Raw genomic sequence first — 72089 nt, 5'->3', positions numbered from 1 at the left:
TGATGTAGGCCTCTGTGTATTTATTTGGGACTAAACAGATGTGGGACCTGGTGGGACAGAAACCTCAATCAAGTCAACAGCCATTTCAAGCTAGTAATTTTCACTGTAACTTTTATTCCTGCTGACGAGTTTTCATAATGCCAAAAGGTGCTGTGCATGCTAACACAGAAAAGGAGAAAAGTAGTCATCAGTCTTGCCCAATTCTGAACACTACGAGCTGCTCTGGCGCCATAGTGGCATGGTTATTGTGGAACAACCAACCATTTTCTGATTGAATTTAAGTCCTGCTCAACAAGATGAAATCCATATCTGGCACCAGTGTCACACTAAGAACCTGTGTTTAGTCAGGTCATAGACAAAGAATAAGAGATCATGAGATACTTAGCACTAAATGGGACGTCTCATACCACAATTCCTCCTCCCAAGGCTCTGGAATCATTTTTAAAGAGGGGGTAGATTGATAAAAAGAAATAGTGTCTTCCTGATACAGCAAGGTAGTTGCAAGTATAAGCCACAGCAAGCCATGTGAAAGAGTTCTTGTAATTGGTTACTGAGTACCTGGAGTCATCCCTGAAAACATTATATACACACAACACTGAGTGGACCCAGCAGGCTGTGTTTATATGTTTGGATATATAATATGCATTAATGTGTAACAAGAATAATTAGAAAAAAGGAGGTCATGATTTTAAGAAGGAGTAATGAAGTGACACTCAGGAGAGATTGAAGGAAAGGAAGGTTTTATGATTATGTTTTAATTTAAGAAATAAGAATTAAAAGTGAAAAGAGTGTTGCCCTTAGTAGGTTGACCCCTAGTAAGTTGACTATACTTCAGTGGAAGGTCACACATGCATGCATATACTGAGAAGCACAAATTGGACCTGGTAGGTAAAGTACAAAGAAGATACAAAGTTGCACCGGTAGGGAAAGGAGGATGGATCTGGGAGGAGTGGGTTGGGCAGTGAATACAATCAAAACACACTGCCCAATTTCTCAAAGAACTAACCTAAAAAAAGATATACAAAGTTTCAAAGGCTCCTAAAGAAATTTTTTAACTGTTTCTGTAATTCCATGTGTCTTCAAGACACACATGTACACAAACCTCCAAAGCAAGCTTCCTGAACAAGATCAGTGTAGAAGTTAGGGAGGTTGATCATTAAAAGTCATGTGTTATTCACTTCTATGACAGGAGCTGAGATTCCACACTGATGATGGCTATGTCTCCATCATGTATACCAAAGTGATGGGTGAGCTCTCCTGGTCTTTGCCCAGTACTAAAGGCCAATGTATTTACAGTCTCTGGATACTGCCTGATGATGGTTGGATATGTCTTTATATATATAACAACTCATATGTTATATGCTTTAAATTAACCAAAGCAAGGAAGAGGCCAAGCTAAAACATAGCAAATCCAGCGTGTTAGCCATGGTGCCCTCAGAAAGTCCCCATGGCTGAGACAGCAGCATTCTGTGGAGATACAAGAGTGAGACTTGTCCCAAACGTGAACATTGAATAAATGGGACCTACTGAAACTGAGAAGCTTCTGTAAAGCAAAGGACACTGTCACTAAGACAAAAAGGCAACCTACTGACTGGGAGAAGATCTTCACCAACCCCGCAACAGACAAAGGTCTGATCTCCAAAATATATAAAGAACTCAAGAAACTAGACTGTAAAATGCTAATTAACCCAATTAAAAAATGGGGCACTGAACTGAACAGAGAATTCTCAATAGAAGAAGTTCAAATGGCCAAAAGACACTTAAGGTCATGATCAATATCCTTAGTGATCAGGGAAATGCAAATCAAAACAACTTTGAGATATCATCTTACACCTGTCAGAATGGCTAAAATCAAAAACACCAATGATAGTTTTGCTGGAGAGGTTGTGGAGGAAGGGGTACCCTCATCCATTGCTGGTGGAATGCAAACTTGTGCAACCACTTTGGAAATCAGTGTGGCAGTTTCTCAGGAAATTCAGGATCAACCTACCACTGGACCCAGCAATACCACTCTTGGGAATATACCCAAGAGATGCCCTATCATATGACAAAAGCATTTGTTCAACTATGTTCATAGCAGCATTATTTATAATAGTCAGAACCTGGAAACAACCTAGATGTCCTTCAATGGAAGAATGGATGTAGAAAGCATGATACACATTAGAGTTCTATTCATCGGTAAAAAAAAAAAAATGACTTCTTGAATTTTGCATGCAAATGGACGGAAATAGAAAGCACTATCCTGAGTGAGGTATCCCAGACCCAAAAAGATGAAGATGTTATGTACTCACTCATAATTGATTTCTAGCCATAAATAAACGACATTGAGTCTATAATTTGTGATCCTAAAGAAGATAAATATGAAGGTGAACCCAAAGAAAAACATATAGTTATCCTCCTGGATATGGGAAGTAGACAAGATTGCCGGGCAAAAAATTGGGATCTTGGGGGTGGGGTGGGACGGGGGTAAGGGGAGATGGGGAGAGAAAAGTGAGAAGGGGAGGATGGGGGGAACTTGGGGAAATGGGATGGTTGGGATAAAGGAAGGGTGGATATTGGAGCAGGAAAGCATATATGTTAATCAAGGCAGCAATCTTAGTTTTGGCAAGAGACTTAAACCTAGAGGTGCTCCCAGGTGCCCAGGGCGATGTCCCCAGTTAGTTCCTTGGGCAGCTGAGGATAGGGAACCTGAAATGGCCCTATTCTATAGCCATACTGATGAATATCTTGCCTCTCACCATAGAAGATTCATCTGGCGATGGATGGAGATAGAGACAGAGACCCACACTGGAGCACAGGACTGAGCTCCCAAGATCCCAATGAGGAGCAGAAGGAGAGAGAACATGAGCAAGGAAGTCAGGACCATGAGGGGTGCACCCACCCACTGAGACACTGGGGCTGATCTGTTGGGAGCTCACCAACGCCAGCTGGACTGTGACTGAAAAAGTATGAGATAAAACCGGACTCTCTGAACATGGTGGAAAATGAGGGCTGATTAGAAGCCAAGGACAATGGCACTGGGTTTTGATCCTACTTCATGATCTGGCTTTATGGGAGCCTAGCCAGTTTGGATGCTCACCTTCCTAGACCTGGATGGAGGGGGGAGGACCTTGGACTTTCCACAGGTCAGGGAACCCTGATTGCTCTTCGGACTGGAGAGGGAGGGGAAGAGGAGTGGGGGGAGGGGGACAGGAGTGGGAAGAGGGGGAGAGGCGTGGGAGGAGAGGGAGGAAAATGGGAGGCTGGGAGGAGGTGGAAATTTTTTCAATAAAATATAAATGAAATAAAAAAAAGAAAAACCACTCCAGGTCCCAGACTTCTGTCTCCTTCTTCACTGAGTATGTCTGAATGCAGAACGCAGTTTAAATCTGTCCTGTGACTCACTGCTTGCCTGGTAAGGGTGGATTTTATACAGATGACCCAGTTCGGCTGCACAAAAATAATATAAAATAAAATAAAAATCCAATCCCTAATTGTTTCTAAAAACAGAGTTCAAAACAATCCCACTACTTATCAGTGCAGGCATAGATAAACAGTATTTGCATATGAAATAGACCAACATATCCTAATTAGAGAGATCTTGAGAAGATTGGAAAACAAAAGATGCAGTTTGGAATTTCCAGTTCAACAGCACTTAGGTAAACAGGCATCCAAAGTAGAGGAGAATGTGAATGAGTAGGCAAAGAAAATATGAGAGAAAGAACAGGCAAGGTACTTCAGCTGCCAGAACGCTTGCCTAGAGTGCACACAGCCCTGGGTGTGATCCCAGCCCTGTCTCCACCAGGCACTATGACCTCAGCGGAGGTGGAAGTAGGAGGCTCAGGAAATCGTGGTCCTCGCCATCTATACAGCAAGTCTGAGGCCAGCCCGGGCTACATTTTATATAAACTATTAAATATGAAAGCACCTTATAAAAACTTATAAAACAAACCATGTAGGCAGAGGCAGGTGGATCTCTGCGAGTTCAAGACCAACCTGGTCTACAAGAGCTAGTTCCAGGACAGGCTCCAAAGCTACAGAGAAACCCCGTCTCAAAAAGCAAACAAACAAACAAAAGAAACCAAAAAAAATGTATAAATTGATAACTGTGGGATCAGCAATAAAGGGCAGAGAAAAAGAGACGTTTCTAGGTAGTCAAGGTTTCATTTCAAGAGAAAGTAAAAAAACTCAAGGTTCACAATATCTTTAAATGCAGTTTCCTATTTCAGCTAGGTCGCATAGTATCTATACCAAGAAGCCAAGTCCCCGTGGCACTGAGATAACACACGCCGTGCACTGTAAATGATAGACCATCACAGATTTGGTTCAGTATTGACAGTCAAGGCAGCTTTTATTGGTGATACAGTGTTAATTGGGACCATGCTAACATTTAGTTAATCTCAAGTACAATAGATCATTTGTCAACACAGGGGGGTAAAATATTAATTGAAACATTTGCTGGGTGTAGGAAATATCCCACAATTAAAGTTAATCACTGTGTGATTAATTGATTCTAATTGATTCAAGACGGGTTCCTGGGGGCATAACATAAGTCTGTCAATAAAACCTACAATTAAGCATCATTGCAGAAAGCAGTGTTGTTGCAAGCGGTGTGTGGCAAAGCTGCAGTACACTGCTTTCCTCTCAGTGCAAAAGGGAGGAAGGCCAGAGGTCCGAGCAGGGAAGCAAGAGCTCTGAGGCCGATGTTCAATGAAGTTGGAAGACAGAAAGATAGAGTTGGGAAAGTCGTCTGCAAAGTGTGGATGCAAACTTGGGCCTGAGAGGCAGAGATGCATTTGTGGAAGCCATGAAGATAATGAAGATGAGTAGGAAGCAGAGTGTAGAAGTCAGACAGTGGGACATTTGATTTGCCACTACAACTCTCCACCGTGGGTTTTGAGAAAGGGTCTCTTACTGAACCTAGTACTTTCTAATTGTCTAGACTTTCTGACCAGCTAGTTCTAAGGAGCTTAGGGTTTAGGGTTACAGGTGCATTCTATCATGCCCAACTTTTGACCTGGGTTCTCAAGCTCCGAACTCGGGTCTCATCAGGGTAGCAGGCACCAGGACCCAGTCACTTCCCCAGGCCTAAGTCTTAATCAGGATTTCCAGGATGTGTATGATTTCAATGGTCACTGTGGGCAGCACATTCATTCTATTATTTTTTACTTTAGAAATCTAAGTGATTGTCACCTGTTTTCAATGCCACACATGCATCAGAGTGAGCCTTGGCAACCCCTATGAATGGAGGCTCAGTGTGTCTCTCCTCACCACAATCTTGCCCTTAGCAAATTTTCCATTGGACTGTTCCTGGGTTGTGTCCTTTATAATTGAATTCTAATTATAAGTATGAAACCATCAAAAAGCTCCAAGAACAGTTCTGAGAATTGCCATCACAAGAAGGGGCATCATGTGGCCCTTAAATTCATCAGCAGCATGTCACCCTGTCAGCAGTTCTAGTGGCCTCTCCAGACCTGCTATTGATATCTGACATGGAGGCAGTCTGGCAAAGGATTCAACTCATGGAGTCTGTGCTAATAGTAAGGACTGTTGGTTGGTAACAGAACACAACAGATTGAAGGAAAAAAAATGGATGCTGTTCTTAAGATACTACCACATGAGGCCAGGGTAGAGGGTGAAGAAAGTAAGAGAGAACAGGTAAACATGATAAACTACATGGTAATCTAACAACTCATTCCCTCTGTAGGCTGTTGGAGAAGGATCTAGAAAGGGTACATCTTTACAGACAGGACAGCCAGGATACCCTCCCACTAAAATTCTCCCCAATTGGTTAAGAGTGATTCTAGGGAGAAAGACCATTAATTTCTACACCATTCTGTTGTACCTGAGAAAAGCTAAATAATTCCCTTGTCTTCATAGAAATATCTACAGCATTAAATAATATTAAATTAAATCAAAGAGTTATAAACTTGTTGTGCCACACCATAGACATAAATTAATCAAACAAGGGAGAGGATGTGGCTTGGGGCATGACAAGCATTATCTGCACTCAGGAATCTCAATGTCCTCTGTGAAGTAGCCCCAGTTTCATTCTTAGACTGGAGCCATCCATAAGTCATTTGTTGGGCACTGTGGAACCTTAGGAATGCCTTTTTTTCCCTCTCGGTTCTACCTATGGTCCCTACAGAGGTCACTACTCTAAGATGTATTGGAAACAAATAACCATGATGCTCATACCAAGACACATGAGTCCTCTTGCAAGAGTTAGTAAAAGCAGAAATGATATTAATGTACAAGCAAGTCATCTGTGGGTGAGCCAGTGACATGTGTGAGTAAAGATGGGGAAGGGGGGGCCAGAAATAGAGGACAATGGAATCCTGATAAGAAAGCACCCCTGGTGTGACAAGGGGATGTTGTAATGACCTAAGGGAAGAGCTATTTTGAATAGAGCAAATGTTGGATTCTGGAATTATGATCCATTTCCACAGTCACCCCCCATAAGGTCTTGCTCCAGGGACAAATGTCATAACAATGCCATCAAAGAAGCCAACCTAAGTAAGTCTCTATTCTTGGCTGCACAAGAATTCCCAAAATTGTTGTGGGACAATTGTCTTCTTCCCTGCAAAGATTTGCCACAAGTATGGCTTTAATAAACTTTTGATTGGCCAGTAGCCAGGTAGGAAGTATAGGAAGCGTGACCAGGCAGGAAGTAGAGGTGGGGCAACCAGAACAGAAGAATTCTGGGAAGAGGAAAGGCTCAGTCCACAGTTGTTACCCAGATGCAGAGGAAGCAAGGTAAGACTGCCTTGCTGATTAAAGGAACCAAGCCATGTGGTTGACACAGATAAGAATTATGAGTTAATGTAGGATATAAGCATTAATAAGAAGCCTGAGCTAATAGGCCAACCAGCTTATTATTAATGTAGACTTCTGTGCGTTTCTTTGGGACTGAACAGCTGTGGGACCAGGTGGGACAGAAACCTCTATCAACAAATGATGCCAACGTGGAAAGTAGTCCACTTAAAACCCGAGAAAGCTTGAGAAAGAATTCTAGACACAAAAAGAACAGAGTTAAGAATGGCTTCTTGGTAGTAGCATTTTCTCAGGTGGGCTCTGCTAGCTAGAGGCAAGCATGTCTCATTTCAAAGAGGCTTCCTGCCTCAGTTTTAGCAACAAAAAGTTTGCATCTGTTTTAAGAGAACCCACCAGCAAACACTTAAATGGTGTTTATGGATAGCCAACAGCATGCTTCTTGGTGGTGACCTGGGCCTTGAAACTCCATAGAGTTCTGGTAATAAGCATGGCTTCTGCCAGTACCTCCACCATGAAGCTAGACTCTCAGAAAGCTAAGAAATGGGATATATCCAGCTGTCAAAGCCACAGATTTACTCCTAGTCATATTGTTTAGTAAATTAAAGATTCATGTGGTCAGAAAAAGAGAGATATACAGTAAAGAGATTCAGATGGGAAAAAAGCTCTAAATGATTTATAGTATGTTTAAAAATATATGTAGGCTTAGGAGAGAAAAGAAAAAGGATAAAGTCCTGAGAGAACGAAAGAAAGAAAGAAAGAAGTTGGGTGTGGTGGCACACACACCTTTAATCCCAGCACTTGGGAGGTAGAGGCATGAGGGTCTCTATGAATTCAAGGACAGCCTGGTCTACAGAGTGAGTTCCAAGACAGCCAAAGATACACAGAAAACTCTGTCTTATAAAAACAAATATAAAAAATAAAAATAAAAGAACTAGAGTGTAAAATAAAGCCACACAAAGATGGAAAATACACAGAGAATCTGTATACTGTGTGGTATTGTGTTGTCTTGGAATTGTTTGATGACTGAGGATGAAGCAAGTGCTGCTAATAAGATATTTAATTATAAATGCTGCTGGATTAATCCAACATACATATTTTGGAAATGCCTTGACTTCAAAATTTAAGTCAAAATATATGTTACTTTTGGAAAAGGATTTTGCTCTTTTTTCCATAGGAAAAGAGTCCATCCAAGTAAGAATGGGATATGATGTGCAGGGACTTGTGGAAACAATGGGATGATTGACTGGATGTATACTTTGGTCAGTTCTAAAGTGCATACATGTAATGAAGCCTAGGAGCTGACATCTAAAAGAAAATCCCTTCCTCAGACAAGTCACCATTTTCAATTTGCCTTTTAAGACTAAATGAGTATCACCTGCTTGTAAAGGAGTATATATTAGTAATAGGGGGAAACTGAATCATAATTCCTAACTTTGTACAGCAGTTTTTTTGTTGTTGTTACTGTGATAAAACACCATGGCTAAAAGCAACTCAAGGAAGGAAAGTTTATTTGGGCTTAGGGTTCCCAAGAGCTGGAGTACATCATGGCAGGGAAGGCATCGGCCAGCAAGAGCAGAGAGCAGGCTGATCACATTTTGTCTACACACAGGAAGCAGAGAGGGCAGGAATGGAGATAAGGCTATAAATCCTCAAAGCCCATACCCAGTGATGCACTTCTTCCCTCAAGGCTCCACCTCCTAAAGGCTCACTAACCTCCTCCAACAGCGCCACCAACTGGAGACCAAGTGTCTGACTACATGAGCCTATGTATTTCCCACTTCAACCACCATATTTGGTTTTCTTCTACTCAGCAATTTTAATCTTTTATGTTGCATTCTTACTTTTACCATACAGTGGAACAAGCCAAAGGAAAACTGTGTTTCTTCAACTTTGGAACCAACCACCATGGACAGAAGGAAATAATACAATTAGTTCAACCTGAAGCATTTGCCAGTCCTTGTCTGAAGACATGAGACAAAAGAAGTTGCTTAGAATGAAGAGAAAAGCAAAATTGCGTCCAAGTTGAACACCCCAAATCATCTGTAACACAAATGCCACTTCTCCATTTATTCCCCCAACAGTCCAGACCCTGCACTGAGTACTGAGATTAGCAGAGCAAAACCAGCGTACTCCTGAGCCTCATAGCTGCATAGCCAGGTAAATTTGTGGACAGGCAATCTAATCACCCAGCTCCAGTTCCTGCACCTGTAAAATAAAGATAATGGTATCTACCTCAGATTGTTGCAAGGAAAGTTAGTTTGGTTTTCACAGATCAGCACGGCAGTTTAATCTGTGCAGATGTGCCCGAGAGAAGCAGCAATGGTGGCCCCTTTACTTCGAAGTCTGCAGTGAGATTTGAGATATTATATTCTCTGGCTGCACTGCTTCTAGACATCACTCCCTCCACCTCCGAGTCTTTAGCTGTGGCAGAGATTTTGCACACTAATACCCCCTAATAAATTGCCCTTCTGCTCAAACTAGTTTTGATTGTGTGCTACTAAAACATTAACTGATAAGGAATCTCCTTAATAAATGGTAACTATAGTTACTAATCCCTCAGCTTTTTTTGTCCCTTTATTACAAAAGACATATCTGAAAGTCAGGAAAAGTAAGAACTTAAGGAAGCTATCCTAAGAATAAAATCTGTCCCCAACACTGGCTGGGGCAGACATGGAGAGCAGCTCCCAAGTCTGATGGACAGAGAAGGTGAGGAGGCCCCTCTCCTTTCGCAGAGACCAGGGAAAATAAAGAGCCCGTCTGTCTTCCGCTCATAGAAGTAAAATAATGATTTCTCTGAAGCAGCTTTCCTGCACCACACTGATGAAAAGTAATAAAGATGCTGCTCCTTCGACTCTGGATTTAATTTGAGACACTTAAATGTGTTATGGCTTTTCAATTGAGTTCTGTGTGTTCCATGGAGCAGGAAGGTGGGAAGCTAAAATTTCCCTTCACTTGGGAGATATAGAAGGGGAGCCACATCCACATCCCTGACCTTCAGAGAGCAGATAAGGGACTCAGTTCTCCCACTGGCCACAACCTTGAGGTTAGCTGTCCCTCGGGAATCCAGGTGGACCCCCTCTGAGCACCTACTAGAGAGTAGGGAAATCCTGTCTTTCCAGGAACACACTAGCTGAAGTTAAGTAGCAGGGCATTTACCTGATCTCCTTTCTTTCTTTTCTTTCTTTCTTTCTTTCTTTCTTTCTTTCTTTTTTTTTTTTTTGGATTTTTTGAGACAGGGTTTCTCCATAGCTTTTGGTTCCTGTCCTGGAACTAGCTCTTGTAGACCACACTGGCCTCGAACTCACAGAGATTTGCCTGCCTCTGCCTCCCGAGTGCTGGGATTAAAGGCATGTGCCACCACTGCCCGGCTCTGATCTCCTTTCTTTTATTCCACCCTCACCGAATACCTTCCATCACCCTGTGATACTCTGAAGTCAGCTTTTCTCAGCCTCAGTTTCCTCCCCTTGAAAACAGAACTGGTGAAGCTGGGGAGATGGCTCCATTGGTCAACTGTTGGATAAAACCATTCTTATTCTTATATTTAATATTTATTTCTCCTATGTATATAGTGTACATGTGTGTATGTGTTTGTGCTGGGGGACACCCATGAATGTGTGTAGAGGCTCAAGGTTGACGTGGCCACCACAGTCACTTTTCACCCTATCTAATGTAACAGGGCCCTGTACGCAAGCTTGAGTTCACTGATCCACTGGGCTGGTTGGGTGCCCCGGGGTCTTCCTGTCTCTGCTTGCACAGTGCTGGGTTACAGGTATGTGCTGTGACTCCTGGCTCTTGTATGTAGGTTCTGGGAATCAAACTCTGATCCTCACGTTTGCACACGGTGACTTGGCTATGATTCTGTTTTCTAGTTCTTAGATTCAACATCCTCAGAGAGATAAAAGAAAATCAAAAACAATGGTTACATTGATACAACCCACAGTTCCAAGCACAGTTTGCCATGAGAGGGGTAGACTCCTTACCCTGGCCTAGACCCAGAGGATGGTACCCACTTGAAAGCCTCTTTGAGTTCTCAGTGGCTAACTCCCTCACACTTCTCATTAGCACCATGAGTGGCAGGCAGCCCTCTCACACCCTCTCAGTAATCCAGGTACTTAAGATCAGGAAACACATAGAAAGAAGCCTGGATACCCTGAGTGGCGAGCACATCCTCTCAGTAATCCAGCCACTGAAGATCAGGAAACACATAGAAAGAAGCCTGGATACCCTGAGTGGCGAGCTCATTCGGTGGCTAGTGTGGAGTTGACTAAAATTTAAACTGACATATGCCTAACCATAGATTTTTGATTTCTCTTTTCTTATAGGCTGCACCTTAGAAAACTTGCTAATATAAATTCCTTCTTATTCCCTTTACAGTGTAAATCTTCCCTGGGTACTGGCTTGCCAATGTTATAACTCAGAAATGTCTTTCCCAAGAACCTGGAAGCTAACCTTTAAACATGATTACTATACCACTAGGAACACTATTTCCTCATCTCTGTGGGACATTAAGAAACTGACTCCTAAGCACCAAGTAGCAAATGCTAATGGCAACTGACTTTTCAACTACCCCATCAATACCTTCCAGTACCCTTCCCTTGGCTCAGCCCAGGCTACAAACTCCCTTCCCTTTCATCTCAGAAGAGTCGGCTTCATCCTTTTTTCCTACCAAAATGGTCTTGGATGAAGTCTTTCTCACATATTTAGCTCGATTTTCTGTTTTCCTTTGGCGCAGAAGTTTAATAGAACAACCTGGAAACTTCTGTAATACTCCATCAAGACAAAAGGAAATCAAAGGGCAGGGTTAGAAAGCGTGGTTTGGATGTGAGAGAAGGGAGATGTGTTTGTCAGCTTTTGTCAGGACAAAACACCTGAGATGCACCTTAAAAGGAGAACAGGTTTGTTTGCTTCATGGTTCCAGTCTATGATCATCTGGGCCTGCTGCTTTGGGCAAACAAAGCATCATGGTGAGGAGCAGGTGGTAGAGAGAAAGTCTCTTTTCTCATGGTATCCAAGAGGAAAGGGAGACACAAAAGGGAAGGAGCAATGCCCCAACCTCTTCCTACCAGGACCTGCGATCCCCTTAGTAGTCAATGACCCCTTTCATAGCGGTCACCTAAGACCATCTGAAAACAGTAGTATTTACATTATAATTCAGAACAGTAGCAAAAATTACAGTTATTAAGTAGCAACAAAAATAATTTTATGGTTGGGGGGCAACACAACATGAGGGAGGGTATGAAAGGGTCACAGAATTAAGAAGGTTGAGAATCACTGTCCTAACGGGTCCACCAGTTTGGTTCCTAGGAGTGCCACAGGCTAGATTCTATGCTTTAACATATGGGTCTTTTAGGGACAACTAATTGATTCCTGATGGGGGAATCTAATCCTGGTTGTCAACTCAACACACTTGGGAAGAGGGTGCCACAGGCTAGAGCCTATACCTTAACATATGGGTCTTTCAGGGACAACTAATTGATGCCTGATTGTGGAAACTAATCCTGGTTGTCAACGCGACACACCTGGGAAGAGAAAAGTCCACTGAGCAACTGCCTCCCTCAGATTGCGCATGTCTGGGGAATTTTCTTGATTACTAACTGATGTAGTTGGACCCAGTTCCTTGTAGGGAGTACCATCTCTGGACAGATGGGTCTGGGTAGTAAGAGGAAGGTAGCGGAGAGAGCCACGGGGAACAAACCAGTAAGCAGTGTTCCTCCATGGTTTCTGCTTCAGTTCCTGCTTCTAGGTTCCTGCTTGAATTCCTGCCCTAGCTTCCCTCAGTGATGGGCTGTGGCATGGAAACATGAGCCAAATAAATTCTTTCCTGACCCCTGAGCTGTTTGTGGCCACAGTGTTGGCATAGCAACAGTGAAGCAAACCAGGAGAGCAACCACACCAGAAGGAAAAGAAAGTTTGTCACATGAATATTTATCTGCATGGTTCCTGGACACCAATTCTGATACATTATACCTGCAACTGGAGCTCTTGAGCCCCTCCTGGGGCAATATGAATTAGTAAATCAACTTTAGAAACAGGGCTTCTGAAGCTGGATATCTGCTAGGCTTGGGGGTGCCAGTTCCTCTCACAAGCAGCAAAGCAGCAGAAAAGGATTGTGTGTACCAAAAGGCACGTAAAAGTGTTTTAATCAGAGCAAAATTTGTCATCAGCTCAAGCTGAAAATAATCCAAATTCCCATCAAGAGAAGAATGAATAAAATAAGATACATGCATTATATATAGAGAGAAATGGAGAATGAGAGACGGCAGCGAAAATGAGCAGACTAGAGAGACATGAACCAACAGAATGAAGCTTTACAAACACTTCAGTGAGAGAGAGCAGCCAGATGAACAACAGAATACAATGGACAATTCCATAAAGACAATGTTCTGGGACAGTCACCATCTACAGCTTCTGAGTCAGGACAACAATAACCTCCAGTAACATGGAAATAATGAAAGAAAGCTTGGAGATTTTGGAGGGCTGGTCATGTTCTGTTGTTGATCAGCCCATCTCTCTGCTCTGCGACAGCTCTCTTTGCTGAAGGCACCTGAACTGTGCCATCTATGTACGTCCTACACATGAGATAACCTTAACATGTAACTGAACATGAGAGGACTCCTATGGCCTGGATGCAAGTTGTCTAGGAAGGAAACATCTGTATACATTCACCCTGGACTCCAAATTAACTATACAACTACACTCAAAAGCCAGATTCTGAGGGCTGGGCTTATGGCTCAGTTGGTAGAGTAATTGCCTTGGTGTTCATAAGCCCTGGGTTCAATTCCCAGCACTTCATACACTAAGCAAGGTGGTGTACCCTGTAATCCGAGTTCTCAGTGTTCAGGAGGTAGAGACAAGAAGAGCAGGACTTCAAGGTCATCCTTAGACATAAAACAAGCTTAGCTTCATCTTCCAATACATGAGACCTTATCTCAGAAAAGAAAAAGGCAGAGGCTGGAAAGAAAGGTGTTTGTATGACAGATTTCCTGAGAGAGAAAAATGGAGCTGAGAAAATGAATATGTCCTGGGTACCAGCAGCCAAGGGGACAGATGTTGATGCTGGCTGCATATTAGGCTGGCAAGGAGATGCAAGACAATGGCTTGCAAGCCCTAACACTTGTATTTTACAATTCTTATAGAAAATATGATCCAAGCAAAAATGTTTAGATGGGATAACCCTGTCATGATGTAGGTGGGTCTTCTTTCTATGTGTTGCTTTCATTGGTTGATGAATAAAGAAACTGCTTGGCATGATAGGTCAGAACATAGGTAGGTGGAGTAGACAGATCAGAATGCTGGGAAGAAGGGAAGTGAGGCAGATGCCATGCCTCTCCTCTCAGAGACGGACACAGGTTAAGATATTTCCCAGTAAGCCACCACCTCGTGGTGCTACACAGATTATCAAATATGGGTTAAAGCAAGATGTGAGAATTAGCCAAAGAGAGGCTAGATATAATGGGCCAAGCAGTGTTTAAATGAATACAATTTGTGCGTTGTTATTTCGGGTGTAAAGCTAACCATACAGGAGCCAGGTGGGATGAAAAGCAGGCCTGCTCATCTCATCACTACATTGTCAAGCATCTAGCTACCCTCTAGATGGTTTGCGTGGGTGGAGTTGGAACTTCATTCCGAAAGCAATCCGGGCTTCTCGTGAGATGTGGGTGTCAGGGCAGAGAGAGAAGTTCAGATTTCTTAGGCTGAAAAGCAAGCCCTCTGCCACCACTCTCCCCTGACTTCGCTCCTCTCTCAGTCCTGGAACAGCCACACCAGTCTAAGACCATCAGAACTTCATATTCCTGCCTTGAGCTTGGATGCCCACATCCCTCCTGGTTTTGACAGGATGTTCTGGTGGGAGGTCCTGGTTTGGATGGAATTGGAGAAGAGTTTGGCTGGGATGACACTAAGTTATGCCCATAGCAAATGGGAACCAGCTGTGGGGATCTCAGAAAGGTCTCAAACTTGCCTGGTTGTTGCTGGATCCCAGGGGCTGCCTCTTTCCCCTGTGCAGTTAAAAATGCTTATAGGCAGAGGGCAGGGTAGGAAAAACCACCTATGTCTTTCCAAGCCCTCATGACTTTGGAATAGCAGAAGAATAACTCACTCTCCAAAACATAAAGAGGGAGATTTCACAGAGTCAATATATGTGGTGACCGACAGTCAGATCAACAACAGAGCAAAGAAATAGGGGCTGGGAAATGTTGTAATATGAGAGTCAGGGCTACATTCCAGGCACCCGGCCGCCTGCACGGCTAGCTTTATACCCTGAAATAATTACACGGAAACTGTATTCTTTTAAACACTGCCTGGCCCATTAGTTCCAGCCTCTTATTGGCTAGCTCTTACTTATTGATCTAACCCATTTCTAATATTCTGTGTAGCCCACGAGGTGGCTTACCAAGGAAGATCTTAACCTGAGTCTGTCTGGAGTGGGTGAATCATGGCGACTCACTGACTCGGCTTCTTTCTCCCAGCATTCTGTTCTGTTTACTCCACCCACCTAAGGGTTGGCCTATCAAATGGGCCTAAGCAGTTTCTTTATTAATTAACCAATGAAAGCAACAGATTAGAAAGGAATCACTCCCACATCATTTCCCCTTTTTCTGTTTAAACAAAAAAGAAGGCTTTCATTTTAACATAGTAAAATTACTAGATAACAGCGCCCCCATTCAGCAGGAAGCAGTTTGGAGAGAAAATACTGTGCCCATATTCCCAAATATTATTTATAAATGTTCTTTTATATTTTAAGGGGGATATGATATAGATATGAATAATTTGCATTGGAATGGATTTGAAGGTCAATTTTGTTTTATGTATATGTATTTCTAATATTGATTAAGGTATTGTGATTGTGTAGTTCATTTAAAAATATAATGTATAATTAGGAAATATAGGTTGTTAATGGATAATCATCAATAATAGTCAAGCTTGTAGTCATGTTAGTTAGATTTTCTAGATGTGCATAGATATATTTCAGATAGGCATTCTTCATATCTTTCAAAGACTACAGAATATGGCATTTTAAATGTTTTAATAACTTAGGGCTTTTCATGACAATGAGACACATCTGCTCCTGGCAGCACCAATCTACTTCAAGAGGAAGATGGGCACTGAAGAAGCTCCTTATGGAGTTGGTTAGCCATTTGGGCAAGAAACTGCTCTTGCCTGGACTGTTGCATAAACTGGACACAAAGAACCCACAGAGAGAGAACTGCTGAACTTGCCTGAAGGTGAGATGATCTTTCAGGGTTTCTGATTCATTAAAGAGTCTGCAAGACATTCTGCAGGACACAGCAGATAGTGACCAAACTGTCTTTGGAATTTCATGCTTCATGAAAATGTCTGCTGGATACCATGGGCCTGAAGGCCGAAGATGGATTCCCCAACAGTACAGAGGAACTTTGGGTGACTGTCCAGACAGCAAGATGTCTCTGTCATTTGTGGAGTTTTGGACTTCTTGTTTGCTTAGGTAATATTATATCCTTCTGTAGTCTTTGATGGAATTGAAGAATAGATATTTAGTTATTGTTTTCCTTAGTTATGATAAAAGATAAAGTAGATGTAAATATTGTAACTGTAATTCTTGCTTGATAACTGTTTTGTTATATGTAATCTTACTATGTTAAAGTGAAAGCCTTTCTTTTTTGTTTAAACAGAAAAAGGGGAAATGATGGGCGAGGATCTTCTGTTTTATGTTAATTTCATTGGTTAAATAAAGAGACTGCCTTGGCCCTTTAATAGGACAGAAAATTAGGTAGGCAGAGTAGACAGAACAGAATGTTGGGAGAAAGGAGTAGATTCAAGGAGCTGCCATGATTTTCCTGCCGGACACAGACGCAGGTTAAGATCTTCCCTGGTAAGCCACCTTGTGGGCTACACAGATTATCAGAAATGGGTTAGATCAATATGTAAGAGCTAGCCAATAAGAGACTGAAACTAATGGGCCAAGCAGTGTTTAAAAGAATACAATTTCCATGTAATTATTTTGGGTGTAAAGCTAGCCGGGAGCCTGCTCCTCATTACATCAGTGTGTGTTTGTGAAAAGTTACAAAATGATTACATATACCGACCTGTCAAAGAATAAAACAAAACAAAAACAAAGATGGATCTGAGGTGATGTCCATGGCTCCTGTTAGCACTGAGGCTCCTCTGTTGCCCAGAGTCTGATCAGCTACCTGAGATCATGTTGCTTCCCTAGAGCCATGCTGCTGCTGGAGCCGTACTGATCTGGGTGGCCTGTGCTGCCACCAGCACCATGGATATGTCTGGTCAAGCTACTGCTGGGTGCCATGTCTGGGTCCATGGTTTGTGATGATGTCCAGGGCCTGTGTTAGCACAAGGGGTCATTGGAACCGTGCTGTGCTGAGCCATCTCCACCAGTCACTGGTCCTGGGAGAGACAGCCCTGCCCCTAGCTGGGGTTAATGCAGCAGGTTAGCTGGTTCTGCCACTCAGGGAAGAGCTCCCGTCCATGCAGCCCCATCCTGCATTTGGGAAAGATGGCCCCCATCCTCTTACCATGGGTGTGCATCTCACCTGGGCTGCACACTAGAGCTAACCTTGTGGTAGGAGACTCAGCTGAGCCAGCCCTGAGAGTGTGAGAATAGAGGAACGGATCCTCCCCTCCGCTCGTCTGCCATATGGTTGGTGGTATGCCCGAGATGCCCTTCTCCCCTCGCCCATTACCACCTGCAACAGGTGAGAGAGCCGGCCTTGGGGTCACAAGAATGGGAGAGCTTGCCCTGACCCTCACGGGCTGCAGCACATGCAGGTGAGCCAGCTATGAGGGCGTGAGAGGAGCAGAACCGACGCTTTTCCCTTTTGCCTTCCAGGCCATGACACGGGTGAGAAAAAGGTGCCCCCGCTTCTCAGCCCTTTGCTATGGCGGGTGAGAGATCAGGCCCTGGGGTCATACATTATTTGGCCCTGCTCCTCCCCAGCTGCAGCAAATAGGAGAGTTAGCCCCTCCCCCATATGCCCCCCAAAGTGGTTTTGAGTGGGCCCTGCATCTCATCAGAGCAGAAGAGAATGGTAGAGATGGTCCTGGAAATATGAGTGAGGGGGACCCAGATCTGTGGACCTGAGAGGAGAACTATCCCCACTGCTTGTTGTAGGCTGCATCAGGTGAGCTAACTGAGGCTGTGTTGGAGAGTTCACCTGCATAGTGATGATGAGGGAAACCTGGCAGGCAGACCAACCCAGCTACTACCACCCCGACCCAGAACCAGGGATATGAGTCGGCCCACTCCAGCATCCACCTCATCTACGAACTATTGGAGCATGTGAAGGGGATGAATCCACAGGTCCAAAACAGCAGGATCTCCAGGACGCAGGATAACAACAGCATGTCAAAGAGGGGTTCCAGTTAGAGCCCATTATTGGTAGCATGGAGGAAGCCAGAGACCTTGAACCTGTTGCAAAGAACACATGCAAGTAGGCTGGTTTTCTTTGCTTTCTGTCTAAAAGCCACTTACGAGTGAGTACATATGATAATTGTCATCCTTGGCCTGGTTATCTCACTCAATATGTTTTCTAGATCCATCCAAGTAAAGGTGAATGGATTAAAGGGTAAACTGTGTGACTCACTGCTCCACACTTCAGCTTCCACGTCGAGATTCTTCTCTTTTTTATATCTTGATTTGTTTATTTGTTTTGTATTGTTTCTTTGGTTTTTCTTTTAAATTTGATTTTGTTTTGAGGAGGAATGTTGCAAGGGCAGAGGGCTGATGCAAGGGGACAAGGGGAAAAGAGGTTTGGAACGTGCGATGTAAAATCCACTAAGAATCAATAAAAGTGAAAAAAATGTGCAGAATCAAATTAGAAATTAGTACACAGAAATAAAATTTAAAATAAAAACTGAAAATAAGTCTAAAAAAATTAAAGCCCCCAGTACTCCATTAGAAAATGTGAGAACCTGTAAACGAATACAATAAGGTTGGAGAATACAGGATTGGCCCACAATTGTTCTACACACTAAAATTGTTTAACTAAAAGAGAAACTGTGGTAATTTTCTAGGTAGTTTTCATATATGACAAATTAAAATTTATAGAAATATATTTTACCAGAAAGATGGAAGAAAAGGACAGAGAAAATTATCAGACACTAGAAATGGATATTGGTGACTTTTTCAAATGTATTTTCTGTATCCACAGACATAGTTTTGTTGAAAAATTGAGAGAATATGAATAATTGCACCGAAACTTCCCAATGTCTTTGTAAAGATGCTCTTCTGTAATATACTTCATCTGGTTGTATTTGCATTCAATCTGCTGTGGCTTTGTAAGGATTTTTTTACATTTATTGTTGTGAATGCACCTATCTTTTTCTGGGATTTTTTTTTGCATGCTTTTAGTGTTAAAGTTATTTTGCATAGAGTCATTTGGCAAATGATGTTTCTTGCTCATCAACAGTCTCTTCCTTTTTATTCTGTGTGGTGTAGATTTAGAGTTGTATACATGAAGTAGATGTCAGAGGACAATCTTAGGTGTTGTTTCTAAGGCACTATCCGTTTTTTTCATATATTACATTTTGAGTGCAGCTTTTCCTCCCTCCCCTTCCTCAAGTATCTCTTCCACCTCCCTTCACCTCCAGATCCACCCCCTTCTACCTCCCCTCACAAAAGAGGTCTCTCCAGGGACATCCATCATAAGAAGCTGAAATAAGACCAGGCACATATCATCACATCGAGGCTGCATGAGACAACCCAGTAAGAGAAGGGTCACACAAGTGGGCAAAAGAGTCAGAGACAGCCCCCACTCCTACTTTAGGAATCCCACAAGAACATCAGGTCACTCAGCCATAACACATGGTGAGGACCAGGCTCAGTGATTTCTGCAAGTCCCTGTGATTCCCATTCGGTTGATTCTGTGGGTTGCATTTTTATGGTGTCCCTGACCCCTCTGATTCCTCACATCTGTCCTTTCCCTCCTCTGAAGGACTCCCAGAGCTTTGCCATCTGCTTCCACCAGTTTCTGGATGAAGTCTTTTTGGTCTCTTTGATGAAGAGTCTGCTAGGTAGACTCAGTCCCTGAACACCTTGCAGGCAGGACAAACCATAGGTTGACACTTTTGTTGGGTTGGTGTCCCAATCCTTCCACTTGAGGTCTTCCTTGGTTACAGAAGATGTTCAGTTCAGACTCCATGTCCCTCATTTATATATTTTTAGATGACCTTATAAAAATGAATACATCAGAGAGTGTTGTGTTAGTCTATGTTGGATGCTCTAAATTTATGCCTTCAGTGAGCATACCAGCACCCAAGGAAGCAACAAACCACTAGAGGAAGACTGAGACACAATTAGAATCCTATTGAAAGTGACAGCGTGTAAACTGTGGCTTCAGTATTTCTGCCTATATAGTCTGGCTTCAGAATGAAGACAGAAAATTACTTCAGGCTAAGTGAATGACTATTTATGGCATTAGTCTCTGCTGATAGAAGATAGGGTTCTTCTACGAGTTCATTGAATCTTTGGGGAAAGATATGATAGTAGAGAGGAGACTATTAAGGATGTGTGAAAGGAAAGAGGGAAAGACATAATAAAAGACAATAGAGGAGAGAGAGAGAGAGAGAGAGAGAGAGAGAGAGAGAGAGAGAGAGATTGTGTGTTTCATTAAGAATGGAATACTGTTAGAAATTAACACTGGCCCTGATGCTGCTGAGACCATGTTAATCTTGTCCCTTCAGGTGTAAGCTCTTGAGGCCAAGTTCTTCAGGGACTTGACTCTCAGTTATTGGTAGCTCCAGAGGAGATTCTTTATTCTGTGCAGTGAGTGGGTGAACACTCGCCCAGGAATTCTCTCTTTATGGCTAGGGCCATCAGCACGGGCAGTTCATCCTCTTCACTGAGAACTTATGAAGCCATGCTTTGCAGGAAGCTTATCACCATGTAGGCTGAAGAATCTTTCTTCCTTATTCAAAGGATGGTCACTGACTTTGAAGTGGCAAAAGGATATGAAGAAAGGAGCTCCTTAAAGAAGTGAGTGCATTGGAGGCTGAACTCTAAGAAGGTGATGAAATGTGGGGGAGAAAGACCAGTAACAGCTTAAACTTTGGAAACACAAAGTCCCACAAGCCTGAACAAGTATGGGAGAATTACCTGATTTTAAATAATTTAAATATTTTTAATAGCAATATATTGTAGTTTTTAAAACTGCAAAGAGATTTTATGTGTTCTTCATTATTTTTTTGGTTTTTGTCTTTTAAGACATGGTTTCTCTGTAGTTTTGGGACCTGTCTTGGAACTAGTTCTTGTAGACCAGACTAGCCTCGAATTCACAGAAATCTCTCTGCCTCTGCCTCTTGAGTGCTGGGATTAAAGGCATGCACCTCAATCACCTGGTCTGTGTCTTTAAAGTTTTAGACATGTCTTTATCAAGAAAAACATGTAAGAAGACTGATACATAATTGGATCAATGTGCATATCCATAATATATATATATCTTAAAGCAATACATTATATATAAATTGCATATAGTTTTGTCAGTTTTAAATAAATAATTTTTAAAGACTAGGTGTACAGAAGGCTTTCTAGATGCTAGCAGAAAGGGCATATGAAAGACATAAAGATTTTGTAACGTATTTTATGGATGGTTCAGAATTACTTGCAATGAATAAATAAAAACAAACCAATCAAATACATAATGATCGCTTCAAAGCTAGATGCTATGTGTCCAGCCCCAATTTCCAGATTAATGCTTGTGATTGCTGAAAAAACATCTAATTAACATCATCTAAATAATTTCAATCACTTTATACTACTGAAAATGTTTGAAAAATATAGTAACTGTTAGCTACTTGAAAGTGTTATATATTGATATACAAAAATTACTAATAAGTTCAATACTGTATTTTTTTTATTTAGGGAGCACATGAATTGGTTATGGCACATTAACCAATTTTATTTTAATACTTATCCTACATAATCTTCTTCTAGGACTTTTACAAGTTGCTCTTATGAAAGTCACAAAACTATCATAACTAGGAGGCATACTCAGCATTTCAGGAATGTTGCTGATTGATTAAAAATGTATACCCGGGGATCTTATATAAAATAACAGAAATATTAAGGCACAATTCGACATTATTTTAGCTTATTATATGGTTGATTTTCTGCATAATTTCTGTGGCAAATGACTGTCAACATCTGAGTCCTCCATCTCTTAGGTAAGTTTCATGTCTTTTTATGACATCAGCTACTTTTCACAACCTATCTGTTAAAGACTTTGTACATTCTTTCTTTTTATGGAAAGATATTTAGGAGCATGAACATGAATAATTACTCCTAAACAAAGAAATTCTCTTTTAAACTGCAGTTTTATTGAAGGAGCTTTAGGTCACATAGTCATGCAATCTTTGTGGGAAGTGTTACAGCACCGATAGAAACCAAGGCCATCCACCAACATTTTACAAAGTATTTACATAGAAACCGCCCACAGAAGCTAGAAAAATCCTCTTCTAGTTCAATAACATTGGCCAATAATCTGCTAAAAAACCTCTTTAAGGAAACCTGTTATTGAATTAAAACATTTGCAATTGTTAATGATAGTTTGTGGTAAAAAGAATACACAATTGTCTCACAGCAGAAGGCGACTGAAAATGGAAGAAAAGAATCAGACCTCAGTGACCGAGTTTCTCTTCCTGGGCCTCACCGATCGTCTCCATCAGAAGATTGTCCTCTTCATCATCTTTCTCTTTGTTTATCTTGTCACCCTGGGGGGTAACCTGGGCATGATCACTCTCATATGGGTGGACCCCAGGCTGCACACACCTATGTACTTTTTTCTCAGCCATCTGTCCTTTGTAGATGTGTGCTCCTCTTCTTCCATAGCCCCTAAGATGCTGTGCGACATCTTTGCAGAGAACAAAGCCATCTCTTTAGTGGGCTGTACTGCACAGATGTGGTTCGTTGGCCTTTTTGTGGGAACTGAATGTTTCCTTCTGGCGGTGATGGCATATGATCGGTATACAGCCATCTGTAAGCCCTTGCTGTATACACTCATTATGTCCCAGAGGGTCTGTGTGCATCTGGTTGTAGGGCCTTATGCTTTTTCTATTATAAACATCACAACTCATACAACCTTGACATTTTGCTTACCATTCTGTGGTCCAAACACCATCAACCATTTCTTCTGTGATGTTTCCCCTCTGCTTTCCTTAGCATGTGCTGACACCTGGATCAATAAGATTGTCCTTTTTGTCCTGTCTGGCGCAATAGGAGTGTTCAGCGGTCTGATTATCATAGTTTCCTATGTCTGCATCTTGATGGCCATTTTGAAGATTCAAACTGCCCAAGGGAAACGAAAAGCCTTCTCCACTTGTTCCTCTCACCTGGCAGCTGTTTCCATCCTGTATGGGACTCTTTTCTTTATCTATGTTAGACCCAGTGCAAGCTTTTCCTTGAACATCAACAAGATGATTTCCCTGTTTTATACTGTGGTGATCCCGATGCTGAACCCCCTCATCTACAGCCTGAGGAACAAGGAAGTGAAAAGGGCATTCAGGAGAAAGATGCCAAAGAAACGTTTTCCAGTAGGCAGGTAAGGTCGCATTATGTTAGTGCTGTGCCTTCAATGCCACTGCATTAGTCTATTCTTAAAAGGACACTGGAGTGGGGTAGAGGCTGTTGGAAGACCCTAGTTCTGCCACTTGTAGTGTAGTTTATCTGAAAACTTGGGGGCTTTTAATTACTTATCTGCTTCCTTTGTATTTTTGTGATATGTCTGGCATTGTAAAATTATATAGAGTTGGATAGGGAACATAAATATGAGTTTATACTAAAAGATTACTAGAAGTCAATATTTGCAATGTTTGTATGATATTCAATCTGCCAATACTTTTTAAATTCAAGCATAAAAAAACCAAATGATAACTGTTCACAATACTACAAATAAATTAAAAAAGAAAATAGCAAATGGCAGAAATTATTTTTATACATATTTTATCAATTAAACCACATCCATGATAAAGATAACTTCAAATTAAAAACCATAACAATAAAAATAGGTAAGTAGTTATATAAAGGAAGAAAGAGGCAACTCAGAAACAAGGATGATAATTATTAAAAACATGGAAAATTAAACAAAAATTATTAGATCTGTCTCTTGATCTTATAAGGTCAAATTTAAAGATCATTGCAGTTCATTTTAGGGGAGATGAAATACCAAGTTGGAAGGATTATCAGATATGGCCCTTAGCTCTGGCTCTGTAAAAGACTTCAAAGAGTGTCACATTCCTGAATTTTCTGTATATTTATTGATTTTGTGTGTATGTGTGTTCACACACATGTGTATATGCCCAGGTGCATGTACGCATGTGGTCAGAGGGAAATTTGACAGAGTTGTTTCTCTCTGTCTACCACATGCGCTCTGGGCACTGAACTCAGGTCACTGGGTTAGGTAGCCAATGTGCTGTGCCGTCTACTCAACCTCGACTTCCCACATTTTAATGGGGTTTGTTTGTGTACTCTCTGAATCACATTATTTTCCCTAAATCTGAAATAGTCCTTCTGTTAGAAGAATGTGATCCATGTAGTAGCCATTCTGGTGATTGTTCAGATAGCTTTAGGTCATATCATGAAGAAATCTAGGAATATATATATATATATATATATATATATATATATATATATATATATATAGGCTAGAATCTTCCCGGTAAGACCGGTGCTCACAGATTATTAGAGATGGGTTGATCGGGATGTGAGAATGGGGGCCATATGAAGTAATAAGGGCGGCGGCGGGGCTGCGTCCCCAACACCCCGGCTGCCTGCCCGGCTAGCTTATGCCCCGAAATAATTACACGGACACTGTATTCTTTTAAACACTGCTTGGCCCATTCTCTTCTAGGCTAATTCTCACATATTAATTTAGCCCATTTCTAATCATTTGTGTATGGCACCCCAAGGTGCGCTTACCAGGAAGATTCTAGCCTATGTCCATCCTGGGTCGGAGCTTCATGCCCGGAGCGGGGCATGGTGTCTCTCTCAGGCGTCTGCTCCCGAGAGCAGAGCTGTTGAATCTCTGAGCTCACTTCCTCTTCCTCCCAGCGTTCTGTTCTGTTTACTCCTCCCACCTATCCTCTAACCAATAAAATGGGCCAGGGCAGTTCCTTTATTAGCCAATGACCTTCCTCCATCAATTCTGTCTCACTGGTGTATTCCTTCCTTGTTATAATAGCACGACTGTTTCTTAGGTCTTTTCAAGGACTATAGTCATCAAATGACATATTATTTGATTTTGTATAATAAATTCCTCTTAGCATTCCCATAGGGGAATTTTAAGTCTTGGAAATTCTTCCTCTAAACTCAACAATGATAATAATAATAATAAACAAATTTAAAGAACAGTACTTAATGTCTTGGCTACATATTTTTTTCGTGAGTTATTGGTGTTCTCTTTGATTTTTGAATTCTCTATAGAAAATTTAAATAGAATCTTATGTTGCTCTAATTCCAAGTATATTATCTGCCAAATATTTACCTCTATAGCTGGTACATAAACCAAATCTTGTAAATTTCTAGATGATTACTTATTTTGTTTAGTTAGAGCCATTTTTCTTATGTCCCCACACAACACCACCTTGAACATTGCCACTGCTTATTAGGGGTAAGATCTATTAAAGTGTTTAGAGAGATGGCTCAGTCAGCAATGTGTTTTTTGCATAATCATGAGGATTTGAATTCAGATCCCCAGGACCCATATAAACACTAGATGTGGTGATATGACTATATTATGAATGCTGGGTAGATAAAGAAGAATTCCTACAGCTTATTGGTTATTTAGTGTGTCCAATCAGTGGGGCCCAGGTTTAGTGAATGACTCCTTGAAAAAAGAATGAAGTGGCAAAATTGAGGAAGACATTCAATGATAGATCTCTTCACATATGCTTTCCACCATATACACATGCATACATGCAAATGGGTATAAAATAATATAAATGAGAAACTACATATAAAGAGAAACAATATTTTCTTATGAAGCACATGATTCATGTAAAGAAAATCATGTGCCATCTGTGGATAAAGGAAGGCTCCTTCTCCAAACATCGCTGAAGTCACCTTCTGAAGCTTCAAAGACTTCTAGAGGACTATATCTTAGCACATGTTCCCATATATCTTATTGTAAACCGTCTAAATCATTCAGAGTCCAGACTTGTGTATGAACTTGTAGAAGCTCCGAATAGAGCCCCTCTGTTTTATATCTCACCATCTGATAATGTAGGTTTCTTTCCCTGTTGCTTGATATCGGACTGTAAAAGAATATTTTAAAACAACAGTATGATTCCTATCTAACTATAAAATATGAGAAATATCTTAAAAGAAAATATTCATAACTGACGACTTAATATCATTACTCATAATAAAAATGGCAATCAAAACCACGTGATATTCCTTCTTACTACACCAACAAAGGTTATTATTAGAAAGACAAAAGTATCTTGTGAGGTTATGAATAAATTATATAGTAGCCAGGTAAATTCAGTACATTCCTTACAGAAAGTAGCATAGAGGCTATAGAAATGAAAATAGGATAGCATGAATCCAGCAATATTGCTAGTGAGTATAAATCTGAAAGAAGGAAATAAAATCAATGTTATATTATTGAGTATTTTTGCATCAATGTTCATGGATAAGGAAAATGTGGTGCATTTATACAATGGAGTACTACACAGCAGAAAAATAATGAGATCTTGAAATTTGCAGGCAAATGGATGGATCTAGAAAACATCATATTGAGTGAGGTAGCCCAGACCCAGAAAAACAAATATCATATGTACTAACTCATAAGTGGCCTTTAGACATAAAGTAAAGAAAACTACCCTACAATTCACAATCCCAGAGAACCTAGACATCAAGAGAGACACACATGGATCTAATCTACATGGGAATCAGAAAAAGACAAGATCTCCTGAGTAAACTGGGAGCATGGGGACCATGGGAAAGGGTTGAAGGAGAGGTGAGAGGAAGGGAGGGGAGCAAAGAAAATTTCCACTATATTAACCTATTATCATGGGAGATCTTTTCAAATTCTAATATCTTTTTTTAATTCCTTTCTAAATGTCTTAAAAATTTTTATTATACAGGTCTTTCACTGACTTGTTTAGATTTATAGATTTATACTGAGGAAGTTTTTTTTTTTGAGGCTGTTGTGAAAATCCCAGGTAAACAGATGTAACTAGAAAAAAAATTATCCTAAGATTTTTCTAAATTCAACCTAGTTTAAAAATGACAAAAATGTCATGCATTTTCTTACATGTGGGCTATTGGCTGTGTCTTCTATCAGTACAACATGGTATAACATATATAACTATAAACGTTTTGTATAAAGTAAGGGAGTAGGGGCCAGGGGAAGATCTCCTGAGGAAAGGGAAATAAAATATATAGTTAAATGGTAAGATTAAATGAAGAGGGGGAAGGAAGAGGCTGGTAAGGGAGGGGATTTATGGAGGGACAACTAACACTAATGTCTATTTGAGGGGGTCGTATGGAAACCTACTAAAGGAGTAGCTTCTTAAAAACTATACTTATATGAAAGAATCACTAAATAACAGGGAAGACAAAGCCCTAAATAGACGTTTTCCCCCCCACCAAGTGAAGCTTCCATTGCCAGGAATGAACTACATCTAATGGAAGTGTTGACCAATGGCACCACATGTAACAACTCAGGCTATTGCTGTGGCTACTAATTGCTACCCACAAGCTTATAGTCAATACCTATTGCTATGTAACTCATTGCACACAGAAAAGTTGAGCTGGTGTCTAACTAGAGCCTTCATCACTGCTGATTAGTCTTCATGGTGGCAGAATGTTGGGAGCAGTGAGACCCCAGATCCTGAATTTCTTGTAATCCTCTGATCTGAGTGCCTACAGCTGCTCTGAGCACGAGACCTTCAGGAGTTCCTGATGGCAGGAGAGTGGTTTCTGGTGGATTTGGCTGGGGCGTGGCTATCTCTATATAATCTGCCCCTGAACACAATAAAGGGGGCATTCTTGGAGAATTCAGGGATGACCCGAGTCGCTGTCTCTCTGTCTGTGTGTCTGTGTATTTTAACCTCCAGCCCCCTTGCCCGAAGCTCGCCAACTGGGTGCCAGCGCACAGAGCGCAGACACGGGGGCGTGGTTCGCGGCAGCAGAAAGTCCTCTGCATGTACCCAGAGGAGCAAGGTATACACCAAACCATGCAATCTACCACAGTGGCCTTCCCGCATAAGTAGTGACACAGGCGTCATGGTTATAACCAGCCACTATCTGGTTGGATTTAAGGCCCACTCCATTAGCTGGAACCCATCCCCAACACTTCTTTTTTTTTCCATTTTTTTTTTATTGAGAAAAGGAGAAAAAAAAAACAAGTTTCCACCTCCTCCCCGCCTCCCATTTCCCTCCCCCTCCTCCCGCCCTTCTCCCCCTCCTCCTACCCTTCTCCCCTCCCCCCACTCCTCTCCCCCTCCCTCTCCAGTCCAAAGAGCAGTCAGGGTTCCCTGCCCTGTGGTAAGTCCTAGGTCCTCCCCACTCTGTCCATGTCTAGGAAGGTGAACATCCAAACTGGCTAGGCTCCCACAAAGCCAGCACATTACGTAGGTTCAAAACCCCGTGCCATTGTCCTTGGCTTCTCATCAGCCCTCATTGTTCACCATGCTCAGAGAGTCCAGTTTCATCCCATGCTTTTTCAGTCACAGTCCAGCTGGCCTTGGTGAGCTCCCAATAGATCAGCTCCACTGTCTCAGTGGGTGGGTGTACCCCTCATGGTCCTGACTTCCTTGCTCATGTTCTCCCTCCTTCTGATCCTCATTGGGGCCTTGGGAGCTCAGTCCAGTGCTCCAGTGTGGGTCTCTGTCTCTATCTCCATCCATCACCAGGTGAAGGTTCTATGATGATAAGCAAGATATTCGTCAGTATTGCTATAGGATAGGGTCATTTCCGGTTCCCTATCCTCAGCTGCCCAAGGAACTAACTGGGGACCTCGGCTTGGGCATCTGGGAGCCACTCTAGGTTCAAGTCTCTTGCCAACTCTAAGGTGGCTCCCTTAACTAAGAATGAAAACAGTGTGGTACTGGCATAAAAACAGAGAAGTAGACCAATGGAATCGTATAGAAGACCCGAATTTTAACCCACAAACCTATGAACACCTCATTTTTGATAAAGGAGCCAAAAGTATGCAATGGAAGAAAGAAAGCATCTTCAACAAATGGTGCTGGCATAACTGGATGTCAACCTGTAGAAGAATGAAAATAGACCCATATCTATCACCATGCACAAAACTCAAGTCCAAATGGATTAAAGACCTCACTATCAGTCAGAACACATTGAACCTGATAGAAGAGAAAGTGGGAAGTACCCTACAGGAGATGGGCACAGGAGATCGCTTCCTGTGTGTAACCCCAACAGCACAGACTTTAAGGGCAACATTGAATAAATGGGACCTACTAAAACTGAGAAGCTTCTGTAAAGCAAAGGACACTGTCACCAAGGCAAAAAGGCAACCTACTGACTGGGAGAAGATTTTCACCAACCCCGCAACAGACAAAGGTCTGATCTCCAAAATATATAGAGAACTCAGGAAACTAGACTTTAAAATGCTAATTAACCCAACACTTCTTGAGTAACCAAAAATCTCAAACTAGATATTCATGGATCTAGTGGCAAACAAAATACTATTGCTCTTTAGAGTAATGTAGCAATAAAATGACTAGGATATCAATTTTCTAGATACATAATCAGTGTCTTGCTCAGCCATCATCAGAAAAGTTTTCTCCTTCAGGAGATGGGAACTAACACAGAGATCCACAACTGGACAATGTTCAGAGAGTCAGAGACTTTGAACACTCAGTACTTAATGAGATGTAGCTATCAAACCCCTTCCCCCCAGGGCTCAGGTGTCCATGTGGAAGAGGATGTAGAAAGATTGTAAAAGCTGGAGGGGATGGGTAACACCAAGGAAGACGCATCTTCTGGACATAATAGCACTGATGCACATATGAACTCGCAGAGTCTGTGACAACATACACAAGTATGGACAAGTCCAAGGCAGATGGTGTCCCAACTCTGAGAGCAAAAAATAGATAGTTAACTCCCTTTCTAAATAAACAAGCTGTCTCCAGCTGACATGTACTTGCTAATGAAAAATTAGTAGTTTTTTTTTCCAATGGTATATCATTGGATATACAAATCGCATTTAAGGAAGGCTCTATGCCCAGCAGTAGACGGCTAATGCAAAAACTCAGTGATGTTTTGGGGGCAATTTTTTGACTCATATTTCTCTGTCTGGTCATCTTCTTTATCTTACTGTTTTTCCCCATATATTAAGCTTTTCTATTTCATATTTTTGTGTGTATGTGCGATTTTGTTTCCCATTCTTTTCTTTTATTTTGTTTCATTCTTTTTCTTTATTTGCCTATTTATTTTCTAAAGAGAGAGAAGAAGACTTGATGTTGGAGGGTGAAAGGTAGGGAAACATCTAGGAAGAAAGGAGGGAGTAAAAATGGTGACCAAATATCTTGTATGAAAGAAATTATTTCAATAAAAGTGAGAAGATAGGAGTTTAATGCAAACATATAAAATCTTGATATGAAATTAAGATGTTTATACCCAGAGGTCAATTTCCCAAATATACATGAATTGAGGCATTCTACCCGATCTCACAACAAACATAGTACATTATGAATATACTTCTACAATCAAAATAATAATGATTTGGCAAACGAAAGTTTCTCCCCTTTTTTATTTGATGTCATGTTTTCATTTGAAAATTACGTGACTTGAATTTATTAGTGTTTAGCATATTAATAACATTTAACAATACTAGTCTCAGTGTGGAATCAAAGAAACTCAAATGCATGGGTGAAATGTCATGATACAGCGGCTTTGCTTAATTAACATATTCTACTTAAGAATAATTACAAGTAAAAGGAAAGAGGGAAGTTTTGACAATGAGGGTCACAGGAAGGAATGTTCAAGCACACGTGCATACACACACACATGCACACACACACACACACCACTCTCACACAGTTTCATTAGGACTATTCTCTTTGAGAAAAGATGCACTCAAACAAATTGTACTTGTCCATGATGTTGATATCTAGCTGATTTTGTCCCTTCAGGGGTAAGCCCCTGAGGCTTAAGTTCTTTGGGGAACTGCTTCTGAATAATTGTAAGATCTCAGTATCAGGTCCCTTATTTTGTGAAACAAGGGAGCCACTGATCAGGTCAATTTTTCTCCCGTTGTGTCTAGGTCCATCAGGATAGAAAGTTCATCTTTTTTGCCGGCTGCCTAGAAAGCCATCCATCTCAGAAGGGTTCACGCCATGAAGGCTGTTAAATTTTTTTCCTGTGTTTTAGAAAACAATAATGGCCTTTGAAGCAACTAAAGAAGATGCAGAAAGGACATCTTTGAAGATGTGAGTACACTACATTTGGACTATAGGATGTGCTTGAAATTCTGAGGGGAAACACCAGGTTCAGTTCGAACTTTGATTTTTTAAAATAAAGATTTTTTAAATTTATTCTTCTCTCATATATTTTATCCTGATCACAGCTTCCCCTCCTTCTTCCCTCCCAATCCCTTCATCCCCTTCTCCCCACCCCCACTCCTCCTTTCCTTCAGAAAAGGGCAGGCCTCCCAGGGATATCAACCAAACATCGGATGTCAAGTTATAATACAATTAGGTACTTCCCCTCATATTAATTCTGGATGAGGCAAGCTAGTAGGAGGAAAAGGGTCCCGAAAGCACACAAAAGAGTGACAGCCCCCACTCCCACTGTTAGTAGTCCCACAGAAATACAAAACTACACAACCATAGCATACACACAGAGGGTGTAGGTCAAACTCATACAGGCACCCTGATTGTCAGTTGAGTCTTTCTAAGCCCCTAAGGGCCTTGGTTAGTAGAGTCTGTGGGTTGTTTTCTTGTGGTGTGCTTGACCCCTCTGGTTCCTACAATCCTTCCTGGGTCCCTTCTTCAGAATTCTCTGAGGTTCACATAATGTCTGGCTATGGGTCTCTGCGTGTCTCCCATCGGCTGATGGATGAAGCCTCTCTAATGATTATGCTAGGCTCTGGTCTATGAGTATAGCATAATATCATTAAGAATACATTCATTGCCTTAACTTTTTTCCAATCATGTTTGGTTCTATCCTTCATCTCTGGGCTATCCAAATTCTGATTCCTGGTCTTCCAGGCAGTGTCTGGCATTGGTTCCTCCCATGGCTTGGGTTTCAATTCATAAATCCTCCTGCAGGTTCTGCATTTTGTTCACATCGATTAAACTACTGCTTTGTGTCAACTTTTCTGAATTGATTTGCCTCAATATTTTAAAAAATACATTTATTTAATTTTTATCCCTACCCCAGTTTCCCCTCCTTCCTTTCTTCCCATTCCTTCCCACTACCTCCCCTCCACCCACTCACCAATCCACTCTTCTGTTTCTGCTAAGAGAGAGCAGGCCTCCCATAAGTATCAACAAAACATAGCATATTAAGTTGCAATAAGACTAAGCACCTCTCCTTGTGTTAAGGCTGGTAGAGGCCAGTACAAGGAATACCATCAGGGAAAGCCCCTCCTCCCACTGTTAGGAGTCCCACAAATAGACCAAACCACACAATGTCACATATATGTATAGGGTATAGGTTGGTTCCGTGCAAGCTCCCTAGTTATTGATTCAGACTCTGTGCGTGCCTATGACCCCAGCTTAGTTGTTTCTATGAGTTTTCTTGTGATATCCTTGACCCCTCTGGCTTATACAATCCTTTCTCTCTTCAGCAGGATTTCGCAAGATCAGTCTGATGTTTGGCTGTGGGTCTCTGTATATCCCATATATTAAATCTCATATTTGTACTAAAGAATTTATATAAGATAATGCAAATCACATGAAATCTTTTGTTTTAATTCAGTAGACCCTTCCTTTCCCATACAATTTTCATTACAAGTTTTTGCCAACATTTATCAGATTTGTTGATGTTAGAGGCATGACTCTGATGTCCTTTGGTGATATCATATTCTTTAGGTATAATTATGCAGTCAGGAGACATTTCTACCACCCCATTCCTTACTCGATTTCTTCTATTTTATAATGCTGCTTTTAGAATTATATCTGCCAGGAACTATAATTTATACTTTTAAGCGAAGAATTTCATGACCATGATCTATTGTAACTTTACTTCTAAACATAGTAATTTGATTACCATTTAAAATATTATTTTATAACCTGAAGGATTTTAGATCATATAAATATATATTTTAGATTATATAAATATAAAAGACAATTTAATGGGAATAGTTACAGAGTCCAAATAGATCAAGAGTAAGCTATCTCCAAGGTTTTGAAAGGTACTTGCACAACTATACAGACATAAAGGTTAAGAATGTTCATTTTTTCTCAGTTAAATAATATTTCCAATCATCTGTTACAGAATACTTAATGTAAGAACATTAAGTTAAAAATTGTTATAACTTAGTGATTATTATTAAGTAATACAGTTCACATAGTAAGTTAAAAACTAAAAAGTAAGTATAACACAATTTTATAATGTGAGTGAGCTTTGCATCACATGCTGGGCAACTCTTGAAGAGAAAGGAGTGGAGAATCCAAAGAGCTCAAGAGTAAGATACTGAAGTTGCATAGGTTTTTTGCATGACTGCCTAGATCTATCCTTACAGTTCAACAGTGTTGCTGAGTAGTTCGTAGTAGACCTATTGAGCACAAGTTGACATTGATTTCAAGTTGACTGAACTTGGTAAGGCATCATTCTTATTCTTTTGATAGATCCCAACTGACCAATGGAAGAAAAGAATCAGACTGCAGTGACCGAGTTTCTCTTCCTTGGCATCACAGATAACTTCCATCAAAAGATTGTCCTCTTCATCATCTTTCTCTTTGTTTATCTTGTCACCCTGGGGGGTAACCTGGGCATGATCACTCTCATATGGGTGGACCCCAGGCTGCACACACCTATGTACTTTTTTCTTAGCCACCTGTCCTTTGTAGATGTGTGCTCCTCTTCTTCCATAGCCCCTAAGATGCTGTGTGACATCTTTGCAGAGAACAAAGCCATCTCTTTTGTGGGCTGTGCCGCACAAATGTGGTTCTTTGGTCTCTTTGTGACAATTGATTGTTTTCTCCTGGCTGTCATGGCATATGATCGGTATACAGCCATCTGTAAGCCCTTGCTGTATACACTCATAATGTCCCAGAGGGTCTGTGTGCAGTTTGTCATAGGACCTTATGTCCTAGCTGCTATGAACATCACAACTCATACAACCTTGACTTTTTGCTTACCATTCTGTGGTCTAAATACCATCAACCATTTCTTCTGTGATGTTTCCCCTCTGCTTTCCTTAGCATGTGCAGACACGTGGATTAACAAGGTAGTGCTTTTTGTCCTGGCTGGAATGATAGGGGTTCCTAGTGGTCTGATCATCCTGATCTCCTACATCTGCATCCTGGGGACTATCTTGAAGATCAAGACTGCTGATGGTAGACAGAAAGCCTTCTCTACATGTTCTTCTCACTTAGCAGCTGTCTCTATTCTTTATGGGACTCTTTTCTTCATCTATGTTCGACCTAACGCAAGTTCTTCCTTGGATATCAATAAAGTTATCTCCCTATTTTATACTGTCGTGATCCCCATGTTGAATCCCCTGATCTACAGCTTGAGGAACAAAGAGGTGAAAGATGCATTCAGGAGAACATTGGAGAGGAACCACTTCCTAATAGGTGCTTAAGATAGAATTCTTTTGTGTCAGACTTAAGATAATGGTGCAATATTTATGTTAAAGACACCTGGAATGGGAATTAGAGGCAACATAAGGAGCCTGGTAATGCAGTTTGTAGTTCGTTTGAAAAGTGAAGTCATGCCAGGTGGTGGTGGCAAAGACCTTTAATCCCAACATTCAGGAGAGAGGGGAGGCAGATCTCTGAGTTTGAGGCAAGCCTGGTCTACAGAGCTAGTTTCAGGATAGCCAATGGTACACAGACAATGCCCTCCTCAAAAGTCAAGATTCTTCTAAGTACTTTTATACCCAGCCTTTTTGATGTGACAGTTCCAGTTAAATCATAGAAGTATATTGAGAAGAGATATGTAAATTTATACTAGAAGATAACTTAGATGAATATTATTTGAATATATGAATATTTCTTAATATAGACATGAGAAATGTTAGAAGTAGTTGATCAATGCATGTAAAATTAAATACAATAAAGGCAAAGATGTTTTTATATATGTTCCATCATGAATCATATTTATAATGTGTAAAAGAGTTTGACATTGATAAATCAAAGGTTAAAAGTAGTTAATTTGGAAAATAAATGAGTAAACAATGAACATCAATGAGAGCAAAATTACCAAATATGTGAAAGAAGGTTAATCTTGTTTTATATTTCAATCAACTAAGGAAGAATAATTAATTGACCAATGCAGTAGGTTCCAACTCACATGAAACATTACAAGATTTTTTTTAAATTAATGATTGATGAGTTCCCTGTTTGACTATATACTTAACTGGTGTTGCTGATGATCCAATCCTAACCCATAAAGACTTTTGGTAGTTTCTATTGGAAATGATAACTTTACATGGGTTTTTCTTCAGAAGACTCTTTTAGATATCTCTATCCCTTATACATAAGTGCCAGTGCATACAATTATACATATTGCAATAGTATGTGTAGAAAAACAAGACTAGGAGAAAATAACTCAAATACCCAGCCCTATAAGGAAAGATCATTAATTTTTATAAATATTGTACAGTTTACAAGATGAATGACATCGAACAATTTTATATTTTTCCAGTAACATAAAAAATCAAATTGCAAATCATATTGCTGTACTTATTAGATTTTCCAAAAGAGTAAAACTCACATACATACATTTGTGGAGAATTTAGAGGAATGTTGAAAGAACACAAATTTAACTGATGATATATTTAGCTGATTAGCACACATTACACTGATTATTTTGTCAAGAATGGATTGACAGAAATTTAGAGCTTTGCTCAGCTATATGGATCCCAGTTCTATTGTTCTCTCTACTTCTTCTAGGCTCAGTTCGTGTGCACACTTTCACCTTAGGATGGTCTACCGCTGTGTTTTTCTAGTTTTGTTTATTGGAGTATATGACCAGATTCTGCTCAATGGGGGCATGCTTGGATGCACGGCAACTACTTCATAAACAAAAGTTAGTTATCTATCAGGAAGTAGGAATAAACCAAAAGCTGCTTCTCAAAATTTGTATGATTCTCGCCAGCAAACTGCACGGGGTTGCTTTTGAATCCATGACCCAAGTTAACTTACCGCTTTGGCTCAATTGAGCTTCATCCTGTTTTGTTTTGTTTTTCTTTTTTATACCACTCTAACTTTGAGTTTCACAATTTCTCCTGTATCGTAAGCGACAGGACTGCTTGTGCTGATTAAGTCCCTTTTCTGCTCTGCCTACCACTTGACGCTGTCAGCTTTCTGTGCTATTTGGGGTTTGGGCTGGGACTGTATTGCTGGGATGAAATGTGTTGCTTCTACATCTGGTGAGCTTTTGCAGCATGTTATGCCTATTTCATTGTGAATATAGCTTATGTGTGGTGTTCAAGCATCACCCTGGATTAGTTCTGAATCAGTAAAAGCCCCTCCCACCATCACCAAAATTCGTCATTTTACACTTTCTGTTTCTTCCCTCCACTTCCTCCTATGATAATTCTCCATTATTTTCTAGCATAAAATTTCACTCTCACACAAGTAACAATCAAAGAAAAATGATTCAACTCAATACTGGAAGGAAGGATCTGAGAAGAAAGGAAACGTTGAGATAATAAGAACAAAACAAACTTCACAAATTTTAATTGCAGAGACAAAACTGGGAAAAGAAAGCCCACTTAGTATTCCTTGTGGTTGGCCAAGTTGACATTTAAAGGATGGGTTGACTTTTCACTTGACCTTTAACCCAGGCCAGGCTGACGATTTTTAAATTAATTATTTATTTTATATCCTAACTGCAGCCTCCCCTCCCTCTTCTCTTCCCACTACCCACCCCCCTTTTCCCCTCAGTAACCCTCTCAATTCGCCCCTTCTCTTTAATTGCTCAGAAAGGGGCAGAACTCCCATGGTTTCAACAAAGCATGACATTTTGGAGATCAGCCATCTGTCATATATTAGGATGCAGAAGAACTTTTCCCATTCTGTAGGCTGCCTTTTTGTCTCATTTACCGTGTCTTTTGCTTTACACAAGCTTTCCAGTTTCAGGAAGTCCCATTTATTGTTGCTCTCAGTTTCTATGCAACGAGTATTATCTTTAGCAAATAACTCCTGTGCCAATGAGTTCAAGGCTACTTCCCACTTTCTCTTCTATCAAATTCACTGTAACTGGATTCATGTTGAGGTCTTTGATCCACTTGGACTTGAGTTTGTGCATGGTTATAGATATGGATCTATTTGTAATCTTTTACTGCTTGACCTCCAGTTGTGCCAGCACCATTAGCTGAAGATGATTTCTTTTTTCCACTGTGCAATTTGGCTTCCTTGTCAAAAATCAGGTGTTCATAGAAGTATGTATTAACATCAGAATGTTCAATTTGATACCATTGATCCACGTGTCTGTTTTTATGCCAATACTAAGCTGTTTTTTATTACTATAGCTCTGTATATTTTTTATTACTATAGTAGAGGTTAAAGTCAGGGATGGTGATGTCTTTTATTGTACAAGATTGTTTGGGCTATTCTGGCTTTTTTGTATTTCCATATGACGTTGAGTATTGTTCTTTCAAGGTTGTGAAGAATCGTGTTGAGATTTTGATAGGGATTGCACTGAATCTATAGATTGCTCTTGGTAAGATTGTCATTTTTATTTTGCTGATCATACCTATCCATGAGCACAAGAGATCTTTCCATTTTCTGATATCTTCTTCAATTTCTTTCTTCAAAGACTTAAAGTTATTTTCATACAGGTATTTCACTTGTTTGTTTAGAGTTATCCCAAGATATTTTATATTTGTGCCTATTTTAAAGGGTGATATTTCTCTGAGTTCTTTCTCAGCCCATTTATCATTTTTACATAGGAAGGTTATTGACCATTTCGAGTTAAACTTGTATTTCACCACATTACTGAAGGTGTTTATCAGCTGTAGGAGTTCCCGAGTAGAATTTTTGGGGTCATTTATGCATATTATCGTATCATCTGTAAATAGTGATTTTTTTGAGTTTTTCCTTTCTAATTTGTATCCCCTTAATCTTTATTTATTTATTTATTTATTTATTTATTTATTTATTTATTTTTGAGACAGGGATTCTCAGTAGCTCTAGAGCCTGTCCTGGAACTCCCACTATAGACCAGGCTGGCTTCAAACTCACAGAGATCTGCCTGCTTCTACCTCCTGAGTGCTGGGATTAAAGATGTGGAGAGGGTTAGGGTTGAACATATATGGAGAGAGTGTATAACCTTCTCTTGCTCCTGATTTTAGTGGAATTGCTTTGAGTTTCTCTCCATTTAATGCGATGTTTGTTGTTAGAGGACTGTTTATCACTTTTATTATATTTAGATATGTTCCTTTTATCCTTGATCTCTCCAAGACCTATACCAAGAATGGATGTTGGATTTTTTTTTTTTTTTGGTTTTTCGAGACAGGGTTTCTCTGTGGTTTTGGAGCCTGTCCTGGAACTAGCTCTTGTAGTACCAGGCTGGTCTCGAACTCACAGAGATCCGCCTGCCTCTGCCTCCCGAGTGCTGGGATTAAAGGCGTGCGCCACCACGGCCCGGCTCTGGATGTTGGATTTTGTCAAAGGTTTTTTTCAGCATCTAATGAGATAATCATGTTTTTTTCCCTTCAGTTTTTTTACATGGTGGATTACATTGACATATTTCTCTATGTTGAACCAAGCCTGCATCTCTGGAATGAAGCCTACTTGATTATGGTGGATGGTTGTTTTTTGTTTTGATGTATCCTTGGATTTGGTTTGCCAGTATTTTATCATAAATGTTCATTATGAAGATTGCTCTGTAGTTCTTTTTCTTTGTTGCATCTTTGTGTGGCTTGGTTATCAGGGTAACTGTAGCCTCATGAAAGGTATTTGGCAATGTTCTTTCTGTTTTTATTGTGTGGAACAAGTTGAGGAGTATTGGTATCAGCTTTTCTTTGAAATTTTGGTAGAATTCTGCTCTGGTCCTGGGTTTTTTTTTAGGTTGAGAGACTTTTAATGACTGCTTCTATTTCCTTAGGGTTTATAGGTCTATTTAAATTGTTTATCTGTTCTTGATTTTATTTTTGGTATGTGGTACCTATCCAGAAAACTGTCCTTTTCTTTTAAATTTACAGTTTTGTGGAGTACAGGTAATTGAAGTATGACCTGATGATTCTCCAGATTTTTCTCTGTGTTGTTGCTATATCCCCCCTTTTCTTTCTAATTTTGTTAATTTGGATATTTGTGCCCTTCACAAATAACATATGCAACTGAGAAAAGCAGGAAGCAGGAGAGGTGGCCTTCCCCAGGAAATAACAAACTAATTGGATGTCTCATACCACAGGGTTAGCCCCCAAAACATACACACAAGTCAGATTATATGGACTCAACAGGTTACATTTGGGAATATATGTTTGCATAAATACATATGTGCATTTAATAACAATTGATGATCAGAGTCCATGAATTTGAAGGACAGTTTGGAAGGATATACCGGAGGATTAGAAGGAAAAGAAAAGAAACAGAGAAATGTGATTAAAATACAATCTCAAAAACAAACAAACAACTAGGAGCTAAGGAAGAGAACTAGAGAACACTTGGGGCAGTTTATTTGTTCTTTGTTTATTTGTGTTCTTTTTATGTGGGATTCCCCATTGTATGCTGTGAATACTATTTGTTAATAAAGAAATGTCTTGGGCCTGCACAGGCAGAATAGAGCTAGGAGGGGAAAACTAAACTGAATGCTGGGAGAAAGAAGGTGGAGTCAGAGAGAAGCCATGTAGCCCCTCTAGAGACAGATACTGGAACCTTACTTGGTAAACCACAGCCTCATGGTGGTACAATTAAAGGAGATGGGTTAATTTAAGATATGAGTTAGCTAGAAATATGCTTATGGTATTGGCCAAACAGTATTGTAAATAATATGGTCTCTGTGTGATTAGTTTGGGGCTGAGCATCCAGGAACAAACAAGTGGCCTCTTACAACATTCTCTGATTGCTGAAAACTGAATTATTGCTCCTATATTCTCCCAGAGACCCAAAGCAAAAGACATTCTCTTTCTGATCTAACTCCCAAGGTCTTGAGAATGCTAGACCTGGGTTGTAGAACTTACCATATGCTGGAAATATTTATTAGCATGTTGAAAGAACTAAGAAAGAATGTACAGTTTTGAATTTACTAAAATAATTCTCTATGCAAACCTTCAAAGCCCTATATTCTGTGATAAATCAGTTTAAAGTTCAGTCAATGTGAACAGGCATTTTTAGTAGAAAACATACATAATCAAATACAGCAAAAATGTGAGTTTTCCAAAACAGTAACAGTGTGGTTGTGGGAAAGCTCACAAGGCCTCTACCCTAACAAAGAATTATAGGAAACTAAGGACTTCTCTGCGAAGAGCGGGAGAAATAGTCTTTCCCAGGGAAAACCACATCAGCTGGTTCTCTAATACCAAATGATCAGTACTGAATATGTATATGCATACGCAAGTCACATTACACAGATTGAACATGCTGTGTTTATGGATACAGCAACAATTAAAGAATCTGAACAAGAGCAAGGAGGGGGAACATGGGTGTTTGGGAGGGAGAAAGGGAGGAGAAACGGTATGATTATATTATAATCTCAAAATATAAAATCATTTAATAATGTTTTGGGGGATCATATTGCTTCATAGAAGTCAAAATCATTGTTATAAACAAATTAAAATGTATCCAGAAATGAAATAATATTTACAATTGTACTAATAGACAACATATTAGTTATCACTGTATTAAAAGTTCATGCATTCTGTTATCTTAGGTCTACAAATGCAAATGTATATTGCCTCAATCTCCAAAGCTACTAGTATAGTACAAATAGAGACTACAGTGTGTATACAATGTCTTTGTCCATTATCTACTCCATGTATGAAAATACTTGTAAAAAGGGTTGTTTGCTTACTACCTGATCAAACTCTTTATAGCTGTTTGAACAGATTCAACATTAAGCATTTTCTCTTAGTTCAGTGAAGAGAGACCATAACCATGGCAACTCTGACTAAAGAAAACATGCAACTGGGGCTGGTTTACAGTTTCAGAGGTTTAGTATATCATCATTATGGCAAGAAGAATGTTAGCATTCAGGCAGAAATGGTGCTGGAGTAGGAGCTGAGAGTTCTATGTCTTTATCTACAGGCAGCAGAATGAGACTGCCACATTAGGCTTTGCTTGAGCAAGTGAGACCTCCAAGCTCAACTCCATAGTGACATATTTCCTCCAACAAAGCCACACCCACTCTAACAAGGCCATACTTCCTAATAGTGCTATTACCTATTGGCCAAATATTCAAACACATTAGTCTATGGGGGTCATTCTTACTCAAACTACAACACATCATGAATTATCCTATTATAGGAGATAATTTAGGGACTTGGCTACCTGTAAACCATAGCTGAAGTATGAATTTCATTGCTTACTAAGTTTTATTCTTTTAGAGCTTAACAGAGTCTGTTCTTTTTGGTCAAAAATCCTCATAGTTTTGCTAAAGTTGAACATTCTATAATCCATACACCTCAGTGTAAAGATTTGAGCTTCTTGTGATTGAAAGGAAAATCTGAAATAGGATAACTGTTATCTAATAATGTTTATGTCTATAACATTTTATCTTGCAAGTTGTAGCAAAATTGCTTTTCGAATGTCCTGATGAATGCTTCTTTGACTTCCTTATTTCTCAGGCTATAGATGAACGGGTTTAACATAGGGATAACAGTGGTGTAAAATAATGACACAACCTTATTGATATCCTGAGAAGAGCTGGTGCTCGGACACACGTAGATAAAGAAGAGAGTCCCATAAAGGATAGAGACAGCTGTCAGGTGTGAAGAGCAGGTGGAGAAGGCTTTGCGCCTCCCATCAGCAGAGTGGATTTTCAGGATAGTCATGACAATGTACATGTAGGACACCAAGATGATGATACCACTGAATACACCCAGGATCCCAGTCCAAAGGAAAAGCAAAAGTTTATTCGCCTGCGTATCTGCACATGCCAGTGATAAAACAGGGAGAAGGTCACAGAAAAAGTGATTGATGAGATTTGGACCACAGTAGGGCAGAAGAAAGGCAAAAGTTATATGTACCGTGGTGCTTATAAGGGCTACGCCATAAGGCCCTATTACTAGTAGCACACAGACTGTCTGGGACATAATGAGTGTATACAGCAAAGGCTTACAGATGGCAACATACCTATCGTATGCCATGGAGGCCAGGAGGAAACATTCCGTCACTACGAACTGGCCGAATAAGCAAAGCTGGACAGCACAACCTAGGAAGGAGATCACTTTTCTCTCCACAAAGATGTCGGACAACATCTTAGGACTGATGACCGAAGAGGAGCAGGCATCCACAAAGGACAAGTGGCTGAGCAAAAAGTACATGGGGATGTGGAGTCGAGTGTCCAGGCATATGAGAATGACCATTCCCAGGTTCCCCAGAAGTGTGACAAGATAAACACAGAGAAATAGCAGGAAGAGGAGAATTTGGAGCTGGAAGGAGCTGGTCAATCCCATGAGGAAGAACTCTGTCACTGCAGTTTGATTTCTGTGCATTCTTCTTGATCAATCTATTATGAGAAAGACAAAATTTTGCTTTTTTTCTGATGTAAATTCACAATTAAAATTTAACTTTTGTTAACTTCAGTTTTACCCTTTGTCTTCCTGCTAGTCATTAGGGCTGCCTTCTCCAGGGCTTGGGCACCTCTGAGCCAGTAAAAAACCTCACTAGGGTCTTTGATTTCCTCATTTTTCTTAAGGAATGAAAATTTTAGACCTACAATGTGAACTTTGGAGATTATGCTACAATGTCTCCTAACTAACTTCACAAGGATAGTTTTAAAACATCACATGAGAAAAAATAATTGGATGAATCACTGAATTTAGATTATTTTAACCAACTTAAGGACAGGCAAGTGTTATATGTACAATCTCCATTCCGACACACATATCCCATAGAACTAAATCCCCATGCTTTCTAAGACATAATTTACAATGTCTAAGCTATAGAATTGTATATTAAGAAAAGAATACAAACCTTTTGAATAGGAGTCACATAAGTACATGGTGTGCTCTTTGTCACACATTTTCCAACTAAATCATTCATAACACAGCCTTAACTCCTCATATATTCTGTGGCCCCCAAAGAAGGGTTCAATCTTAAATACTGATTGTTGACAGGATCTTTGGAGAGAGAAGTGAATGATTTAAGAATAAAAACAGACATTTCATCTTCATCCCAGAGAAATAATTTATATCTACATAGTAAACCATACATGATTGTTCCTAGAAGCCTCACCTACAGTAGTCAAGAATTTGAAACAGACAAAATTCTCCTAAATTAGTGAAATATTCAAGTACAATCCAGGCAACAACATGAGTGGATATTTAAAGCATTTCACTGATCTGAAAGAAGTCAGGTTTGATAAAATTAGGGAAATATTACCAAGGACATAACTACATCCCCTTTGCTTTCTAAGCACCTGTGTGTTTTTCTAACTTAAGCACTTATTTAGCAAGAATGACATCACTTGGAGAAGCAGAAGAAGGTAGAACAGTGCAGTAAAACTAGGAAAGAGGGACATGCAGTTGAAATGATCATAGCTATTACAAAAATTGTATAAAAATAGCCACAGGATGGGCTATGACCACAGTGTGTGCTGTCTGAAGGTCTGGAAGGAAAAGTGGGATGTACTGAAAGCTGTGAATGAGACAACCCTTCAGTACTTTCCAGTTTCAATGGCAATGGGAGGTGAGAAAACACCGGGATGAGTTTGTCTAAGGTTGGTCAGAAAAACTGTTAGAATTAAAAATGCTTCAACATTTTTATACTTTCTAGGTGTAGAAACTCACTTCTGATTACTTATATCTTTCATTATTAAATCAAGGGGTCAGCAATAAAGGATTTTGTGTGCCACTGTTAAAGTTACAGGAAAAGACTGAGCAAATGAAAACGCACAAAACTGTGTATCAGATAATTGCCCCTGTTAAGCAAAGATGTTAAAATGCATACAATTTTATATGATAATTATTATACTTTAAACTCTGTGTTCAACTTGAAATGCTGCGTGAAATGATATTCTGGTTGTATAAAAGTTTATTAGACTTTACGCTTTCCAAGCTCACCTGAGCTACCTGAGAATTTAAATAAGCTGATCCAGATATGTGTTTTATTATTATAATTAAAGGAACATCAAATGGGTGAATAAATTAGATACCAGTGAAAACAAGATTTCTCAGCTCTAACATTCGATTAGCCAATAAACCTTTCTTCATATTGTGCTATCCCTATGATAACTCCCATACCCCTACCTCGACAGAAATCACATTATCATGTGCATTCAAGCTACGTCATTCAAAGCAAAAGACATACGTGGGATAACCAACCAATACCTAGTTTTATTTTTCATGGTGTGGTGGTATTTTCTTTCTGCTGTAACAATTAATGCTTGCTTGAAGATCAGAGAAGCAGAGCAATTAGCCACTAGTTCTTACCGCAGGTCAAAGGGGTGATCCTGTCCCTACAAATCCTCAGACTGAAAACTGAGTTTCTGTCTCATCCTCTCCACCCAGCTCTCTCATCCCTGTCTCCCCCTCCCTCATGTTGGGATTAAAGACGTGTGATCCCAAGTGCTGGTATCAAAGATATGAGATCTGTTTCTCTTTTAGACTGATTCAATCTCATGTAGCCCAGGGTGCCCTTGAACTCACAGAGTTCCCAAGTGCTGGCATTAAAGGTCGCATTAAAGGTCTGTGCCACCACCACCTGATCTCTATGGCTAACTGTGTTTAGCTCCACACTCTGATCTTCAGGCAAGCTTTATTTGTTAATCACAAACAAAATATCACCACACACGGTTGGCTAACATGATATTTTCCCAGGTCTCTGACTTCATTTTAGTTACCTGGCCCCTGAAGGTGTTTATGTATCATTAATTCACATTTCAGAAGAAATTTGCCACATAACCATCTGCCAATGTAATAATGAAGTATCAGATTTATAATTGTTTATATGAGATCAACTTACCTTGGAAATTACACCTGTTGTCTTTCCTGGTTATCCAGAAGTATAAATTCTATATCATAGCCTCCTGAAGCTGAACTTTAATAAGATGTTCGCTGATTTAATTTTGTACAGAATGTAGAAAAGTGTTTTCTAAAGACTGAGAATAATTGGTGTCAACTCCCTCAAGGAATCGGAATCCCAGGAGATGAGGTCTATGAGGAAAATGTTAATAAATTTTTATTACTAGATTTATTAAGTTCTAGACCATAAATAAAAGTTGCATAGATGGAGATTGGGATAGTTCATCATTAGAACACATGTGCAGTCCAGAGTCGTTCCCCAGCATGCTCACACAAAAGTCTACATACAATAGGATATTTTGGCAAAAGTGTAAATTGTGAAAATATTCCATTAATTTAATTAACATATTTGTCCTTTGTGATGACAACACATGAGACCTATGCTCTTAGACAATTTCTTGTATATAAAATATTATTAACTAGAGTCACCTCGATGTACAAAAGATCTACAGAATGTTTCAGAATTACTGTTTTTGGAAAATAATATTGAAGACTGAGTCAAATAGAAGTGTCTAAAATAAAACTCTTACTTCTGTTGCTAGAAGAATCTCCATCCCAATGGTCCCCCAGACTGGCTTTTCTCCACCTGCCTGTTCCTGAAGCTGTTTATGAATAGCCATTCTGAGGTTTACTAATACATACTCTTTGGCCTAGTAGCTCAGGCTTATTACTAACTAATTCTTACATCTTGTTAATCCATTTCCATTATTTTATATTTTACCATGAGACTCATGGTTTGTTACCTCACATCTTGCTTCCTTGGCGGCTGCTGACATCTGCCTGATTCTGCCTTCTTTCTCCCTGCATTCAGATTAGTTTTCCTGCCTAACCATATTCTGCCCTGTCATAGGTCAAAGTAGCTTCTTTATTAACCAATGGTAATAAAAACATATTTACAGCATATAGAGGGGAATCCTACATCATACCTCCAATATGTAATATATGCACTTTCTATAGACAGAATTTTAAAAATAAAGACAATATTTTTAAAAGCTTCATTTAAATGTGCAGCCACAATTACTAGAGACCGAGACAGCTGGAAGAATTATCATATGTTGGAGGATGAATATTAAAACACAGATAGATAGAAAATAATATGTTCTAATAATCCTTAGCTCTGTAATGTCTTACCAATCAGTGTATCTAAGGTATGTATCATTTTCTGTCATTTATGATCATGCAAAGGATTGATTTTACTAGGAGAAACCAAGCCTCAGAAAACAAGGACAATAGAATATGTTAGAATCACTAATACATCTGAATGTGGGAAATCAATTGAGAGACTCTGGAAAGAGCAATGAGGATGATATTTTATATGTGATTACCATACAAGAAGGTGGAACAGTTTTATGTTTGGAGAGTGAGAACACTTTTGACCTCTTTGCAACTTGAGAGAGAGGAACCAACACCTCATCATTTAGCTATTGCTACCACCTTGTTTTGGTTCTGACATGTACTTCACTCATGATCTCCAAAGTGATTTTACATCCTAAGTCAGATCATAAATGTCTTACTCAAAATTCCTGGGTCTTACGATCAGAATCAAATTTGAACCTATTTAGTCTGGAGATCTCTAGAAACTCCAGGCCACATTTATCCTCCAGAATTCTAAGGCTGAATTCAAGTCACACATGCTGTGCCCAGCCCAGTGCGGTAAGTCTCTTGGATCCTAGTCTTCCATACTACAAAATTCCCAGTGACCTGCATCTCTGAAGACAAAAGCAATTCCTTTGCTGGATGTTTGTCTCAGTTCTTCTTTTCCAGACTGGCCTATACCTTTTAGGTGGCATAGTTTATGATCTCTGTAGCCACATACAGGCACCTGCCCAATGCACAGGTTTTGTCAAGGAGGTTGTGCATCTGTCTTGTTGTGCACTCCTATACCTGAGGACTTACCAATGAAGAACAATTAACCAACAACACATTGCATTGGGTTGTTTTGAAGACAGTGTCATTGATGACTTTTTCTGTGATGTCTCAATTCTGGTGAAAATGGGGTGTGATGTGAGGGAGAGTTACCCACCTATGATGTGCTTCTGCGGACTCCAATGCCATTACTCCCAACCTGCTCAACATGGCCTTCCGTCTCTTCATTATTGTTGCCATTCTGAGGATCCACCTCAAGGCTTTCTCCACATACTTCTAGTGCCTCATCTCTTTGACCTCCTTGTGCTATGGTTCCATTCTCTACATCTACTCTTGCCCAAGTTCTAGATACCCCCTGGAAAGGAACACAATGGTGTCTACCTTTTCTACTGTTTTATTCCCAAGGTTGAACTCCATGATCTACATAGAGTCTGAAGAATAAAGATGTGAAGGAAGCTCTGGGAAAACTCTTCAGTTAGCTCCTTCTGAAGTCTAGCTTGACACACTCTTTGCAAGCCAGGATTACGTGATAACAAAATACATGGGGGCACGATTAAGGAACTTTGAATCTGAAGATAAAGTTTCCCTTGTTTGAAACTCAACAGAAAATGTCTCATTAGTGTACATGTTTCTTTAGTAGTGTAACAGTTTCATATTTTAATATAACTTTGTGGATTTTATGGTCATGTCTTCATTTATGTACATAATTGTACACAATGTACTTTTCTCTCGTTTGCTTCATATTAGTTGCTGAGTAATTGAACTTCAGTTTGCTCTCGGCTATCAATTTATATTATCAATGCAGTTTTAAAACACAAATTTTGTAATTGGATGTGAAGTAAGTAAATATAGTACTTTATTATTGGATTGGTGCTTATATATTGTCTCTCCTAATACTGATCCAGTTCTTGTCCTTGCACAATAGGTATTGTAGATATATTAAGGAAACACCTTATGAATTATTAATATGTGTACAGCAATCTGTAATTTCTCATAGATGCTGGTAGGGATTCCTTACTGAACAAAAAATGTGTAATGTCAAAACTGGTTTAAGGAAGGAAGATAACAATTATGTATGGGAGAACAATTACAGATAAAGGAAAAGATGAGAAACTTGGAGCTAGTTCACCTGATGGAATGAACTGTTTTTTATTGGCTGTTTTTAAATTTTACTAAATATATAAATGTGCTCATTTTGTCAATTGTAAAAATAAAATTTAATCTCTGATAGAGAAACTCCATTTTTATTTTTAATCTCTGATCTAGAAACATAATAATTAAACCTCCTAAGCACCAAATTTTAAGTATAGTATTTTAAATGTTGTGTCTAGAGCATTGTTTCATTTATCTGAAAATAAGTAGAATCAGCCTGAAAAGGCAGCAGAGGATTTGCTTTAAGCTATTGGCCCACACTATCCTAAAATACCATCTGGTGGAATTCTAAAATAATAAATCACTATATAACATGCTGATTGATCTACTGTATTTATTGATGGAACTTAGATATGAATGTGATTATAGTAGGTCCTTACAGGACACTTAAGCAAAGGTTTCTACCCTATGGTATCCATTCACTAGGGGGTTAAGTTTGAATTCATGTGAAGGTGCTGGCTCAGAGCCAGGGGTACCAACTACTTGATTCTCCAGGCTTTCCCATGGCAACATAAACAGCTTTGTTAGGGCTGGAAATGCTCTGATAATTTCCCTGCTTGTTGCCAAGAAACAACCAGGCAGCTGCTAGATCTGGACAGATATATGCTAAATGACCTTTTATTTCCTTTTATCTTAAAGTTGTCCCCACTCCGCCCATTGAGCCAGTTTTATATGTGACCTGAGAAGGGATCCTGTCAAGTACGTACTCTACCTAGGAGACTACACACTAGCGAGGGTGATACACACCTAGAAGGACTCATATTTTTTCGTACGTTTATGAAGGGTTTTAATGTTACTTTTCGCTGCACCTCATAATCTAGACAACTCTTGAAGTCTTTATCTAATACTACATTGATATAAAAGATATGTGGTTTACAAAGTGTGCTTCTACACACTCCATTTATACTTTATTACAGAATTTATTGAAGGAGGCACCATACTAAAGTAAAATCCTACAGTTATGCCCAAGAATATTAGCAGTCTGAATCTTCTTCTCAGGGAGCAGCAACAATGTCTTGACAAACTTAAAATTAAACTATATCCTTTGAAACTGTAATTCCTTTTCTCTTAAATATTTCAGAATTAATGAACAAGAAAAATTAAGAGACAAAATATAATATTGAAGAACATTAAATAATCAAGTACTTTAAACTGTAAGTATTGAAATAAATTATGTCACACAGAGTGTAAAACAATAAGTAAAAATCATTTGCTCAATCTTTCATTGTTTAGCGGTTCACTTGTAGAATTTAATTGAAAGGTCCAAATGTGTGAGCACATGCAAAACTGAATTACTGGGACAATAAATTAACACAGCACTTAGCAAAGGGGGATAAGCTTCATGTGTGTGGTCGTATTGTCTGTGTTGCTTTCTTGAAGGCCTCTTTCACATCTTTGTTTCTCAGGCTATAGATGAGAGGGTTAAGCAATGGATTAACCACAGTGTAGAAGAGGGCGGCCACTTTGTCCTTTTCTAGAGAGTAGATTGAACTAGGCCTTGAATACATGAAAAGCAAGGAGCCATAGAATAGCATGACAGAGACCAGGTGAGAGGCACAGGTGGAGAATGCCTTGCGTCTTCCTGAGGCTGAGCGGATCCTCAAGATAGCCAAGAGGATGTTGAAATAGGAAATGAGGATTGCAAGAATTGCAAGAAAGCACGGTGAAGCCCACAAGGTACTGAGACAAGAGCATCCTAAATTCAGGTTAATTTTAAGCTTTCACAGTATCTCCAACAGAATATTCACACACACACATTTAGTATTCTTCCATAATTAATTGAGTATTACTCATGTGTCAAGAGTTAAACATTTATACACATTATTTCTTCTGACAGTGCCACAAATTGAAATAACACACATATGGATCATATAGCAGGTTCTACATTGAACTCTATGATTTAATCTTATTTTTATAATTCTCATCATCTTTGCATGGCCTTGGTGGGTTCCCAATAGATCAGCCCCATTGTCTCAGTGTGTGGATGCACCCCGTGCGGTCCTGACTTCCTTGCTCATGTTCTATATACATATTAGAGTACTACTCAGAGGTAAAAAAACAATGACATCTTGAATTCTGCATGCAAATGGATGGAAATAGAAAACACTATCCTTCTGCTCCTCATTTGGGCCTTGGAAGCTCAGTCTACAATTTCTACTAACCTCATATGACATGATCAGTGTCTATACTATATATTTTCAGGGACATTCTCCTTATTCAGTTAAATACTTTTCCAATTAGGATCAAACCTAGAGTCTGACATTTACTAAGTAAGGTGTTGTTTCACTCAGCTTCCACCAAAACACAAATCACTACTTTTATGTCTAGTTTGAAAAGATTATATTGAGAACTACCTTTCCTTGAATTCTTTTAAAATTTTAATGAAAATAACAATGCTTTTCCCTTTTGACTGTAAAGGCGGTGGATGATTTTACAGGTAATGTTAAACCCTTTCATACTACACCCTCATTTTCTATATAATATTTTAGCTCATATTATTCTTCTGATAACACATATTTGATTTTCTAGTATATTTTGTTAACCCTAAAATTCAGTACTGTAGCTTCAGTCTGTAGTTTCTTCTCTTGTGCATTATTGAGAGACGTGACTCTCCTATAGTTTTTCATTTTTCTTTCCATAGGGACCATACACAGCTGTAGACCCAGACAGGTCAGAGGACACATAAACAAGACTGTATGCTGCAATTATCTCGGAATGAAAGCCTGGATTCTGAGCCAAGTTGCTAAGGAAACAGAACAGTGCCAATAGGGGAACATAAAACGGAGTCATACTGTAGCTCAGAAAGTTCTTCCACTTAACTTCTGTAATTTATTTTTTTTAAACAATTAGATGGAGGCTAGGATGAGCAATCTGTTTTGAGTGTGCTTGCCACTTTTGGTAAAAAAAAAAAGTGACTGCTTGTTACCTTAAAAAGTTATCCAAGCTTGGGCTGTACTTGACAGCAAGGTTCTTTGAATCTGTGACTTTTTTTCAGAATTCCTGTCAACCATGGCACACACTCCTGTGTCACTGGTAATCCATTGACATTTTGTCACAGTGCTGGGCAAGCTTCAACTCTGTGCTCACTGATTTTCTCCCCATTTTCTCTGTCTCCTAACTGGTCTGCCACTGAAAACTCTGGTACCCAATCCAATGTCTTTAATTGTATAAAATGATAAAACAGTCTGAGAGAGTCTTATATTTTCATCCTCTAGTTTGTAATTCTTCAATTGTGTAGTTAACCTGGTGTTTTAACTGTCTGATTTTTTTTTAAGCTGAGAACCCTTTTGGCTGTTGGAAGGTACAGTTTCCTCCCCTTGCAATTGTGATAAAAATTCATCCTGTATGGGGACCAAGTTTATATTTATTTATTAGGTATAGTGAGGTTTTCTGTACACACACACACACACACACACACACGCACAGACAAAACATGTGGGGGACTCTTAGAAGAGCTTCCAGGGAAAGCAAACACACCTGCAATGTTTCTACGGTTCCAGGCTACTCAATGATGTTTCTGAGTCATAGGCAAAGGAATAGCTATTTAGACAGGATTTCTGTTTCTACCTCATTTGCCACCATTGCTATTGCTTCCTTTACTTGGTTAAGAAAAAATAACTGTATATATCCTGTGATCTGCATTCTTCTTTCAGGTGACACACTTACTTTCTTTCTTTCTTTTTCCCTCCCTCCCTCCCTCCCTTCCTCCCTCCCTCCCTCCCTTCCTTTTTTTTGAATCAGGGTTTCACTGTAGTTTTGGAGCCAGTCCTGGAACACATTTTGTAGACCAGACTGGCCTTGAACTCACCAGAGATCTGCCTGCCTCTGTCTCCCTTGTGCTAGTGCCGGGATTAAAGGACTGTGCTGCCACCTCTTGGCAGCAACTGAATTTCTAACCACAGAATTTGATGTTATGGAGTACATTCATATATTGATTTTATTTTTCTATGATTTAAATGAGAAAATATACAATGCTATTTAACTAAAACCCTCAAATAAAAAAGAAGAAACAAAACAAAAGCTATTTTGCTAACTTGACCAACAGTCAATCATACACCCACACTGATTACTGGAGTAACGACGCTCTGGTCAGGACTCATGTTCACTGGGGTGACTAGGGTGGCATTGGGGCAGGACTGGTTCAACCAGTAAGGGTACTGGGTTACTCCAAGTCTCCACTATGACTGATCCGATGACTCTATATCACTGTTTCCCGAAAATGTGCGTCTCTTTCCATGTTGAACAAAGGTCAGAGAGTGGGAACTAACCTCTATTCCTTCAAGGTTATTGTGTTTCCTCCTCAAAGGTCCCACCTGGATTTAGACCAGAGAGTCCTGCTCTCTCAAGGTTATTGTCAACAGCTGTGGCTAATAGCCAGGCCTTGTACTTCCAGAAAAGAGAAGTAGATTTGCTCCTACCTCAAACAAAAGTCTGTAGACCCAACAAAGTTTCAGTTCCTTTAAAGAGATAACTTTGGAATCTACCTGGGGTTTACAGAATGGTCTCGGGTGTGAGTGTGACTTGTTTTGTCCTAGCAACAGAATGTTTAACTATGGATGTAGCCTGCAACCTTCAGTCTGTTCATTTCCTTTTATCATATTAATTCAGTTTTTGTCTTACTCCCACCTTTTGAGTTAGGGTATTTAAAGCAATTGGAAATTAAAGGCAGGAGGGTATTCACAACATGAACCATTTCACAGAACTGAGAAACTCTCTTTTTGTCTCCCTGTACCTCTTAAGTCATCACCTGCTTGGGAAATATCAGGTGTGTTCAATAAAGGCCTTCCAATGTTGTGAAATAGCCATTTCTTACTATGCTTTTGCCGCATCTGGCCATTAGATGGCAGCATCAGCATAGAAACAACATTTAAAATGGCCTATCCATGTTTCCGTTCCTGTAGTTTTAGGGAGATGACAGGCTTGGAGAAATGATTTGTGTGGGCTGAGAGATCAAGCAAAGTTTAGAGTGTGCCTGTGTGCACAGACTCCCTAGCGAAAGGCCAGCACTTTAATTGGCTTATGAACTTTCATCATCACGTAATCATTTAATCCTCACAGATGGGTGTTGACATGCCTTTTGATTGTGGAACTAATTATAGAGGATAAAAGGGTTCCTACGACATGCAAAAGAGCTTGGATATGCCCATCCTAGAGACACAGAGTTTAGCTCTGACTTGTCAAACATCCTCACGTGTCTGCTGCCATCAGAGCAATAACAGATAAGACAGTTCTGCTCTCTTAGCTGCAAATATCTTTCCTAGTTGGTCCTTCACTACTTCTAAGGCACACAGAATAAATGTTTGCTGTTGCTTTCATCGCTCTTCCTGTAGTTGGTTATTAGAATATTATTCTGTTTTCCTACTTTTTTTAATTTTATTTTCATCATCCAGGAACTTTAAAGTACCCTAAGAGAAACCTTCTTTCTTTTTGTGGGGCAATGCTCACATACAATAACAGAGGTTGTACATCTTCAAATCTAGGTGGCACTCTTGTTCTTGGTAGTTCTTTCTCACTTTTCTTTAATAAATCTATGTTCACTATGCTAGATACATAATGGAAATTTAAAAATACCAACAAATGTCGAACTCTTAAAATATGCTGTCAGCATAGAATACAGAAAAACTATGGAGGTGGTATTGTGGCACCTGTAAAAATAATTTTGCTTCAAGATGACATTATGAAGCAGGAATCATCCTCTTCTGAGAGACATAGAGGAGGAGGCTTGTGGGTGTCACTGGCTTCACGAAGCTCCCTAATAACAAAACAGAACAAGACAACCCCCACGCGGATGTCAAATTATATTCTGCTTAGTTTTCTATCACTACTTCCCTGTCATCAAAATGTTTCTTTTACATTTGTGTTGGACTAAGAAATATATATTATAGTGATACTTGTTTCATTCAGCCTCCTTGTCTGTGTCAATATGATCAGTTTGCTTTTAGCATTTGTTTAGATAGAACATCTATTACTACATCTTTTATTTCTTAATTATTAACTATTAGACTTTTTGATAACTCTAATATTTATTACTAAAGGCTCTTTTGTGGCCTGCCTAATATTTTAGAAGCTGTGCTTATCTATTTCAGTGGTCGCTAATCTTTGCTGCCTTTGCCATCAGATCTGGAATCGTCTGGCAGGTGCACTTTTGGATGCATCTGTGAGGTTTCCAGGAAGACCCTTCCCGAATGTGGGCAGCATCATTTCATGGACTGGATTCCTGGACTGGAAGAAAAAAAAACAGGAAAAAATGTACTGAGCATACAAATTTACCTCTGTCCGTTTCCTGAGAATGCTGCCTCTATTTCAGCAATCATGACTTTAGAGCCATTGTGGAGTGTACCATAAAACCAGTAACAGGAGAAAACTACAACTAAAACTAAACGCTCAGCCTTCCTTGCTTACATTGCTTTTGTTCAGTATTCTTCCCAGAGAGGAAAAATAGAACTAATACAATTTCTTAGTAAAACATTTTATATTTACTTAGATTAATTTTCCTCAATTAAAAGTGAAATTTTGGCTAAGGACATAGCTCAGTTTGTAAAGTGCTAACCTACAATGCATGAAGCTCTGGGCTCAATCCCCAGCACCCCCTAAGCCCAGCATGGTGGTACACACTTATAAGCCCAGCACTTAGAAAGTAGAGAAAAGAAGAGCAGAAGTTCAAACCATCCTTAGACACATAGCTTTAGACCAGCTGGGACTAATATGAAACCTTATTTCAAAGAGAGAAGTGGCTAGAGATAGGGATAGATATAGAGATAGGGATAGGGAGATAAAAACAGAGATATAGATATATAGAGAAAGACATGTAGATAGATGATAGATAGATAGATAGATAGATAGATAGGCAGGCAGGCAGACAGACAGACAGAGACAGACAGACAGACAGACAGACAGATAGATAGATAGATAGATAGACAAACAAAGGAACAGAGAGAACGTAATCCTTCTAAAATTGGATATTCTTTTATGAGGAATTCCTCTATAAAATTATCAACTAGATGAACATAATTCCAATTAGGATTTTCATATCTGGCACATCTTTGCACAAAAATACTGGTTGTGAGATTGACTGTAGTGAGAGGATGGAGACACGGAAATGAACCTAAGACCCTGCCAGAGTGTAGGTCCAAGCCTCTCCATGATATGACTGGACACCAGGATACTTTGTGTTTCACCTGACATTTTGGCTAGTCATTGGAAAATGCAATCTGGTTTCTAGGAAATTGTACAGCTCCATTGCTGATGTCTTTATGCTTCTAGAACAAGAAAACCTGCTGTTGACACATAATCATTTATTTTGTGAAACTTATAAAATGATATCTTTAAAAATATTTCTTTTAGTTATTGAGATAATAATTATATCATTTCACCTTTGTTTTTTCTCTCTTCCAATAATGTTGTTTTTGATGTATACATTCTTTTAAAATTTAAATTCGACTTTCTGTTAAGTTTATAGATAAGTACTGTATTTATATCATTTCCATCCCTTTCTCTCTTCCTCTAACTTCTCTTTATCCTTTCACTCCTTCTCAAATTTATGACTTTTTCCTTGTTATTTTTACATCCATATTTATGTTGATTATATCTTAATTATTATTGTTATACTCATATATAAGTAATTATTATATAATATGTATTATATATTCCATTTAATGCTGCCCAAAATGTTCACATTTTAAGGTGATCACTTGGAATTGAGCAACCTATTGGGGGCCTCAGCTCTGCAGAAAATTGATTCTCTTAAGCAGCCATTATTGCCTAAAGTTCGTAATCTATGGGTAGGACTTTGTGAGATTTCTTCCATCTACATTGGCATATAAACTGGAGTTGTCATTATGCAAGTCTTATTCACAGACAATGTTGTTGAAATTTCATAGATATAGCATCCTTGTCATGTCTGAAAGACACTTTATTACAGAAGATGTTCCCCTGACTGTTACAGTCATTCTCTTCCTGCAATATCCCTCAACCTTAGGTGTAAGGGTTGCATTGTAGGTTTACCAGTGAAGGCTGGGATCCCTACAGTTGTTCTATACATTTTGATCACTTGTAGATTTCTGTAATCATCTCCATCTGTTGTAAAAGGAGCTTCTCTAACTAAGGGTGAGAGCTACACTTATATTGAGAGATTTGGATTGCAGATTTTGCAAAACTTGAGCTTGAATATCTGTCCAGCTTGGCAACCTTCTTCTTTGTCTCCCATAACTTTATCTCTGTTGGTATACACTAATTCTCTCCAACTATTGCTTTGCTGCATTTTTTCTTTTAGGATTGATTCTTTGAGCTTTCAGATCAATGAATTTAATACATACATAAAGACTGACTCTACTGTTGTTTGCTGAATTAGGTCTAACCTTGCGACAATTAATTTCTAGGAATAGGATTTTTGACCTAAATATGTCACCTATAGTACCAATGGGATTCTCAAATGCTGATAAATACATATTTGCAATTGACTGTCTTCACTAGTTTCTTTCTGCCACTGTGTTCAACAAAATACCTTTGACTCATGTCTTATGGAAAGAAAAACTACATAAGTAATTGTGTGTGCTTAGATGTGTGTGTTCTCTTGTGCATGTATGTGTAAATGACAGAGGTTAAGGTTGAGTGTGTTCCTCTATCAGCCTCCACCTTCATTTTGGAGTTAGTCTCCCAGTGAGTTTGTGGCTTTAATTTCAGATAGACTAAATGATCAGTAAGCACCAGGAATATGTCTATGTCCACCCCATCACCCTGAGATTACAGATGTATGCCACAGGACCCAGCTTTTAGTTTGTGCTGAGAATCTGAACGCAATTTCTCATGCTTGTGCAGTAAACACTTTAAACACTGAGCCTCTTCTCAAGCCTTTAGATACTTAGTTTTGACTGATAATTTAAATAATAGTGAATTAAGTTTCAACACTGAAATTATAGGATCTGTTTCTATTTTTTTCTGGAGCAAAGGGCCAAGAGCAGAGCTTCTTAGTCTAGATTCAATCAGTTGGAATTGACCAGAACCACCTGATCTAGTTGCAGTTAAGAGTGAGCCCAGGATTGAGAAGGAAAAAGGGAATTACACAATGGTGACATTGTACATGTATTGATTTCTTTTATGTACCATGCACACACTCAATAATCATCTTGTGCAATTCTTCAGTGATGAATCAATAACTTCCTTTTACATGGAGGGAATGAGAATTCTAGAGTTTTTGACAGTTTCTCCAGATCAAAAGGTGGTATTTCAGTGTGACTATCTAGAAAGACTTCTGCATGATGAAGATCTGAATTTCACTTTCTCCTACAGCTTTCTGTTTTTAGTATTTGATCTGTTGGTAGTTGTTAATTGAATGTGTTATGTTGTATTCTGTTTTGTTTGTAGGGTAAAGAATCAAGGGCTAAGCCAGGTTGCCTTTCACCAACCTGGCTGTCATCAGAACTGAAACCTCTTTGCTATCTACCAAGTCCTAGGAGATAACTTCAGAACTGAACACCAATTAACACCCAGGAAGTTTTAATTGTCCCTATTAATTGGTTCCTCTGAAACTTGTTTAGAAGTGTGACAGATCGTTTATTTAGTTTTCTAATTATTTGTCTCTGAGCACCCAATAAGTCTTAATTATGCTCACGGCATCTTGTTAGAAAGATTCTGTAAGAATTGTTTGTCTTTGGAGACCCAGTCCTACATTGGTAATAAGAGTATAATTGTTTCTCTGGAACGTTAAGTACTGTAGCCCAGGCTCCAAATTCATGAAAAGTTTTATGTAGTTATGAGAATGCTTGACTAAAAAGTATACACGACATGTGATCTGTGATATTCCTTAAATGAGGGAACCAAATAATAACTAAGGAATTAACCTGTTTTTTCTATATAGAATAAGTTACGATCATAAACTGGTCTAGGACCTACCTTTCTGATGTTTTAGAGTAATGTGAAATGACGGACAACTTGCTGATACACAGAAACAAAAGTTACAACCACTATCCACATGGTTGCACTATACTTTATTTCAAATACTTTTATATCTGCTCCAGCTACTCTATCCTAGTAATACTAGGAACTCTAAAAGAATTCATTTCTGTGATAAAATTATTCCTGTGCTGAGGATAAAAAATAGTAAACAATGCGATTAGATTGATCTGTTTTTATTTCACTATCCTACCACAATTTCTTACACAATTAAATTATCCTCTACATAAAAATTTATATCTGGATTAGGAACATGTACAGATTGTATTAATAATTTTTTTTCCATTTTTTTATTGAGAGAAGGAGAAAAAAAAACAAGTTTCCACTTCCTCCCAGCCTCCCATTTCCCTCCCCGTCCTCCCACCCTTCTCCCCCTCCTCCCACCCTTCTCCCCCTCCCCCCACTCCTCTCCCCCTCCCTCTCCAGTCCAAAGAGCAGTCAGGGTTCCCTGCCCTGTGGTAAGTCCTAGGTCCTCCCCTCTCCGTCCATTTCTAGGAAGGTGAACATCCAAACTGGCTAGGCTCCCACAAAGCCAGCACATTACGTAGGTTCAAAACCCCGTGCCATTGTCCTTGGCTTCTCATCAGCCCTCATTGTTCGCCATGCTCAGAGAGTCCAGTTTTATCCCATGCTTTTTCAGTCACAGTCCAGCTGGCCTTTAAGGGAGCCACCTTAGGGTTGGCAAGAGACTTGAACCTAGAGTGGCTCCCAGATGCCCAAGCCAAGGTCCCCAGTTAGTTCCTTGGGCAGCTGAGGATAGGGAACCTGAAATGACCCTAGCCTATAGCAATACTGACGAATATCTTGCATATCATCATAGAACCTTCATCTGGTGATGGATGGAGATAGAGACAGAGACCCACACTGGAGCACTGGACTGAGTTCCCAAGGACCCAATGAGGATCAGAAGGAGGGAGAACATGAGCAAAGAGGTCGGGACCACGAGGGGTGCACCCACCCACTGAGACAGTGGAGCTGATCTATTGGGAGCTCACCAAGGCCAGCTGTATTAATAATTTTTGTTGTTAATGTGACAGGATATTGACAGAAGAATCTTTAAGAAGCAAAAGATAGTTTTGGCTCATGGTTTCAGAGACCCTTCAGTTCAACACGGCAGGGAAGGCATAGCAGTAGAAGCAACTCTATCTTTGGTGTCTGGAGCATGAGCTTAAATTTTCACCTTCCTTTTTAATTTAACAGAAAATGGGGGGGGGAGTGGGATGTTCTGTATGTTCTTCTGTATATTTTGAATATATGTGAATATATGTTGTTCCCATTGGTTAATAATTAAAGCTCTTTGGCCTATGGCAAAACAGAGTATAGCTAGGCAGGAAATCCAAACAGATAAACAGACAAACTAGGGCGGTGTCAAGAGGAGTGTGAGTCAGCTGCCCAATAAGAGAAACACCATGTAGCTGCCAAAGGAAAAAGATGCCAGAGCATGAGAGCTAATCAATAATGCCTGTCATTGGCCAAACCATTATATTTAATATTTACCTCTCAGTGATTATTAATAAGCAGTTGCGGGACTGATGGGCAGAAAAGACACCTGTCTGGCAGAATCAAACAAGACAGAGAAAACTTACAACTACATTAGGATACATTCTGTAGAGCCTCTGCCAAGGTGATGTGTGACACTGGGAGTATGAACTCTAAGCTGCACATATGTATGTGTGAATGTATATGTATATATACATCACTATATACATATATACAGAGAGAAACAGACAGCTGTATATATTAATATATATAATCTAATCATAGTAACAATCACAATATCAATTAAGATTAAAGACATATCCTGGTTTAATTATTAAGAATGAGAGTCATGGGGCTGGAGAGATGGCTCAGAGGTTAAGAGCACTGGCTGAACTTCCAAACATCCTGAGTTGAATTCCCGGGAACCACGTGGTGGCTCACAACCATCTGTAATGAAATATACTGCCCTCTTCTGGCCTGCAGGGACATATGCAGGCAGACCACTGTATACTTAATAAATAAATAAATCTTTAAAAAAAAAGAATAAGACTCAGGGCAGACAGAATTTCACCTTAGAGCCACCTGGCAGACTTTGGAGGATAAGCACAGCTCTGCCCCCTGTCTCTAGACTTGGGACAGAAAGAATTCCACCCAGGAGCCTGCCCAGCACCTAACACACCAGGTAGTCTGGGCACTTTTATGGTAAGTTCAGAGTGGCAAAATGGGAGTGGGGTGGGGTTCAGAATTTCTTTAGCTCTTTATATATTTTGGAGATTCCTTTGGACATTAGTTTTTTGCATGTTGATATTTATCTAGTTTCATTCCTCTACATGTTGACATACAGTTATGCCAGCACCATTTGTTGAAGATGCTTTCTTTATTTCATTGTATAATTTTAGCTTCTTGGTTAAAAATCAGCTGAACTTCTGTGTGGATTACTATCTGTGTCTTTGATTTGATTCCAGTGGTGAAGTCTGTTTTTATGCCAATACCAAGCTGTTTCCGATACTGTATCTCTGTAATGGAGGTTGATGGATTGTCATGCCTCTGGAACTTACTTTCCTGTACAGGATTATGTTGTCCATCATTGGTTTTTCGATATTGATTATTGCTCTTTAAGCTGACATTAAGAATTTGTTGTTGTTTTGGTATAAATTCCATTTAATCTACAGATTGCTTTTGGACTGATTGCCATATTTATTATGTTTATTCTCTCTATCTAAGAACATGGGGAGATCTTTCCAATTCCTGGTGTATTTTTCAATTTCTCTCACCAAAAACTAAAAGTTAATTTTGTAGCGTGGAGGCCTTAGTGATCTTCTGGGAGCGCTTTTGATCATCATTTTGGGACCACCGTTATAACTGTTAGGTACGGTAAGTCCGACGTAGATAAGCGGCAGTACCTTACTGTGCGCTTCAGTCCCTTTTTAGATAAAAGAGCTGCTCGCAGATACTTTCGTTTTCGGCGCACTTTTAAGACGGATGTAGATAAGCCGCGGGTGCCTGCTTGTCATCATGGGCTCCTCGAAGTCCGTTATCACAGCACTAGAGTCGGTGTTAAAACAAAGAGACATAAAAATTGCCCATCAGATGCTGAAAAACTTCGTAAAAGAGATTGATCATGTGGCTCACTGGTATGTTTGCTCCGGATCGTTGACTCTTGCCTCACGGAACAAACTAGGTAAAGACCTCGATAAAAAACTAATTGAGGGAGCCTTAAGGCAAGGAACAAAGGCCATTTGGAAGTTGGTTAAACACTGTCTGGAGGATGAAGCCTGCAAGGCTATAGTGGCAGAGGGAAGAAACATCCTAGAAGAAGTCCAGGACAGTATGTCAGAAACTGAATGTACTGAGAGGTTGGGCGCGCACAGAAAAAAATTAGCCCTTATTAAGTAAAAAGGCCTCCCTGGTAAGTCTAAGGATGAGGGGATGAATACTTCGGACCCTAATGGTCCACAATGCACCATGATAAAGAAAAGTAAGGAGAATGGTACATTAATCTCTGTTCAAAGTCGAGCATATATTTAAACCTGCTGAAACCAGTTTATGAGAATATGCCATTGCTCTACAAAGTCTTTTGTCTGCAAGGATGTATGTAAAGCGATACCAGCCACAGTAGCAGTATCAACAACAGCAACAAGGTCAGGAATTACATCTCTTACTAATCCTAACATGAACTTTGTTCTTTTCAATATCTTATTGAAGAATTCAACAAAAATATCATCTAGAGAATTTTGATACCAAGCATGACCTTAGTTTATAGGCAGCTAAATTTGTGTATGTTGCTCTAATATCATAAGTGATGATGATAAAACTGAATAGAGGAATTAATGCATGACTACAATTGCTAATCATTAAAACTAATTCCAGTAGGACAATTGATTCTTTTAAAAAAATACATATGGTAGCGGCACTGAAGCAGTAACATTATTACTTCTAAATAAGGTAAATACATAAGTAAAAGTGGATACTGGTTGATGGAGGAAGGTCATTGGCTAATAAAGGCACTGCCCTGGCCCATTTTATTGGTTAGAGGATAGGTGGGAGGAGTAAACAGAACAAAATGCTGGGAGGAAGAGGAAGTGAGGTCAGAGACTCCACAGCTCTGCTCTCCGGAGCAGACTCCTCAGCAGAGACGCCATGCCCTGCTCCCTGGCAGACACACACGATGAAGGTCCGACCCAGGATGGACTTAGGCTAGAATCTTCCCGGTAAGACTGGTGCTATACAGATGATAAGAAATGGGCTAGTCCAGGTGCGAGAGTTAGCCTAGAAGAGGCTAGGTAGAAATGAGCCAAGCAGTGTTTAAAAGAATACAGTGTCCATGTAATTATTTCGGGTAAAGCTAGCTGTGGGGGCGGCCGGGTGTCGGGGATGCAGCCCCGCCACTCCTAATTACTACACTTCACCTGAGCCATCTCTCCAGCCCCTGAAAGCTACAATATTATTCATTAAAAATGTAAGTACTCCCACAATTTTCTTTGGTTAAATGATATTCAAAGTTCCAGTAATAGAAACTGCATGAATTTGTAAAGCTTCTTTAATCTAAAACATGTATTCTACTTTATTCTTTTGGAAATGCAAAAACGATAGTAGAAAAGTTTAGACCTGTGAAAGTCAGACATCGTGGTTGAATTCCATAGACTACCATTTGTTTATAACTAGTTGTTTTTGAAAATATATGCTTTTTGTTAATTCAATGGGAAACATATTTTGAGCTGAAGAGCCTGCAGGATATTGATAAGTATCCAATAATATTTTAAATGGATTGTTTTTTCAAAAAATCCATTTTCTTATGATCATGGGCCAAGTTAAGTTCTATCAGCAAATTTAAAAGGAGATCGGTACTTCCTTCAACAGTACTCTGTCAATCCTAGTAGATCAGCAACATCAGCAACAGCTGCGGAGTAGCTAAAATACAGAACTGCACAATGCAGAAATAAAATAGACTAATATAACTTGTATATATCTGATAATATTTCCTTAACGCATATGGGATAAATATTGATAGAATGCTAGCAGACTGTGGTTCCTGTTACTCCGATGGGAGGTATAAAAAGGTAACGAAAATTAGTAACTTTGTTCCCTTGAGCACTACAGGATTAAAACTCAAGATTAAAGAATACACATTGTTTAAAATACAAATTAACCATTGATAAAAATTAGTGCTAGAGCAGGGCAGTAGTTGCACAACTTTAATCCTATCACTTGGGAGACAGAGGAAGGCGGATCTGTCTGAGTTCAGAGCAAGTTCCAGAACAGATTCCAAAGCTGCATATGAAGTTATTTGTTATGGCATAACAGAAGATTAACTTGAATTATGAAGAGATTTAAGAATTAGATACAAATCAAATACAGCCAATAAGTACTGAAGAAGGAGGTTAGCACTTTATTGAAATAAACCAAATTAAAATAATCTGCAAAAAAAAAAGGAGATCGATGGCAATATAATTCCTGATCCCATTGACAAAGAGGCCAAATATTTGATTTTTTTTATGCATGGTCATTACTTGTGCAGCTGGCACTACTTTCTGTTTTGACACAGTGGCCAGTTATTTTCATTTGCTTTTCTTTGAGAATAGTAAAACTCAAACCATATAGACCAGAAACGGACAGGTACTTTCTCACCCTATCTCATAGTTTTTTCAACATTAGCTTTAATTCTTTACCAAGTAGGTGCCTTCTGGATACCAAAGAATTATAAGGCTTTATTATTTCCACACACATTTCTAAATCAGAAAAATAAACGTGAACCCCATGAGTTTTTATTGAATGATTTAGTGTTGCTAGGTACAGAGAAGATTTGGCTTGTCCCGTAACCCTGTAATGAGGATTACTTATCTGGTTAATATTTTAACACTTCCTAACTTTTACTCTTTATGGTCCCTCTTCCGGTGACACTTATCAACATCTACTGCATTGTAGACCCTTGGTATGGTTGTCTTGTAAATCAGTACACGGGGATGCAGAGTATAAACAACTGCAGAATAAAGATTTCTTTGGCTTTTTATACATACTCAAAAGCACAACCTCAACTCTGAAACCCCTCTGTACTCACGTACATGGTCATGATAAACTCTTGCCTCTCCTTGCCAGAATAATACCTCAATTAATATCAGTAATAAAAATGAAAATAAGTATATAGAAACAAGGCAACAAGTATACAGAAGCAAAGCACTCCTTTGTGACTGGTAGAGTGTGAACACCTGAGCTCAAAAGCCAACTCTTTATCCATGGTATAGATTCTGAGAGAACATTTGAGAAATAGGCAGAGTTTGCTTTCATCTATGCTTGTTTTCTCATGCAACCATTTCCCGACTATGTCTCATCTCTACCACGAGTGGCCTGCACTCCAAGGTAGTTTGGTGCATTCATTATTTTCCTTTTTTTGATTTTTATTTGTGGTAAAAGGAGTATTAACCATAAAGTATGAAAATTTCCCGCATTTGTTTGAAACAAACTGATACATCATCAAAAATAGAAAGGCATAAGAATGATTGCAATAAGCATACCAACAGAGGTATGATTAATACCTTGTGTGAATCCCTTAGGATCTAATTTTCCATATTATCCTGTCAATTTATCATCATAAATGTGTGCAATGGTAGAGGAATCTGAATCAGGAAATGATTAGGAAAAGCAAGTTCTATATCATCATGTAAGTGCTCAATGAGAGATCGAGAAGCAGCATTGCCCAAAAGATAAGTTTGAATAACCTTCTATTCATGTTAAAAATCATGAGCCTTATCAGTAATGCCAAAAGTTGTTGAATTCCAATTACAGGGCAAAGTAATAAGTTCTTGCACAGATAAATATTTCTTTCCCAACCATCCCACAGTTTGCTTAAGTCCATCAATCTCTGTCTGAGGTAGAGCATCTATTTGAGCTTGCTGAGTCCAGTTCTTGATAAACTTTATACTGTTGCCCTACAAAATGCTTTGTTTGCAGGGATGTATGTAAAGCAATACCAGTCACAGAATCATTAGCAGCAACAGCGATAAGGTTAGGAATTACAGCTATTACTAAATCTAACATGCACTTTGTTCTTTTCAATATCTTATTTTGGAATTCTACAACATTATGATCTAGAGAACTTAGAGCCCAAGAATGACCTAGGTTTACCGGCAGCCAAATATGTGTATGTTGCTGTAGTGTCATAAGTGATGAGGATTAAATTTAACAGAGGGATTAATACATGAATATCATAGAAAATCTTTACTACTAATTCCAGTAGTGAAATTGACTCTTCCAGGTAAAAATACATATGTTAGTAAGTAGCACATAGGTAGTAACATTAGTATTACTGAATAAGGTAATTTTATAAGTAGAATGGATACTGCTGTTCCAACAAATGTGCCCTTAAAGAGCTGAACAGGTTTTAAGGCAGCTATCAACTTCTAAATGTGGATCTGTATTGCATTATGGGCTGTGTGGAAGGCAATCAATGCCAGAAAATGGCCTCCTGTTACAGTTTTATTCTTGGCTTGATTCATTCTGGTAACACTAAGCAAATCACAAGTTGTGATATTTCAGAACTATTGTTACTAAGTTAACCATATTTGCCCCAATTGACCCATTTATATTGAAGTATTTTGCCAAATTTGCTCAAAAGTTTTCCAAATAAATGGCTGATATTTTAGACTATAATATGTAAAATCTGGACTTACAGGTTATGATATTTCTTAATTTTCATTGACATTATCCCAGGTATGATTAATGGACTATGCTGAGAGCGTTTTATGACAAGTACAATATGTGCCTATTTTATTATTTAATAGGTTGTTCATATGTATTTTTTCTTTAAGTTTATTTATATCATTGATTACATTAATGCATGTATGACTGTTGTACCATCCCTGCATCTCTGGGATGAAGCTGAATTGAACATGATGGTTTTTAAAATGTATTCCTGGATTCGGTTTGCCATCATTTTATTGAGTAATTTTGAGTTCATGTACATTACTGAGATTAGTTTTTAATTCTCTTCCTCTTTTGAGTCTTTGTGTGTTTTCGCATCAATCTTACTGCATACTCATAAAACGAGTTCTGGCAACGTTCCTTCTGGTTATATTATGTGCACCACTTAGAGGAGTACAGGAAGTTCTGATGGAATTCTACATTAAAACCATTTGGCCCTGGGATATTCTGTTTGCTTTTGATGAGTGCTTCTATTTCCTTTAAGAGTATAAGTCTATTTAAATTGCTCACCTAGGCTTTATTTAATTTAGGTAAATGGTAACTAGCCAGAAAATTGTCCATTTCATTTATGTTTCACAATTATGTTGATTACAGGTTTCTGTTGTATGATCTAAGGATTCTGTGGATTTCCTTAGTGTCTGTTGTCATGTATCCCTTTTCATTTCTGATTGTGTTAGTTTGGATGTTCTCTCTCGTCTTCTTTTATGGTTTGCATAGGGGTTTGTCTATCTTCATTATATAAAGTAACCTGTTTTTTGTCTCATTTATCCGTTGTATTATTTATTTGTTTCTACTTAATTTATTTCAACACTCATTTTGATTATTTTCTGTTTTCTGCTCCTTCTGTCATGTCTTTTTTTTTTGTTCTAGAGCATTCACATGTGTTGTTAAGTCACTAGTGATATATGAGCCGGGAACTTTCCTCTTAGCACTGCTTTCATAGTGTTACATAGGTTTGGGTATAATGTGCCTTCATTTTTGTTGAATTTTAGGAAGTCTTTATTTTACGTTGACCCATGGGTGGTTAAGTAGTTTGATGTTAAACTTCCGTGTTTTTTTTTTGTGGGATTTATGAGAGTGCTGTTGTTGTCGAGTTCTAATTTGAAATTGTGTTTATCTGATAGGACACAGTGTATTCCTCCATTTTTTTCCTGTGTGTTTCCTGAGTTGCACAGTGTGTGGTCAGCTTTATAAAGGTATTCACGAGGTGCTGAGAAGATGGTATATTCTTTCCTGTTTCGGTGTATTATTCTATAGATGTCTCTTAGGCCCATTTCATTCATTACATCTCTTAGTTCTCTTATTTCGCTTATAAATTTTTGTCTGGTTGACCTGTCCATTGTCTGGAGCGGAATGCTGAGATTTCCTATCAGTAGTGTATAGGGTTATATGAGTAATTTTAGTTCTAATAATGTTTCCTTTACATGTGTGAGTGCACTTGTATGGCAATGATTGAGACTTCATCTTGATAGATTGAACTTGTTATTAGTATATAGTGTCCTTCTCCAATTGTTCTGACTTACTTTAGTTTGAAATCTAATGTTAGATATTATGGTAGCCACACCTGATTGTTTCTTGTGTCCTTTTCTATACCCTTTACTCTGAGGTACTGTCTGACTTTGAGGTTGAGGTATGTTTCCTGTATACAATAGATGGTTGATTCTTGTTTTCCTATGTATTCTCTTAGCCTATGTCATTATGTGGATTGAGTTCATGTATAGTAGGAGACATTAATGACTAATACTTGATAATTTCTGATATTTTTCAGTGAGAGTGGTTGTGAGTTTCCCTTCCTAGAGTTTTGCTGATGTGAGTTTATTTGTTGCTTGAGAATTTGTGGGTGAAGTTTTCATTCTTGCGTTGGTGTTTTCTTTCTTTCTTTCTTTATTTTTTTTTATTGAGAAAAGGAGAAAAAAAAACATAAACAAAAAACAAGTTTCCACCTCCTCCCAGCCTCCCATTTCCCTCCCCCTCCTCCCACCCTTCTCCCCCTCCCCCCACTCCTCTCCCCCCTCCCTCTCCAGTCCACAGAGCAGTCCGGGTTCCCTGCCCTGTGGAAAGTCCTAGGTCCTCCCCCCTCCGTCCATATCTAGGAAGGCGAACATCCAAACTGGCTAGGTTCCCACAAAGCCAGCACATTAAGTAGGATCAAAACCCCCTGCCATTGTCCTTGGCGTCTCATCAGCCCTCATTGTTCGCCATGTTCAGAGAGTCCGGTTGTATCCCATGCTTTTTCGGTCACAGTCCAGTTGGCCTTGGTGAGCTCCCAGTAGATCAGCTCCACTGTTTCAGTGGGTGGGTGCACCCCTCGTGGTCCCGACTTCTTTGCTCATGTTCTCCCTCCTTCTGCTCCTCAATAGGTGAACCTAAAGAAGCTAAGTAAGAAGGTGAACCCAAGGAAAAACATATAGTTATCCTCTTGGCTAAGGGAAGTAGACCAAATTGCCGGGGAGAAAATTGGGATCTTGGGGGTGGGGTGGGATGTGGGTAAGGGGAGATGGGGAGAGAAAAGGTAGAAGGGAAGGAGGGGGGACTTGGGGAAACAGAAGGATTGGGATAAAGGAAGGGTGGATAGGGGAGCACGGAACCACAATTCTTAGTTAAGGGAGCCACTTTAGGGTAGGCAAGAGACTTGACCCTAGAGGGGCTCCCAAGTGCCCAAGATGAGGTTCCCAGTTAGTTCCTTGGGCAGCTGAGGATTGGGAACCTGAAATGACCCTATTCTAGAGCAATACTGACGAATATCTTGCATATCATCATAGAACCTTCATCTGGTGATGGATAGAGATAGAGACAGAGACCCACACTGGAGCACTGGTGTTTTCTTTTTATTAAGGCTGGGAATTTTGATACGTATTTTTAAGTATTTTTTTGGTCAGGTGATATTTTGTTTTCACCAATGGTGAAAGGAAGATTGGCTTGTGTTAGTAGTCTGTGTTTGTATTCAAGGTCTCATATTGTTTGTTGCACATTTATCCCAGATCTTTTTGCTTTCATGGTTTCCATTGAGAAGTTGGGAGTAATTCTGATAGGTTTACCTAAATATGTTACTTGGCCTTTTCCTTTTGCATGTCCTGATATTCTTTATTCTGTATGCTTTTGGGTTTGATGTTTTGTGGTGTGACGAGGGGATCTTTTTGATCTACTTTTTTTTGTTATTCTTTATGCTTCTTATACATCAACAGAAATATCCTTCTCTAAGTTTGGAAAGTTTCCTTTTGTAATTTCCATGATTATATTTTCTGTGCCTTCTATCCTTCACTTTCTTAGGTTTTGTCTTTTGTTGTTTTACGAGATTTCATGTATGTTTTCTGTTAAAAATTTGTTAGGTTTAATAATTTTTTTCATTATCTGATCTAGCATTCTTCAAACATGAGATTCTCTCTTCCATCTCTTTTATTATGTTTGTTGTACTTCCCTCTGTAGTTTCTGTTCATTTTTCCTGGTTTTTCATTTCTGGTATTTTTATTGGTTTCTTTATGGCATATATTTCAGTCTTAGGTCTTAAACCGCTTTCATCAGCAGTCTGATTTTTTTCCCTTCGTTATGTTTCTTTTTTTGTGTGTGATTTTTAATTTTTCCATGCTTTAGCTGTTGCTTTTTTTCTTCGTTTTTTAGTTAAATTTTCAATTCACTTTGAATGTCTCTATGTTCTCCATAAAGTGATCTTCTTACATCATTTTAGTCATTTTTCATCCTGTTACGAAGTATGCCTGGTATGTGATCACTTGATTCTGATGTTACAGTGTGACCTCTTAGGATGTTGGATAAATTATTGCATTAGAGTGTATCTACTTTTCATTTTATCCTGGTAGTGTCTTTGCATCTTGTTCAGATTGTTTCAGTGGCTGTCTGAGTCTTTGGGAAGTGTTCTTGGTCTGCTCTGTGGTTTAGGGATCTCATTTTGCCTGCTCATTTTTTTCTTTTTTACTTTATTGTTCCTTTGGTCTACTCTGTGCAGTCACAGCTTGTTTGTGGACTTCCTCTCTTGATCTACTGAACTGAGGCAGGTTGGGTATGACCCAAAATATTTGTCTGACTATCGATGTTCCAGAGAGTGTGGTGTTGTGCTGTGTTGCTGTTCATGTACCTGTTGGTTTTCTCTTCATTGTAACCCATTTCTTTCAGAGTTGCAGCACGTTGGAGCGCAAACAGGTAAGTTTTTGGGTTGGATGGGGTTAGCAGCTTCCAGGGTTCAGTGGTTGGGGTATTAGGGTAGATTGTATGTAGGCAAGTATTTCTTTTTAGCTAGCTATAGAGGAAAAGCCAATTGGGATGGGGCTTGGGGATTTGACCCTGTATGTCTATCCAAGATGTTTGCTTGTCCTGCCAGGTACCTGGACACTCTGTTTTGGTCCTTGGTTAGGATTAGGTTTATGGCTAGGGTTTGTGGATAAGGCTTAGAGCTAGGGCCAGGATTTAGGTCTATGGGTAGTGCCTAGGGTGTTAGGATGGTGGTGGTGTTGGTCTGTAATTGGTTTACAGTTAGGGTTAGGTTTTAGGGTTAAGGGGTTAGAGTTATGAGTTTCAGTTCTGGCTCAGATTAGGGTTAAGGGTTAGGGTTCTGGACAGTGTTTTGTTCTTGTGCTTTGCTTGGGTTTATGGTATGTTTTAGATTTAGGGTTTGTGATTTGTTTAAGATATGGTTGTGTGCTTTGTTTTGGTTTCGTGCATTGATTTAAGGTTTTGTTTTTTGGTTTCGATTCAGCATTTGGATTTGTGTTACTGTTTGTGTTATGGTGTGGCTTCTTTTTTTGGCTCATGTTGATCTGCTTCATTGCTTATTGGTTATGAGTCTTGTTAGGGTATCAGTTTCAGGTTTGTGAAGTGGGGTCGAGGGTACATGTACAGCTTGGGTTTGTAATGGAGTTATGTGTTGTGTTAGGTTCCAGGTTAGGGTTTAGTATTAATGATTGGCTCTGGGTTAGTTGTTTGGGTTAGGGTTTAGTTTCAGGTTGGGGTTCAGTTTTGGGTGAGTTGTAGGGTCCGGATTGGATTGAGAGTTGGTGTTTGTTGTTAGGGGTTTGGTGTAAGGTTTATGGTGAGAGGGTTATGATTAATGTTGATTTATGGGTTGGGTGTTGGTGTTGGGGTTAGTGGCTAGTGTTACGGTTAGAGGTTAGGGTTATGAGTAGTGGATAACGGTTTCTGGTTGTTTTTGGGTTTTCATTGTGTAGTCCTCAGGCTCAGGCTTGCATTATGGTGTATGGTTCGGTTAAGAGTATAGGTTAGGGTTTGGATTAAGAACTCTGGTTAGCATTGATGGCTTAGGGTTTAGTGCTAAGCTTCGGGTCAGGGTCAGGTTCTAGGGTCTAGGGTCAAGGGTCTAGGGTCTAGGGTCTGGGGTTGGGGTCGGGGTCGGGGTCGGGGTCGGGGTCGGGGTCGGGGTCGGGGTCAGGGTCAGGGTCAGGGTCAGGGGTTAGGGTCAGGGTCAGGGTCAGGGTCAGGGTCAGGGTCAGGGTCAGGGTTTAGGGTTAGGGTTAGGGTTAGGGTTAGGGTTAGGGTTAGGGGTTAGGGTTAGGGTTAGGGTTAGGGTTAGGGTTAGGGTTAGGGCTAGGGCTAGGGCTAGGGCTAGGGCTAGGGCTAGGGCTAGGGCTAGGGCTAGGGCTAGGGCTAGGGCTAGGGTTAGGGTTAGGGTTAGGGATTAGGGTTAGGGTTAGGGTTAGGGTTAGGGTTAGGGTTAGGGGTTAGGGTTAGGGTTAGGGTTAGGGTTAGGGTTAGGGTTAGGGTTAGGGTTAGGGTTAGGGGTTAGGGGTTAGGGGTTAGGGTTAGGGTTAGGGTTAGGGTTAGGGTTAGGGTTAGGGTTAGGGTTAGGGTTAGGGTTAGGGGTTAGGGTTAGGGTTAGGGTTAGGGTTAGGGTTAGGGTTAGGGCTAGGGCTAGGGCTAGGGCTAGGGCTAGGGCTAGGGCTAGGGCTAGGGCTAGGGCTAGGGCTAGGGCTAGGGCTAGGGCTAGGGCTAGGGCTAGGGCTAGGGCTAGGGCTAGGGCTAGGGCTAGGGCTAGGGCTAGGGCTAGGTTTAGGGTTAGGGTTAGGGTTAGGGTTAGGGCTAGGGTTAGGGTTAGGGTTAGGGTTAGGGTTAGGGTTAGGGTTAGGGTTAGGGTTAGGGTTAGGGTTAGGGTTAGGGTTAGGGTTAGGGTTAGGGTTAGGGTTAGGGTTAGGGTTAGGGTTAGGGTTAGGGTTAGGGTTAGGGTTAGGGTTAGGGTTAGGGTTAGGGTTAGGGTTAGGGTTAGGGTTAGGGTTAGGGTTAGGGTTAGGGTTAGGGTTAGGGTTAGGGTTAGGGTTAGGGTTAGGGTTAGGGTTAGGGTTAGGGTTAGGGTTAGGGTTAGGGTTAGGGTTAGGGTTAGGGTTAGGGTTAGGGTTAGGGTTAGGGTTAGGGTTAGGGGTTAGGGTTAGGGTTAGGGTTAGGGTTAGGGTTAGGGTTAGGGTTAGGGTT

General features: G+C 39.6%; 3 protein-coding genes across 3 annotated transcripts; 2 read left to right on the top strand and 1 right to left on the bottom strand.

Moving 5' to 3' along the window:
* Positions 1-22341: 22341 nt before the first annotated feature.
* Positions 22342-23286, top strand: LOC121463478 (olfactory receptor 998). Its single transcript, XM_041675719.1, has one exon. It carries the CDS (start codon positions 22342-22344, stop codon positions 23284-23286), a length of 945 nt encoding a protein of 314 aa, XP_041531653.1.
* Positions 23287-33518: 10232 nt separating this feature from the next.
* LOC121463479 (olfactory receptor 998-like) lies at positions 33519-34463 on the top strand. Its single transcript, XM_041675720.1, has one exon. It carries the CDS (start codon positions 33519-33521, stop codon positions 34461-34463), a length of 945 nt encoding a protein of 314 aa, XP_041531654.1.
* A 7065-nt stretch (positions 34464-41528) lies between these two features.
* Positions 41529-42482, bottom strand: LOC121463480 (olfactory receptor 1002-like). Its single transcript, XM_041675721.1, has one exon. The coding sequence runs from the start codon at positions 42480-42482 to the stop codon at positions 41529-41531; it is 954 nt and encodes a 317-aa protein (XP_041531655.1).
* Between the last annotated feature and the right edge of the window lie 29607 nt (positions 42483-72089).

This window comes from Microtus oregoni, unplaced genomic scaffold, assembly GCF_018167655.1.
Source record: "Microtus oregoni isolate MIOR12 unplaced genomic scaffold, Mior012 000026F_ref0000081, whole genome shotgun sequence".
Classification (NCBI taxonomy): domain Eukaryota; kingdom Metazoa; phylum Chordata; class Mammalia; order Rodentia; family Cricetidae; genus Microtus; species Microtus oregoni.
Note: the sequence above shows the minus strand (reverse complement) of the source record. Positions and strands in the feature narration are given on the sequence as shown.

Coding starts and splice junctions, on each gene's coding strand:
- LOC121463478 (XM_041675719.1), top strand. CDS start 22,342: ATGGAAGAAAAGAATCAGACCTCAGTGACCGAGTTTCTCTTCCTGGGC.
- LOC121463479 (XM_041675720.1), top strand. CDS start 33,519: ATGGAAGAAAAGAATCAGACTGCAGTGACCGAGTTTCTCTTCCTTGGC.
- LOC121463480 (XM_041675721.1), bottom strand. CDS start 42,482: ATGCACAGAAATCAAACTGCAGTGACAGAGTTCTTCCTCATGGGATTG.